The 67,500-nt window shown below is 45.8% G+C and overlaps 5 protein-coding genes across 7 annotated transcripts in view; 2 read left to right on the plus strand and 3 right to left on the minus strand.

Annotated features, from left to right (window-relative positions):
• Positions 1 to 9,786: 9,786 nt before the first annotated feature.
• fam204a (family with sequence similarity 204 member A) lies at positions 9,787 to 10,732 on the minus strand. The gene has a single exon (XM_062522270.1). It carries the CDS (start codon positions 10,620 to 10,622, stop codon positions 9,885 to 9,887), a length of 738 nt encoding a protein of 245 aa, XP_062378254.1. The 5' UTR covers positions 10,623 to 10,732; the 3' UTR covers positions 9,787 to 9,884.
• On the plus strand, positions 10,711 to 15,136 carry LOC134067168 (26S proteasome regulatory subunit 4). Its single transcript, XM_062522266.1, has 11 exons — positions 10,711 to 10,792; positions 11,477 to 11,530; positions 11,694 to 11,790; positions 12,040 to 12,164; positions 12,348 to 12,533; positions 12,691 to 12,819; positions 13,032 to 13,128; positions 13,423 to 13,612; positions 13,841 to 13,992; positions 14,330 to 14,484; positions 14,875 to 15,136. Exons 1-11 carry the CDS (start codon positions 10,790 to 10,792, stop codon positions 15,007 to 15,009), a joined length of 1,323 nt encoding a protein of 440 aa, XP_062378250.1. The 5' UTR covers positions 10,711 to 10,789; the 3' UTR covers positions 15,010 to 15,136.
• Positions 15,137 to 18,966: 3,830 nt separating this feature from the next.
• nrde2 (NRDE-2, necessary for RNA interference, domain containing) lies at positions 18,967 to 36,414 on the minus strand. Of its 2 annotated transcripts, none has more exons than XM_062522261.1 (14): positions 36,105 to 36,414; positions 34,239 to 34,350; positions 33,498 to 33,704; positions 32,563 to 32,712; positions 29,740 to 30,247; positions 28,963 to 29,386; positions 25,044 to 25,177; positions 23,017 to 23,140; positions 22,573 to 22,745; positions 21,846 to 22,274; positions 20,247 to 21,223; positions 19,973 to 20,114; positions 19,583 to 19,654; positions 18,967 to 19,449 (listed from the first exon to the last, which is right to left on the minus strand). In XM_062522261.1, exons 1-14 carry the CDS (start codon positions 36,163 to 36,165, stop codon positions 19,324 to 19,326), a joined length of 3,639 nt encoding a protein of 1,212 aa, XP_062378245.1. In that variant the 5' UTR covers positions 36,166 to 36,414; the 3' UTR covers positions 18,967 to 19,323. The 2 variants fall into 2 exon arrangements, with proteins under 2 accessions (XP_062378245.1, XP_062378244.1); XM_062522260.1 differs by having other exon boundaries at positions 34,239 to 34,353.
• A 1,958-nt stretch (positions 36,415 to 38,372) lies between these two features.
• calm1a (calmodulin 1a) lies at positions 38,373 to 49,870 on the plus strand. Its single transcript, XM_062522093.1, has 6 exons — positions 38,373 to 38,507; positions 43,993 to 44,023; positions 44,771 to 44,914; positions 46,812 to 46,918; positions 47,393 to 47,528; positions 48,118 to 49,870. Exons 1-6 carry the CDS (start codon positions 38,505 to 38,507, stop codon positions 48,144 to 48,146), a joined length of 450 nt encoding a protein of 149 aa, XP_062378077.1. The 5' UTR covers positions 38,373 to 38,504; the 3' UTR covers positions 48,147 to 49,870.
• A 10,975-nt stretch (positions 49,871 to 60,845) lies between these two features.
• Positions 60,846 to 67,500, minus strand: part of ttc7b (tetratricopeptide repeat domain 7B) — a 52,694-nt gene continuing 46,039 nt past the window's right edge. For both annotated transcript variants that reach the window (XM_062522828.1, XM_062522827.1), the window contains exon 20: positions 60,846 to 64,449. In XM_062522828.1, the coding sequence (XP_062378812.1) occupies positions 64,228 to 64,449 (222 nt within the window). In that variant the 3' untranslated portion in view covers positions 60,846 to 64,227. The remainder of the gene's footprint in view (positions 64,450 to 67,500) is intronic.

The following is a 67,500-nucleotide window of genomic DNA, read 5'->3' on the forward strand; positions in this document are numbered from 1 at the left end:
ACCAGAAGGCTATACCAGGTTTATGAGAGCTCAAGAAAATCCAGATGTAGAAAAGAATCAAAAGAGGTAAATGGCTTCCTTTTGAAAAGACCTTTCACTCATGAGATGCTGTCATGATTCACTCTCTTTAAGAACCTGTTGAAACAATGTCTGCCCTATACGTTTCTTTCATACAGAGAGATATTATTGTTGCGTTTCGGAAGACCTTTGGCACAACACAATAACCAGGTGTGAGTCATGCATGGGTTTTAGCGCACGACACATTGACTCAGCTGCCCGAATCTTCCAGTCTCAGGCTCTACCCGTCGCATGTGTGCCGCTCTCCACACAACAATCTTTTTCAGCACTCAGAATGGCTGTGAGTCATATCTCTGATTTTTTTGGAGCTTTTCTGAGTTTTTTTTTTTACTCCAGATATATGAGCAGGAGTGGTACTGTATGGGTTTTTTTCCCCAAGTTTCAGAGGATAACTCCAGCAAGCATAGCCTGGCGCCGGAATGAAGGTGTTTGACAAAGTGCGTCCCTAGGGAAAAAAAAGGTGAGAGGTTAGGCTGGCAGGAGGTGGAGAGGGGGAGCGGTGCAGCTCGCTGTCTGCAGCAGCAACTCCCCGATGAAGGCTGTATGCCATTCATGGAACACAGCCACGCGCACTGGGGAAGGAGGCTGGATGCTGTCCTAATGGGGAGTCAACAAAGACGGATGCTGTTGCCAGGGCTCTCTCTTTCTCTCTCAAACACAGACACACACACACACACACACACACACACACACACGCGCGCGCGCGCACACACACACACACACAAGCATAGACCTGTTCAGACACACACACATATACAGCATACTGTTATCTCCTGAGCTCAATCACACAAAACTCCCAGAGCTGGTTGGCAGCTGCCAGTTGGCTGCATAGCACATCCGCTATACAGTACAGTACAGTGCACGGACATACATCACACTCATTTAAACCCTATATCCTGTACGACTTGTGTTTGGAATCTCACCGTACTCACTCACACAGTCATGCTCGCACACAAACACAGACGAAGAGAGAGGGAAACAAGTGTGTCCCTATATCCATGTTCAACGTATACCTGCATTGTGAATGCCTAGTAAAATCTTGTCTAAAAATACATACTGTATCAGTCACTATTCAGTGGTGTTCAAGCGCCTCCCTAAAACCTGAAAAGGCTCATTCAATCCACAAATCCATTTCCCACCCACACACACCCCAGTAATTGATCTGACTCCCTGCACGTCTTTATTAAGCACTAAAGATCGCACTTAACCCCATTACACATGCTTAAGCTGGCCACTCAATTTGCCGTGTGTCAAAAATCCCTCCTCTCCTCTTCTCTCCATTCCTCTCCTCCTTCCCTATTCCTCTCCACCCCATCCTGGCACAGGCTTAGCCCAGATGCTAGTCATGACTCCACAGGCTCCGCTAACATCCAGCCACTCCACAGCAGGCTAAAGCGGGCCCCGAGGAGAGTGGAGTGCACCCGCAGAAAGAAAGAAAGGGGGAAAAAAAACGGCATCTGAAATGAAATAACAACGCCAACTCTTTCTCTATCTTTCCCTCTCTCTCTCTTTCTCTTTCTTTCTCTCTCTTCCTCTTCCTCTCTCTCTCTTTCTCTCTCTCTCTCTCTCTCTCTCTCTCTCTCTCTCTCTCTCGCTGGCGATCAGCGGGAGCCCGAGCGATATAAAATGGAAAAGGAGGCAAGGGGCGTTCGGGAATCAAAATAACATCTCCAAACCGGAGCGTCGCAGGGGGCATCTTCAGAGGCATATTTTGCATGCGATCCCCAGATGCCCCAGCTGCTTGTGGCACTGAATTGTGGGATAAGGGATGGAGAGGGGGTGGATGGGAAAGTGGGATATTGTGTGTGTGTGTGTGTGTGTTTGGGGGGGGGGGGGGGGGGGGGCATTGTTCACCAGGAGCTGGAGGGTACACAGAGATGAGAGCCAGGAAAACGATGGTAAATATGCAAAGAGGCCACATATCAGCAGCGGAGAGCCGGAGCAGTGTGATGCTAATCGCGCTGCCTCAGAAGAGGGAGGCCTTGAGCCTTGAGCTGAAAAAAAAGAAGTCCACGACCGAGCATTGTCGGTTGGATTCCAAATCATTTCGCTGCGTTCACTTCACAAAGACATTTAGAAGAAATTAGCGTGGAGAACACTTCAGAGATATATTCGTTAAAAAAAAAGAAGTTTGATTGCCAATTGCAGTGAGCGCATTCAGGCTTGTGAAGGGTGTACCTTCTGCACATGAGGATGGTATGATGGGCTAATTTGATTGCTGCATTTACCCATTAGTGCTGCTATGTGTCATTCAATCCAATCTGATAACAATTACGTTGAGTGAGGGGATTTGGGGCTAAAGCTGATTTACTACTGGTTAGGACAACTGACAGGTAATTACTAAAGCTGCCAGCACAAGATGGCAATCACTGACACCATGCACCCACATGTACATGCACATAATTACACACACACACACACACACACACACACACAGAGAGAGAGAGAGAGTGAGTGAGTGAATGAGAGAGAGAGAGAGAGAGAGAGAGAGAGAGAGACAAACACGCATGTAAACACACACACACTCACTCACATGGTGTGAAGCTGTCTGGTGTTCTCTCAGAGGGATCACACGCAACTTTGACTCGATATTAGAGGCCCAACCATCCAACTCTCCCTGCAGGCATTCCTCCAAAGAGACTCCCCACCGGGGCAGCCTGCTTGATATCCCGGCCGTGTCCTGTTGTGCTCGCGAGTGCGTTCTCTCGAAGATCGTCCTGCGCCTGTCGCTCCCTGACAGATTGCTCACAAGTGTTTTGTCGGTGCTTGCCCGCCGCCTTTGATTGGCGCACACAAGAAAAGCTTGGAGAGTTCTTTCAGGGGGTTGGGGATGAAGGGTGAACGAACTATCAAACCTTGGATGTTCCTCGGTTTGCTAAGAGACCAGTCGAACAAAACACTACAAATATTCAGATGAGGGGGTTGCATTTGAAGAGATCTCTATAGGCTATACAACATCTGTATAGACTTTGAACATAAAGACTTGCCCATAATCACCCGTGCAAGACTAAAGTTACCCAGTATTATCTAGAGGAGAGGAAAGTGGCTGGCAGTTTGAAAAGCCCTTTTGTCTCCTAGCAGAACATGTCTCAAATACAGCATCTTTTCTCTCTCTCTCTCTCTCTCTCTATGCTTTTCTTGTCTCACCACCTTGTTTCTGAAGACATGAGAGAATTGTCACCTTGGCTTTTTTGTACTGCTACCCTTCCAGGCCACTTACACCATCAGAGGGGACGGTCAGCTGTCCGGCATGATAATAGCCCTGTGGCCCTGAGAGGCTGTAAAAGCTTTGCCTCGGCTCTTTCCCACCAAACATACAGTACACTCTCACACACACACACACACACACACACACACACACACACACACACACACACCTGCAGTGGCGGAGAGTGGCCTTTGATTGTTGCTGGAGTTGGTGGTGCTTCACGTAATGGATCGAACGACCTGACCGATCTGAATCAAAACAATTCAGCATGAGAAACGCCATGAGCACTGCGTGTTGGCGAGGGGTGATACAGTGGACAGAGATGGGCGGACTGTGGTGAGAAGCGTGGGACTGAGGAGGAGCAAAGAGTCTTCAAAAAGTCCTCAAAAAAGGTTGTGGTTTGGATGAAACAGGTCATAAAAAAGATATTTCATATGTGGGAAAAGCAACAATGTCTTAACAATGCCTTAACAGCAACAGTGTCTTAACAAAGGGAATGTATCCAGCCTTTGCGTTGCATTTGAACTCACTATCAGGGGATCTGGCATCTGCGCTTTGTGTCTAAGTATCAACCAACACGCAAAACATCAGCGTTTGAAACACCACTTGACGCCCAATTATGTGAGAAAAAAAAAATAAAAACATTTCCTTGAGAGACCTATTATAGAACTCTAGATATTCTTTTAATGTCTGTCATTATTTTTTTTTTCTTCTACTTATCTCTCTCTTTATCAGCAGTGAATGCCGAGGGGCATCGCTCTTGCATCTTGCCAATTTCCAGTCATCATGCTGGTTTGGGGCGTTCGCAGCCAGCTCACGCACGCACGCACTCGGAGCTTTGCATGTTTAGGCTGAAATAAGCAGCTCCTTCGCACGCCACGTGCTACTGTCTGAACTGTAATGAATGCTTTAATTAAGCCCAGCACTCCAAAAAACAAGTCCCCACCAGCAGACAGGGGGCCCCACAGCTGCTGATGAACATTAAAGGCATGAGAGACGGATAGATGGATAGCAAGGGCTGTGAGGAATATCTGATTCGGGGTACAGAAGAGCAGATGACAGGGGAGTAAACATGGGATGCAGACACACATAGACTGAAATGCATATGAATGAAGTGCACATTGACACTCAGACCCACTCGCGCACACACAACCAGTCGCGTTCTTTTGTCTCTCACCCGCACACCCTTATCAGATTTATTCACAGACATTTTCAATCTCTTTTACACACAAAACACTCTTCTCTTCATCTCGCACTTCCATTCCAACACACACACACACACACACACACACACACACACATTCCATATTTCTCATAACCATATGCTCTCATACACTGTCAAACTGTTTTACACACACGCATACACACAGAGAGAAAGTCCCCTCTCAGCGGGAGGCACTTTCATCGCTTCTTTATGCATACGAGAGAAGAAAGCCATTACCACGGCGGCACTCACTCTGCTATTCAGGACGATAATGTCCGTCTCGCTGACACACAGCTTATAGGGGGGAAAGAAGATAATGGGGGAGCGACTGGGGAGTCGAATGACCTTTGCTGACCCGATCCAACAACTGTGTGTAGCCACAGCTTTGTGAAGTTCCATCCCACTGCAGCGAGAGCACAGACAGAGAGGTGGGTGGGTGTTTTTTTTTTTTTTAAAAATGCATGTCTAGTCTAGGATGCTTGCTGGGATAAATGCAGGGGAGGGGGCTTTATGGAAGTATACCCGACAGAGAAAGCCACAATACAGTTCTTGTTAAAAGCGTATACCCGCCGTAGTGTTTACCAAAAGACAGACTCTGCTCAGAGAAAATGGCTCGACTTGAATTGGAGGACAGAGAGAAGCGAAGAGCAAACTCTGAATCAGGCTGATACGATTCGAAATCACCAGGGGTACGTTCCATTATAGTGCATTAGCTCTGGGACTGGTGGCTTTGGCGGTGTTTGGGAATAGAGCTCTGCTTTCTAAAAACAAAAAGTTAAATGTTTTATGCATTCTGGGAAATGGTGTCTGTCCTGGTGTCCTTTGTGGGCATCCAGAAATGTGAAGAACATGCACTGAAAAAGACACAGCTGGCTGGTGGACGGCCAAGAAAAACTTAAAACTGCCACTGCTCTCCCCTAAGCTGAAGTAGTGAATCCTTAGTCATAGCAAATCGGTTGCCTGTCTATGTAGGGAATCACATAAATCACAGTGACTAATGTTTGGAGAGGTTAATTACATCAATTATAAGAAGATAATGTGAAATATTTGTGTGGTGTGCTTCCTGAAGGAGGACAATGATTTGGAGCCCTTTGGAAATGACCATCATATGAAATGATGTCCACGTCAAACACTTCTTCACCCATAGACAGGCACAAGATGACCTTTGGGGGCAGGGTGAATTGGATTGACATTTGCAGGGGAAAAAGCAGACAAGGCCTCCAATATTAATCGAGCAGGTTTGCTAGTATGAGCGGATTTCTCATTTGGGTCTCTCCTCACCACCGTCCCTTCCACCCTTCTATCCGAGAATTTAATGAAGATAAAGTAACAGAATGTCACAGGGGCAAAAAAAAACATCAAATTATCAGAGTGTCAGTAATGACTGCCGCAGAAAGGATAAACTGGCGACATTCTTGAAGAGATGATTTCCTCCTCTCGACGCCATTAACAGGAGATCTATGCGTGTCAGCCTCGTAAGTCATTTAACAGGGCCAACGGAAAGCACAACACCACATTACAAATGAGAAATTAGACCCCCATTTCCTCGGCGTGTGTTTAATGATAGTGCTCTGTGTGTTTGCACATGATCCCGGCGATGATTACACCGATCCAAAAATAGTTTCATGAGTCATTTGTTACTTTCCTCGCTGGGTTCAAACATTTTTTTTTCTAATTTAATCACACATTGTCATAACAATTCTCAAGAGGCCACACTCAAGGAACAGGAAAGGTTTCTCCATATTCTTGTTTTGTAGTGTCAGAAAAGCACAAAATTAGATGGTGTTTGAAAACATCATATGACAAAAGATATATTTCTCAAACACATGGAGAAAATGTTCTTGACACGTTGGCGTGGGAATTGGGTGTTGGAGAGGAGCATAATTGCCTCTGCAATGAAGCTTACATGATTTGAATACTTTTCTTTAGAGAGCACAATGAGGCCTTTGATTACTAGCTGTCTTTGATTATTAGGCTTCAAATACACAGGCAGGGAGTTTGCTGTTATAAAACCGCTGCAGTCACATTCTCTCCACATGCTACATTCGCAGATTACTGGACAGACTTATGTGAGTCACATACAGTTGTGTTCACACACAACACATAATTGAGCATGACAAAGAACAACTTTGAGAGCTACAAGTGGATACACTACATACATTATGTTGTGTTTAAGTAACTGAAAATATTGCCATTTAATTTTTTCACCAAAGAGTTTAAAATAGGCCAACCTGCGACACCAAGGGGAAAGAAGGGTCAGGTACCCACTAGCTCAGCCTGTAGGCACAGTCCTCATGCCTCTTACATGACCACCGTGTCTCTGAGCTCAAGCCAATAGGCCATATGCGCTGTGCTGTTATCCTGCCGTATGGAATATATATTCTTGAATACAAATATGTTTCAGATGTGGATCTGAGGCAAATCCCAAATTGAGGAAACTGCAGCTTGTTAGCGGTATCTCACAAAGCATAGTGGGGCTATACTCTAGGAGTGCATTTCCTGTATAATGCTGCCTATAGAGATACCGTCTGATCATTAGATTACATCAGCAGCCAGTCCGGCTTGTCAGTGTAGCCCCTTGCTTACAACTGTATGTGTGCATTGTGTCTTGGTGGTGTGTTTGTGTGTGTGTGTGAGAGAGGGACAGAGAGAGAGAGAGAGAGAGAGAGAGAGAGAGAGAGAGAGAGAGAGAGAGAGAGAGAGAGTATTAGGGCAAAACACAACAAACTCAACCACCCCTGAGCCGAGACAAGACTCAGAAGCTTGAATTTTTCATGTGGTCCTTGGAAACTCTGGAATCTGCATAATTACTTCCTCCTTCACATGTTCAGAGGGATGTAAGGCAAAATCCTGTCTTCAGTCAGGTGAAAAACCAAAGACAGGTGGAGGCACGCAGCATCTGCTGTATCAGTAAATGGCATCTCAGAAATGTGGAGGCAATGGGTGAGCTGGGGATGCATTCTGAGGCGCATTCTGGAGCGCTTTGGTATCCACGCCATATCTAGGATTACCTGCCACAAAGCAACAAGGGGCAACATAGACAGGTAGGCTACAAGAGATCTTCAATATTTTTCAACATCCATAAATGGAACAAGGTTCTCAGGAGGTAAAGCACCAATTTGATTGACAGGGAGAGAAAACCTGGCTTAATCAAAGCTCTGAGACGATGCAAGTCTCTGTGTGTATAGGGCAAGATATGTGGCTGTGCTGTCAAGTGTATAGCTCCCAAAGACGGCAGAGTGGTGGATCATACAACAAGGAGAGCCGACTGTCCTGGATCAATTCACAAATTCCTGTGAGGATTTGGTGTTTCCCAATTACATACAAAGTGGACTACTTTCCCTCTGTGTAGTATATGACTGTCTTCATGTGAGTGGATAGCATTGGGAAAAGTCCTAATAGGCTACATACAAACAGTGTAAATGAAGCATATAGGCAAGATCTTATTTATTTGCACAGGTCTGCTGGAAAGGGACGATGGAACAATTTCCCATTTAATTGTCTTCAATGTGGGCAGGTGCACTTACTGCACTAAATATTGTTTAGCATGCACATAACGCCCTCTCCTGGTGAATGGCCTCAACACGCCGAAAGTGGGTGCTGGAGGTTTGGAGTAATTTTGAGGATAAAAAAATGTCTCTGTGGGGAACACAGCGTTAGAATGGACAAAGATTTTTTTTTTTTTAGTGGACCGATTTTAACCATTTTTCTTGTAGTAGCGATACGGGGAGGCTATGTTTACAAATGTGTGCTCAGTAGTGCACAGGCAGGGGAAGACAGACGGGGGACGGGGCACTTTAGAGATAAATATGTTTAAATTCAAAAAAAAAAAAAAGAAGAAGAAGAAGAAGAAGCTTGAGTGTGTAGCATTACTGAAACCGCTTAGAATTGGTGTGCCCTTATCGGAAATTATACTATTCAGATGAATGGAACTTGGCTCTGGGTTTAACGCGGGGGAAATGTCAGAGGCAAACGCCGACCTCTCTCAATAAACAAGCGCCATTTCCATATTTCATCAGTTGGAGGTGTACTCACCGTGTCGGCTCGCATTATTATCTTTAATGTCTGTGCCTTTTGAGGAGAAAGAAATGTGACGCCGCGGTGCTGCTGCTGCTACGGTTTCATAATGAGCCAATGCTAATGCGCGCAGTCAAATGTGAGCGGATCTCCGATGATGAGTGGGAGTGTTGCCTCCTGGATGGCTGAAATTAACAGTTCCCATAATAAAGGTTACCGAGATATTGTAATAATTAACTCTTCGCACAACAATCAGGTCAAGAAGTTCCCACTAGAAGAGAGAGGTAAACTCTTCACAATCACAAATTATCCGAATATAGGCCTAGTTGTGGGTGGAGTGGCACTGTGTTATAATCGGGCTATAAAGAAGCAACAACTAATAAGATCAGATAGGAACTGTTATGCAGGTGGCACCACTGTTACAAATTGAAATAGGCCTACAAATTATTTAATGAGATGATAGACCTATGTGATAGCCAGTGTCAGTCTGCAACATATCACCATAGTTGAAATATCTGTGCCAATGTGCCATGATCCAGTAATGTTCTGGAGCAGATTCTTAAATCATTTTCAGACTTCATAAAAGCCTGTCTCCAACTGTGGAATAAGAACTTTGCTTTACAAAGAGTGGCTAACAGCTTAGACCCTATAACAACTGTGGTTAACCTCCTGTGTTTGACATTACAAACTCATCCCTCTTCCCGTCTCATTTGAATCTACATGCCCACCCCAAGACATGAATCATGGACCATAATGGACACTGTGCATTCATGTCAGCATTACGCTATTCCTCAAGGCATTTCCACTAAAGTGTGAACATGCTCCCAATGTAAGGGAGATGAAGGGGGTAAACTGCAGGCAGTATGTCATTGAAGCATCTCAGGCACTCTTGTAAGATCTTGACAAAGATTTTGATCCTAAATCTTGAAAACACAAGAAGTTATGTGACCTCCCATAGCCATGGCATTTATAAAATCGACTAAGAATTTAACTAAAATCTTCTCGGAGATGAACTGATATAGGAGCCACTGTGAACAAGGCAGGTTTCCCTCTTTACCGATAACTGGTTTCCATAAAGCACCAGCTACTCATTCCTACCCACAAGTAGGCTAATGGTTACCTGGAGACTAATGCAGTAGGATAATTGGCGCACTGTGCAGGTTCTTCTTTGGCAATATAAAACATAGGCTACAACTTTGGCCATAATTGAAGTAGAGCACAGCTCTGTTTGTTTATAGTAATCTGATGGCCTTAAGAAATTCATTAGAACACTGCGGTGTAATGGGAAAGCTAATGTGACTTTTAATTCAATACAATTAACATGAAACTGAAACTGAAACAAAATAGTTTGTTGACAAGCAAGAGCTCGTGTCAGTCTCACATATAGCCCATGTTGCTTTTAGTTTCCCATCTCCTCTTTGCCTCAAAGCCCCAAACAAGAGTCTTCTTTCTTTTCTGGGCTGCCTTGGAGGCCTCCATTTCCTGATTAGCTTGCACAAAATCACGGCAGTCAACCGCGTTCTTGATTTTAACACCCAGCTCTCGAGTGGCTAGACGGTCACTGAGCTCCTCTGCCTTTTCAAAGTCTCCTGCTTCAATAGCACTCTCAATAGTCTTTTCAAGGCCCGATTTAGGAGGCGGCCTGCTACACGCTGGGGGTTCAAACCTATCATTGATGCCAAAATACTGCTTCAGTCCTTCGAGGTGTTTTTCTGGTGCATGTACTTCCTCCACCTGATTAGATTCCTTGTTGTGTGGGTCAGAAGATTTTCTTTTCGCTCTTCGCTTTCTTTTTCGCTTTGTTGATGGTAACTCTCCCTTTTGGTCGTCCTTTTGCTTCTGAAGGTGTTTGAACTTATTCCACATCTCTTCAGAGATGCCGGGTAAGCATGCATTTGAGGAATGACTGGGCCCAGTGTTGTCTACAAACTCAAGAGTCTCACCATGTGTAGCTGAAGTTTCACTGGATACGAGTGCGTTAACGTTAGCATTTTGTTTACATTCTCTCACATTGTCTTCAGTAGCATCATCATCACGGTCCCCTGCACACGTATCAGAATCGTCAGAACTAAGCTCTGCTTCTGATAGACCTTTTGGAAGAAGTCCGCTATACATCCCGAGTTGATTTTTCCTAGTCTTTAACAATAATATCCAAGAAAACACACAGAACCTGACAGGCTATAGTGGACCGACCATTCTCATCTCGTGTCTCATAAATGATGACGTTACTTTGCCGGCATGACGTAGTTTTCATGGGACAAATGTTCTGAAAACAAGCGACAATGGTAAGTGAGCAAGCATTTTTCGTACATGATCGAGTGTGTCATTTAAATAGTTATTTTATAATAGAATATATGATTCAAGACTTACGGAGGTTAATTTAATCTCAACTGTACAATGTGCGGAGATATGTAACGCATCCTGTTGTAGATCAGTGTTATTTTATCAACACATTCGGCTAGCTTGCTATCTATCTAGCAAGTTAATACAGGTGGCTAACGTTTGCTTGTAACCTGGTTGATGACTCAATAAAAACTGTTTTGTTAGTAGTGGAAATGTGTAACTTAGTTCGTGTGTAGGACATCATCTATGAGGACATTGATTGTGTGTCCATATACACAACATGTCCTTTTGTCAGAATTACCGCAGTACGTGACAGTAGATATTCACAATTTACTAGTGCTAGCTTACGTTAGCAATTGATGTTTTGTCATCTAGCCAGCTAACTAACTCCAGCGCCGTTAGTTTGTTAACTTTGGCGTTGACATCCTTGGTATCGTTATTGGTTATACGTCAGCGATTGATTTGACTGAAGATGTCCAGTGGTGTGTAACTTATTCCTGTTGAAGATTACGTTAATTGCAATGCTTGTGTCTGTTAGTCAGTAAGCTGATTAAAGAATGCGTCCTATAGGCCTACGTGTGCCTTGTACTGCATACATCACTGAAAATGTCTCTTATCTTGGACAGGGTCAAAACCAAAGTGGTGGCCATGGTCCTGGAGGGGGGAAGAAGGATGACAAAGTGAGTTTGAACTGTGTTGCTTCTGAACGGTTTTCAATGACACGTTCTCCTCTTAATTGGTTACTAAATGTAAAGAGGTACTGACATTTGTCCAACTGAGTGCTGGACCAAGAAGGACGTGCTGGACCACAATTCATGACTATTATATTATCTTTTGTGACAGGATAAAAAGAAGAAATATGAGCCACCAATTCCCACTAGAGTCGGGAAGAGGAAGAAGAAATCAAAGGGACCAGATGCTGCAAGCAAATTACCATTAGGTATGACATCATCCTGCTTTTTGTTAGAATATATTTACTTGTACAATAATTTAAAATAAAGCATTTAGTCTTCATGGGTTTGTTGATTGTTGGAATGCACAGACATTTGCTGAAGCATATAGACATTAAGTGCAGCAATATGCTTACAAGATTCTGGTTACTGATGCTCAGTGGGTTAGCTTGGATTTCTTTTATCTACAGTGTATTGCTAAACGCTCACTAAAAATGGCATTCTCTGCTATTTGTCAGTAACCCCTCATACACAGTGCCGACTGAAGCTCCTTAAACAAGAGAGGATCAAAGACTACCTGCTGATGGAGGAGGAGTTCATCAGGAACCAAGAGCAGATGAAGCCACTGGAGGAGAAACAGGAGGTTTGTATCCTGAGTCTGTCATTTTGTCCTGTATGAGCAGGCCAAGAATTAGAGGAATACCTTTAATTTGGACATACAATTCAGTAATGTGCTGACAGATTAATGAATGATGCCAGGAGACCATGGAAGCTAAGTGAAAAGCTCAGCTAAACAGCTGTCTTTTTTTGACTGTTTTGTCTACAGGAAGAGAGGTCGAAGGTTGATGACCTGAGGGGGACACCCATGTCAGTGGGAACGTTGGAGGAAATCATTGATGACAACCATGCCATCGTGTCCACATCTGTGGGCTCGGAGCACTATGTCAGCATTCTGTCCTTTGTGGATAAAGACCTTCTAGAACCAGGCTGCTCTGTACTCCTCAATCATAAGGTAATATAGAACAAGGTAACCCATTAGCGTTAGTGTAGTTAATGTAGCCTCGGTGTTTTTCAGTAAGATGCTAACCAAGATCACATTATGATACATAAGTAACATCCACATAATCTGCCTATACTGACTATACAGTGTTTTGTTTTTCATTTGAAAGGTGCATGCAGTCATTGGGGTCCTGATGGATGACACGGACCCCCTGGTGACTGTTATGAAAGTGGAAAAGGCTCCGCAGGAAACCTATGCCGATATTGGAGGTCTGGACAGTCAGATCCAAGAGATCAAGGTATACTGTCCATGGGGATAACTTTAGCAAATAGGCTAATTATTTTGTGTTACAACCATACTCGTAAAACAATTGGTACATAACATTCAAGTGGAATATATGATCTTTTTCTTTAAAAAGTGTGTGCTAGATAGATAGTATGGATAGCTGATTAAGCTAAATCTCTAAATCTTTACCCAGCTCTAAGGCCGTACATGTGTTCTTCGTCACAGGAATCTGTGGAGCTTCCCCTGACACACCCAGAGTATTATGAGGAGATGGGAATTAAGCCACCCAAAGGAGTCATCTTGTACGGAGCACCTGGGACAGGTATGATGCACAGAGTTCCCCTACCCGGAACTTATGATCGACTATAGACCGATTTACAGTTATTAATAAACAATGGAACTGCATGCGTAGCCTGACAACAGAAGCTATTACCTGGCAACCGACATCTATCAACAATCAGCTGATTGCCCGGACAAACCGTATACTGTATCCCTCAGTCAGTGATATTGTGGGGAAAATACGTAAAAGTTATGGGAAATCATTTAGACGTGAGATGTATGATCATTGCTGTTATCAGTCTTCTCTAAAATCCCTTGTTTCATTGTCGTTTTGAAGGTAAAACGCTTCTAGCTAAAGCTGTGGCCAACCAGACGTCTGCCACATTCCTGCGTGTTGTGGGGTCCGAGCTCATCCAGAAGTATCTCGGCGATGGGCCAAAGCTGGTGCGCGAGCTTTTCAGAGTGGCGGAGGAACATGCTCCCTCCATCGTCTTCATTGATGAGATTGACGCTATTGGAACAAAGAGGTGAGAGGGACTAGCCTTCAGGGATGACTTCGATTAGTGCCACAAGAAAGGTTTTTTTAGTTCATTTCTATCAAAGAGTGTTTGAATTTAGGTGCGAAAAATCTATACATACATAATCAGTTGATAGTTAATAGAACATCACAGAAATGGTTAGAATGTTTTTTTTTTTCAAATCAAAGCAAAACTTTGATTCATTTGTAAATTGTGAGTCTTGACGTGCCTCTGTAGGTACGACTCCAACTCGGGGGGTGAGAGGGAGATCCAGAGGACCATGCTGGAGCTCCTTAACCAGTTGGATGGGTTTGACTCTCGAGGCGACGTCAAGGTCATCATGGCCACCAACAGGATTGAGACTCTGGACCCCGCTCTGATTCGGCCAGGTAGATGTTATCACATTACATGTTGTAATGCATTTATACGTCATCTATAAAGCCTCTGTAACCCAGTTATAAAGCATCTATAGACTATGTGTAACTTTTGTTTATTAAGTATTAAGATACTAAAATGTTCATTAGTTCTCAAACCATATGTGACTTAAGTGTGTAAGTTGATCAAATATGCTGCGCTGCAAAGATGGCAAAGGAATTATTTGTCTATGGTTATTAGTATAGTTGTCGAATAAGCCCAGTTTATGATGTGAAATGTGCACTCCCTGTTTCTCTCTCTGTGACTGATGATTGATGTATTTTTTTTTTTTTTCTCCTCTTTGCTGCAAAGGTCGAATCGATCGTAAAATTGAGTTCCCGCTTCCGGATGAGAAAACTAAGCGCAGAATTTTCCAGATCCACACCAGCCGCATGACAGTGGCTGACGACGTGACCTTAGATGACCTCATCCTCGCCAAGGATGACCTTTCAGGAGCAGACATAAAGGTCTTTAGAATGCCCTTCACTTCTAGAAAGCGTCTCGACAGCTTTGCTGCTAATCGTCAGAAAATCACCCAGTGATTTGAATGTGCGAATGCATACTGCATTTGAAATGCATAACAAATCAGCTGTGATGTTGGCACATCTGTCCATATTTCACACAAACACTCACAAGCCTGAGCTTATCACATTCAGAGCAGAACTATAAAAACCTTCACACTTCAGACGGCTTCACTCCTCAGAGAGAGTCTGGCACCGAGTCTGACAGATGCTTCAATTAAGTGGCAGATTTGTTTTGATATGTTTTTTTTTGTTTTTTTCCTTTTTTTCTGCCTTTCTCCCTTCCCGTCCTTCCCACCACTCATGTTGTTCCCCCTCGCTATTTGTTTGTTTCAGGCCATTTGCACGGAGGCAGGGCTGATGGCGCTGAGGGAGAGGAGGATGAAGGTGACGAACGAGGACTTCAAGAAGTCGAAAGAGAACGTGCTCTACAAGAAGCAGGAGGGCACGCCAGAGGGCCTCTACCTCTGAGGTCATTATCCGCATACTATATATATTTTTTGTATTTGTTAGTGTTAGCACTGAGCCCCCCTTTAGCTGTCCCAGCTGCCATTCATTCCTCCAATGCAAATAAAACACATCAATTTCAGAAACCTCACTTTGTGTCTGTGTGGTGCAACTACACGTTACACAACATGCAGTACCTTTTTGGAATCACCGATACCCAACTGTAGTGGCCCTCAATCATGATGCTCGTCTAGCCTTCCTCTCTCTTCTGTGATGCTTAATACATGTGGGGGCAAGAACAAAGGACAACAGAAACATAATTTTTAATGGCCAAGCTAGTGCCTCTTGGTACCACAGAGGTAAAATCATCCCATCTTCCATATAGCCCCATACCAAAAGTCTCTGCTTCAAGTTAACAGACCCTGCTTCCAATTTCAACAGTACAGTAGGTGCCCTACAGTGACAGTCCTAAAGGGCCCAAATGTGGGCAGTTCCAGAGATGTATGTTACCGGCTGAAAGAGAAAGCACCATTCAAACCTCTGTAACCCTTTGCCTGTACATCACACTGTCAAATGGACTCTTCCAATAGCTGAATCTCTAAGCTTTCAATAGAGGTAAGGTTTGTCATGGTGGACCAAAGTATGTGGGAGCAGTGCCCTCCTGAGTAGATGATGTGCAATGCGTACAAAAACACCCGATATGGTTTCTCCACTTAAAGAGTTTATTAGAGGTACAATATTCATCTTATGGAGTCAGATAAATTGTGTTTTTTCTCCTAATAACATTGGTACATCTTCTCAGTCTATCTTAATTACAGACCAATTCAACCTCATTAAAGCGCCGGACATAAGACAGAACACCTATCTATAAAGGGGAATATACTTTCGTATTTTTTCTCTTTACAAAGTAAAGCACAGCAATAATGGCCAATATGAAAGCTGCAAGGACGATGAGGCAGAGAAGACCCAGACTGCCAGTGCCAACTAGAAAAGACAGGACAAAGGAATCATATTAAACATAAACTCAAACTTACATCAGACATATTAGAACGGAAATATTGAAGAATAAATAAAACATATCAGCAAATCAGACGGCTGGCTATGAGAACCTGATAATTAGCATACTACACTTGATTGACATAAAATCAAGCAATATCTTTATACGTATTACAGCCTCTTCAGGTCCTCCTTTACATACTTGGTTTCAGCCACAAATCTTTGTGAACGGCTCCCACTGCATTGTCAAATTTGCATCGGAAAGGGATGTTAAAGAACTCCTGTTGGACCACTGGGATTGAGAGGTTGATGATGGAGTAGTACATCCCATCTCTGATCTCACTGCAGTGCGAGAAAGTGGATTAAGTATGGTGTTTGGTGGAACTCTCCTCAGCCTAGGTGGCTCCATGGCAAGTCCATAGAAAGTATCCAAATGTGGTTTGGACGCTAGAGCTGCTTGCAGCAGTAGATTTCTGTTTGTGTTATGTTCTTTTGGTTTTGCCAACAAAACATCTAACACATTCATTCCGAGCCATCATTGGCCATATTGTCCTGTACACACTGGAGGATTTACCAGGAGTATACATTCTACACAAGAACCCATTTTTAACGAAAAGACAAGGCTAACTATGAAAAACCCAAAACAAAACAGAGGAAGTAAAAAGCAGGGGCTCTTCATACCCATATGGAACATCTGATGGGAGTCAGCCTTTGGTGAGAGAGAGAAGGTAAGCCCCACCCCACTGAGGAGTATGAGATAGATAGGCTTCTCTCTCTCTCTCTCTCTCTCTCTCTCTCTCACACACGCGCACATGCACACGCACACGCACACACACACACACACACACACACACAAACACACTCCCCTTGTACTCGATATTTAAGGAAAACAAAATGTTGCATTAGCAAATACTGTAGATCTTACCTCATTTTTTAAATTAGGTCTGGTTCAACTTTACACTTGCACTTTGTTCAGCATTTCAATTACTGTAGGGCCCAATATGTGACAGTATTTGACTGCATTTGAGGCAAGAGTACAGAAGAAGAAGAAGAACTTCCTTTCTCACGTAAATAGATAAACTTACATAGTCGAATGAGTATGATTCTTCAGTCCTGGATATGCATCAATAAAGGAATTGTTGACAATCCAGTAAGATATAGTTTCAGTCACAATTTCCTTATTAAGACCAAGGGACGCTTCACAACTCAGATTAGCTGGCTGACCTGTGGTGGGATACAACACGGTTACGGTTACGGTTACAGTTAGGTTCATTAGCAGAAGCCTTTGTCCAAAGCAACATACAAACAAAAACAATACAATAACAACACATAACCATAACGACAACAGATTATGACCTTTGATTATTTTAGACCTTGAACTGAACTCATTGACCATTGTGCCTCAGCCGTTAGTGGGGTTTTTTTGTCACATCATATGGTGGGTTAATCTGCACTGACCTGGAGATATGTATGTTGTGCTCTCTTTAGGGTAAATCACTGCAGGTGGCTGAAGAGGAGGATCTACAGATAAACAAATGAAATGCATCAACATCTGAATCAAATCTCCAAAAAAGGCATTCCAGGGTAAACTGGAAAACAATAAAAACAAACAAAAAAACACACAATAGAAACTACAGTTCAGTTGATGCAAAACACTTTTTGCATTTTTTACTTGTAGTAAAGTCAGGTAGCTCCTCCCTTTATATGTCAAATTATTCAGATGGTTTACCATCTGACCTGATGAGTAATGCATGCATACAGACACAGAGGGTTGTCATTCAGTGGGATGACTTCTCCTTTCAAGTAATACTTCTTTTCATTGGCAATTGAATAGTTTCTGTTTCTCTGTCTATTTTTGAGCTGATTTAGTTCTTGTGAGACTGAAGAGACATTTTCGAGACGAGACATTTTTGGATAAACAGTGAAAGACAAACACAAATATTGTTGTTTTGTTTTGCATAGATGTGAAAACAGAGAAAATAAGAACATTTTCTTTTTATTATCAAAGCTACATTGACAAACATACAATTGGCTATAAAGCCACTTTTATTAAGGCATACCCAACCTCAATTCAAGTGCAAACTCACTGGAACTGGAGCTGGCAATGAGCAGCAAGAACCCAACAAATCCATTCACACTCCTCATCGTCTAGAAAACAAAGGCGAGAACATTGTTATCCAAGAATAGGTGGTTTCTATTTGTATTATTTAACATGAGTTTTTCTATTATTCAAGGCAAATAAATAGTCTAGTCTATGGTGACTATATTACCCGTGGTACAGAGAAAGGTAATAAACATGTCTTACCAAAAATGTTGTTCTTCAGACTGTAGACTAGAGGAACTGTGATGAAGTGAAATTAACCAAGTAGCCTTGTATACAGACACAGAGGGTTGTCATTCAGTGGGATGACTTCTCCTTTGAAGTGAAACTTCTTTTCATTGGCAATTGAATAGTTTCTGTTTCTGTCTATTTTTGAGCTGATTTAGTTCTTGAAATATTGTTGTTTTGTTTTGCATGTGAAAACAGAGAAAATAAGAACATTTTCTTTTTATTATCAAAGCTACATTGATTAACATACGGTTGTATAAAGCCACTTTTATTAAGGCATACCCATCTTAAGGGGGGGTGTCTTGTAATAAATAGTAAACTATAAACAGCACAACACATCCAGTGTCCCAAACCAATTCTGCTTTTATGTAACAGACTGCTTTGTAGGGATACAGATGGTTTCTTTCTGCTGTTGTCCTGAGAGTGTGTTTTCAAACCAAGGACTGTATATACAGCCATCGGTTCAAAGAGAAGCTCAGCAAACTCATTGCCCAAATCTACTTGTTCAAAGGTCTGTCTAAATGAGCAACAGCCTGCTCTCTAGGAATGCAGGCTACACAGATACGTAGTACGTGAAGTAGGGATCAATTCTGCTCATGCATGGTCTATTCAACATTGAACATGTGTAGCAAAATGAGGCGAAGATGCCATGTTAGTAAATGGGACAAGTAGGTTCCTTAATATGTTTTATTTTTTGTCATTCAAAAAATGTTTCACACACAGAAATTCCATCTTTATCAAAAATAATCAACATCAATTTAGTTGTGTATCAATTGTGAAATCACACACACACACATTCACACTCACACTTTAATTCATACAAACAAGGTCATACATCTGCAGTTAGCCTGCATCAACTTGTAGCGTTGCCCATATCTGAAGTGGCATAATCTCCTCCACTTGTGGATTGCGAGCCAATCCGGCACAGTGTGTAGCTTTGAGGTGTACACCCTTCAGAAGGATTTCCTGTTTCTCTTTGGACACTAGTGCACTATGGGTAGGGTTAATAAGCGCTAATCCTCCAGCAGGATCTCGATTTCCTCCATCGGGGCTCTGAGCCGTAGCTCCTTCTCAGTCATCAGGTCCAGGAACTCAGTCACAGCATCTGGGAACAGCAGCACTGCATCCATATATAGGCCCTGAGGATGGATGGACAGACAGACACACACACCACATTTACATTTCAGAACTACAGTAAGGAATAATACAAGCTTATTCATATTTAAAAGGTATATTTTTTATTTGCATCGGACATGATTAGTGCCGGTGTACCTTGGCCCAGGGGATGTTCTGAAGAGCTTTGTAGAAGATCCCTTTGGCCCTCTCCTTGTTGCTCTCTGACGCCTGTTAGAAATAAATAACCCCTCACTCTTAAAATTTACAGACAGCTTTTCGACAGCCATTCACCTTTTCAACTCCAGACCTTTTTTAGTGGAATATTGTAGCCTCTTCATAACAAGTTACTTGGTTGGCATGCATCAGAGTAATGTGTATGAGTTATGCATTTCTTTTTCAATTACTTATGCAGACTTGCTTTTTTTCAGACTGCTATTTTTCACAGGTATTTCATCTGGAGTGACAGCCAACTGTAGCCCAGCTAAGACTAAAAATCAACTCGACAAAATCTGTCAACAGTTATGACAGCCTCCTGTGTCTGTTTACCATGAACTTTAGGTACATCCTCCACAGCAGCGGACACTGGGCTCCCTCCTCTGTTGCCGTGGCAGCCTCAAACAACGACCGGATACGGTTGCTCAGTCCGTTTTCCGGTATTGTGGGCAGAGTATCTCCAATCCCACCAGTCCTGTATATTAAGGAAACCAAACAAACAAACAAACAAACAAACAAAGCACATTGTTTTCACTTTGAATTGAAATAATTCTAAAAGACACATAACATATTCTGGGGGAAGCTCCATTCGAATCATCAGTCTAACCTTTGCACAGAGTCCAGCAGCTCTTTCCTGCCCTGCTCCGCCCAAACGGCAAACAGGTATGGCACCGCACTCTGGTCACTCTTAATCACGCTGTGGATAAACCTCCGCGCTCGACCCGCGCTGTGGTACCGCGCCTCCGCCTGCACATAGAGGTGCCACAAGGGGGCGCTGGTGGGGTAGTAAGTGAGGGCTGAGGTGAGCGCCTCCCTCAGGTGGACCAGGGGGAACACGGAGGTGCTGGTGTGGTGGCGCAACAGCGCCGCCTGCTGAACAGCCAGGGCCTCGCACTCTCCAGTAACGCTAATGCTATTAGCCTTAGCGCTACTGCTATTAGCATGAGCGCTACTGCTATCTACTGAGGTATTTTGCTGAGTCGCACTAGCTTGCTGCTCCAGTCTCTCTCTGGCCTGCCTATATACCATGTTAGCGGCGTCCATACCCACAGTCAAGTACTGGAAGAGGGCAAAGCAGCCTACAAGTCCCGTTACGTGCTGGGCCTTTTTAGAGCGCCCGGCTTCCAGCCCAGCTAAGCAGACCTCCACAGCCTGCTCGTAGGACTTCCTGGCTTTAAGGATGGCGACGGGAGCCACCTGCCCCGCGAAGGGGGTATAGGTCGCCTCCTCGGCTAACTTGGTCAAAATGTGCACGCCGGCGGACGACGCAGGGGCAGTTCCCGCCGCGCTTTGTCCTTGCGCCCGCCACGCCTCTTCCACCTCTAACTGGGCGTAGAGCAGGCAGAGGTGGCACAGCGCCGCGTCCTTGAGCCCGCGGGCCACGCCCATGCCCAGCGCCGTGTCGAACACCTTGCGCGCCTCCTCCAGGTTGCCCAGCAGCCACTCCAGGTGGGCGTACTCGCGCCACAGGCCCAGGCGCCCGCGGTTCTCCGGCTCCTTCAGCAGACGCTTGGCCAGACGCTTGCTGCGCTTGCCCTGGCCGCGCAGGCGCTTCTTGTTCCCGCTGCGCACACACCTCAACACCTGCCAGAGAAGCCAGAAGGAAAGGAAGGATAGTTAATAAACAACCGACTGCCAATCCCAGTGGCGGTATATGGACATACAGCATATTCTGCGGTTTGTGGATGCCTATCTACACGAGTGCATGTTTGTGAGCAAGAGCCTACCTGCTCAGAAATGAGTGACACAAGGCCATGTAGACATATTTCTGACATGCTTGTCATGTTTTGACATACATGGGTGCATATTTGTGAACAAGTAGGCTCTTGCTCACAAACATGCACCCATGTATGTCAAAACATGACAACTATGTCAAAAATATGTCTGCATGGCCTTGTGTCACTCGTGTAAAAAAGCACATGACATAAACATGCCCTCATTCAACAATGAGAGTAAACATAAAGATTAAACTTCAGCTCTGAGAGGATAAACAGACCCAACTTAAGCTCTAAGAGGATAAGATGCTGGAAGCTGCATTGGGGAGTCTCAGATTTATGATCAACACCGACAGTCCTGTAAATCAGGGCCTCCTAAATATGAGGCTTGCGGCACTGCAGGTTGGGAGGCTGAAATTGGACCACGCAGGAGCAGGGATTGCAGGGGTGGCGTGAGGGATGGAGGACACCGCGGCACACACTGCGCTCACCTTGAGCTTCTCGTACTGCAGCCAGCTCAGGTGGAGCACGGCCCTGTCCTCGGCGGGCAGCAGCGGCGCCACCTGCTGCAGGGCGTTCTGGACGAACTCCTCGCCCGGCTTGCACAGACCCGCCTGTTGGCGCGCCTTGCCCAGCACGGTCGTGTGGCCCACCGGGCTGACCCCGGACGGCGACGACGATGGCGACGACTGAAGGTGGACGGAGGTCAGAGGTCGCTCGGGGTCCCGCTGGTCCTGCAGGAGGGAGAGGTCGTCCAGCAGCAGGCTCCGGAGCTGGGAGGAGGAAGAGGAGGAGGAAGAGGAGGAGGAGGAGGCAAGGACGGGGAGCCCCAGGAAGTGGAGGAAGCTGGCGAGCAGATGGAGCTGCAGGTCGGGCCGGGTCACGCGGATCATGGAAGGGCCGATGTCATCAAAAAGCACCTGCGGAGACGAGTCAGGTGGCGGCGGTCAGAAGTCAACAACACACAGAGGGAGGGTTGAGATGCAGGTGAGTGTGTGTGTGTGTGGGACACTGCTTTCATTGGGTCACATTGTGTGTGTGTGTGTGGGGATAAGATTGAGAGTGAAGAGAGGAGAGAGAGAGAATGAGAGAGAGAGGAGATAGAGAATGAGTGAAAGAGAGAAGAGAGAGAGAGTGAAGAAAGAATGAGAGAGAGAGAATGAGTAAAAAAGAGAAGAGATAGAGTGAGTGAGTGAGATCTGTATGCATGACCAGTACCTGTCTCTCGGGATCGTCACAGTCTTCCTCTGATTGACCTGTGCTTTTGTCAGGTCTCCATGGCAACCAGTGGTTGGCTTCACGTGTGGTCTCCACATCCAGCCAGATCCTCCACTTGGGCAGGGTCTTATCCTTCACTTCCTCATCATCACCCTCGTCATCATCATCCTCATCTGTCACATAAAATGAAAAGAAATAAACAACATCACAAATAAAACTTTTCATAAATGGATGAGTTAAATAAATATTTTCTTTTATGATTATACTCAATGGGACAATTTCCCATTCATGGATAAGCCTAGTAATAAATAAAAGAAAACTTCAATGAAAACATCCACTGAATAAAAGCTTTTAGTCTAGGCTTAGGCTTAATCAATATACGGGAAACTGGCCAAATGTGTTTAATTCACAAAGCAGGTGCATTGCTGGAGTGTGTGGATTTACCTGCTTCACTGGGCACCAGCCAGCCCCCTCTCTCCTGCTGCAGCATCCAGGCCTTCCAGCCCCGCGCCCCCTTCTCCCCCACACGCGGCTCCCCGCTGTCCCAGAACGGCTCAAAGAACTCCACCTGACAAACCAGGCCAGAGTTAGCACACATTACATTGTTTTAATGACATTAATCATTGAAAAACCTACAAACTGTAGGCTTCTGTGGATGTACACAAAAGACATACACTTATGTGCCTAACAGCTCCAAGAACACCTGACAAACCAGGCCAGAGTTGACACACATTACATTGTTTTAATGGCATTAAACATTGAAACACCTACAAACTGTAGACTTCTGTGGATGTACACACAATACATACACACGTATGTACCTAACTCACAAACATTTCACCACACATTTAACAGCCGTATTCTTAAGTGTTCCGATTACATGCATGTGTACTTCTGGCTGTTTGATGAGCTTGCTGTTCTAAACTTGTAATTTCCATCGTATTGGTTTCTTTCACACTGAAAGAACACTTTCGATCAAGCAGCCCAGTCGAGACTGTAGAACAAAGCAACATCTACAAAAACAAAAACAAAAAATGGCCCTTGCCCCGGCGAGAGCAGAGGAGCAGGGCGGAATGAGTGAAAGTCGATAATAAAAGATGACATTCCCCTCTCGGACTAGGAGCGAATGACACTTCCAATCACTTAGCGAGTCGTGGCGAAGTACCGCGTCAGCTCCGTAGGGCCGCACTCCGCCATCTTAATGGCCGCTAATCTAATGCAGTCAGCACTTCGAGCGCACGAGGGGCCAAGGGCAGCATTGCCTCATACTGCAGGAGGAAGAGAAGCGCGGGGCGAGAGGGAATCACGGGCCAACCAATGCGAAATGGAGACGGGCATGTCAGCCAGCCAATCACCGAGGGATGTCTCTACTGCTATTGGGATGGAGGGGAGTGTGCTTAGAACACAAGGATGGATGTCGGAGATGAACTCAAGCATTTCCCTAAGGACTCTGACTTGTGTCACATATTAGTTGTGCCCTGAATATGTGGGGATATGTAGGTCAACACAAAAGTGATGCTAGGTATTCCTACAGTACTGCAAGACAAACTGTGAACATACAGTATACCTCTGAAAAGACAAACTTGTGAAAATGATAATGACACTGCCCAAGAAAACCACTAGACTTTAGGATATCAAAAGCAAACAAAATTAATTATGGACTTAACAAGTTTTCATCCCAACAGATACAAAAAGGTGTTTTTAAACAACACTGATTTTGTTTCACCAATGTCGCACTTTGAATATTCTACAAAATATCAATCCCAAAATCTAAACAAGAACATAATTGGCCAGAGTATGAAAAGCAATAAGCGGCGTTGTTGTTTTGCTTTTCCTGCTAAAGCCAACGAGAGCTAATCAGCATCTGAAGTGTGCGCATCTGGTCCAGGACACGTATGTGTAACGCCTCCCAGGGACTCAAAATATGCACAGTCACATTTCTCATTAGACAGATCTACAGAGAGAGTGAGCGAGCGAGGAGAGAGGGGGACATTAATGCTCGTCTGTTCCTGCCGGGCTCATTACCGCGGCCGCCTAAACAGGCGCCAGTCATTCGCCGGCACACGCCGCCCGAGAACAAGCATCTGCGCCCGCCTGGCGTCACCACCACATCCCGAGCTCATCAGCGCAGGGCGTGTGTGTGCGTGTGCACATCGTGCCTGGTGCCCGCTCTTCGGGAGCCACGGAGAAAATATCTGAGCAGAGGGAAAAACGGGAGCGGGAATCTCGCCGACACACACACTCAGGCCCCTGTGTGTTAGGGGTGGGGAAGGGTGGGTGGGTGGGCAGTGGCGGAGCGTTAATTGCATTTCTGTTACTGCTGTTTGTGGGCTGTGTATCGCTGTAAAATCGTCAAAGTAGCAAGTGTGAATGAACACTCAAAACATGGACGCACCAAGCACACATGTTGTGCATGAATGCCCATGCTGAGCTCAAGGGTGTGTGTGTGTGTGTGTGTGTGTGTGTATTACCTGTTGTCTGGTGGGAAGCTCTTTGACGCTGTCCGGCTTGAAGAAGGTGAAATCCAGCAGGCCCTGGAACAGACACACGGCCTTCTCCGAGTGGCCTGCCTGCCGCAGGAAATGACACTGCTGCAGGAAGATGTCTACAGGGAGAAGACACACACACACACACACACACACACACACACACACACACACACACACACACACACACACACACACACACACACACAGAGAGAGAGCAGAAGGCCATCAGAACACTGGACCCGCTAAATGACAGAATATATGTTACCTCTACAGTGTAGCCTTTACTGTCAAAACCAATAGCTTCAAACCAGTAATGATGGTGTCATTCCAAAGCACCTGTTTATTCTATTATTATTAAATTCTATTATTCTATTATTTGTATATTTACAACTTCTTTAAATGGAAACACATGATCTAAAAAAATCTCCTTCAGGTTCCACACCATTGCTGTGGAAATGTATCCTCTCAACAGCAGACTCTATTGCACCTTAGAGGAACAGACAACCCGAATCATCACTTCGTCACCGTCATCTGATGTGCACTATCAGAGTGGCCACCAGAGGGCATCTGTGACCATGCGCCACATGTCCACCTCAGCGTTCTTGAAAAACAGGACTACTCTCCGCCTCAGCAGTAAGTAAATCAACACAGCGAGGCTTTCCCCTGCAGAACAACAGAGTGCATCTGAACACGAACACACACACACACACACACACACACACACACAGCACAATGGCGGGCCCCCAACAGCCTTGGCGCTGCTGACAGCTCCCTCTAAAAGGCTTTCGCAGATTGATCCGTCACGTCCAAAGAGTGCCGTCCACAGGTCGCCCGCCCCTGACACATTCATTTGGCTAATGCACACGCCAACATGCTAACTCTGCACTCTGCCCCACTCACAACTGAGCGTGAGCAGCAGAAAAAAAGAAAAACAACAACAACAACAACAACAAAAAACACTCAAACCAATTCATCCAGAAGCTCAGACAAACAGAAACAGCGATGTGGTGAGCCGCTGTATTTTCGAGACAGGTCTAGTAAAGAGACAAATGGGGACAATACAGGAGAGAGGGACAGAGACAGACCATGAAATTGACAGATAGAGATACAGGAAATGGGACTGAGCGAGGGACAGTGAGCGGCACAAAGAAGAGAGAGAAAAGATCTGTGGGCACTGTGTGTTTTTATGCAAATGGGGAGGATTATTCACTGGAGCTTATCTTATTACATATTACCAGCATGCAAATACCAGGTTCCCTACACATTTTCCATTTCAAAAATTCCATACTCAAATTTCCAGACTTTTTTTCTGACTATATTTGACTATATATGAAATAAAAAAAACTAGGGCAAAGTCTAAATTCGAACTAAAGCTAACCTCACCTCAAACATATTTTAATATTTCATCGTTCTCAGTGTGGTCTCACACGCTGGTGAACAGGCGAGTACTGTAGCTGCAGTAATCCACAAACACGACTATTTTTTCCATAACCTCTTTTCTTTTCTCCAGACCTGGAAAATACTCAAGTCAAATTCCATACTTTTCCATACTGCGTAGTGCGTAGGAACCCTGAAATACGCACGCACATGCATGCGCACACACACACACAAACACACACGCACGCACGAACATAAACACTCTCCATCATGCGCCGGTCATCTATTAGTATATGTCACAACCAGGCTAAGAAGAAATGGATGATGACTCATGATTCACAGACTGAGAGAGGAGGAGTGACAAAGGAATGGGAGAGAAAGGAGAGGAGAGGAGAGGAAAAGAACAGAAGCAAATATGAAAGACTGGGACAGGAGGAAAGAAGGGAAAGTTAAGAGAGAAGGGATGATGATAAAAGTAGTAGAAACGGGGATAAAACAGGACAAGCAAAAACAGAGCAAAGACATTCTATCACTAAAGACTCAGATAATACAAATATACTCCCAGATTTCCTCTCAGATTGAGATGTGAATAAAGTCCTGGACTCCTGGAGGAGAGGAGAGGAGAGGAGAGGAGAGGAGAGGAACTACAGATGGTTGGGCCACTGGAGGAGAGGAGAGGAGAGGAGAGGAGAGGAGAGGAACTACAGATGGTTGGGCCACTGGAGGATAAAGAGGAGAGGAGAGGAGAGGAGAGGAGAAGAGAGGAACTACAGATGGTTGGGCCACTGGAGGATAAAGAGGAGAGGAGAGGAGAGGAGAGGAGAGGAGAGGAGAGGAACTACAGACGGTTGGGCCACTGGAGGAGAGGAGAGGAGAGGAGAGGAGAGGAGAGGAGAGGAACTACAGACAGTTGGGCCACTGGAGGATAAAGAGGAGAGGAGAGGAGAGGAGAGGAGAGGAGAGGAGAGGAACTACAGACGGTTGGGCCACTGGAGGAGAGGAGAGGAGAGGAGAGGAGAGGAACTACAGACAGTTGGGCCACTGGAGGATAAAGAGGAGAGGAGAGGAGAGGAGAGGAGAGGAGAGGAGAGGAGAGGAGAGGAGAGGAGAGGAACTACAGACAGTTGGGCCACTGGAGGATAAAGAGGAGAGGAGAGGAGAGGAGAGGAGAGGAGAGGAGAGGAGAGGAGAGGAGAGGAACTACAGACAGTTGGGCCACTGGAGGATAAAGAGGAGAGGAGAGGAGAGGAGAGGAGAGGAGAGGAACTACAGACGGTTGGGCCACTGGAGGATAAAGAGGAGAGGAGAGGAGAGGAGAGGAGAGGAGAGGAGAGGAGAGGAGAGGAGAGGAGAGGAGAGGAGAGGAACTACAGACGGTTGGGCCACTGGAGGATAAAGAGGAGAGGAGAGGAGAGGAGAGGAGAGGAGAGGAGAGGAGAGGAGAGGAACTACAGACAGTTGGGCCACTGGAGGAGAGGAGAGGAGAGGAGAGGAGAGGAGAGGAGAGGAGAGGAGAGGAGAGGAGAGGAACTAGACAGTTGGGCCACTGGAGGATAAAGAGGAGAGGAGAGGAGAGGAGAGGAGAGGAGAGGAACTACAGACAGTTGGGCCACTGGAGGATAAAGAGGAGAGGAGAGGAGAGGAGAGGAGAGGAGAGGAGAGGAGAGGAGAGGAGAGGAGAGGAGAGGAGAGGAGAGGAACTACAGACAGTTGGGCCACTGGAGGATAAAGAGGAGAGGAGAGGAGAGGAGAGGAGAGGAGAGGAACTACAGACGGTTGGGCCACTGGAGGATAAAGAGGAGAGGAGAGGAGAGGAGAGGAGAGGAGAGGAGAGGAGAGGAGAGGAGAGGAGAGGAACTACAGACGGTTGGGCCACTGGAGGATAAAGAGGAGAGGAGAGGAGAGGAGAGGAGAGGAGAGGAGAGGAGAGGAGAGGAACTACAGACAGTTGGGCCACTGGAGGAGAGGAGAGGAGAGGAGAGGAGAGGAGAGGAGAGGAGAGGAGAGGAGAGGAGAGGAGAGGAACTAGACAGTTGGGCCACTGGAGGATAAAGAGGAGAGGAGAGGAGAGGAGAGGAGAGGAGAGGAGAGGAGAGGAGAGGAGAGGAGAGGAGAGGAGAGGAGAGGAGAGGAGAGGAGAGGAGAGGAACTAGACAGTTGGGCCACTGGAGGATAAAGAGGAGAGGAGAGGAGAGGAGAGGAGAGGAGAGGAACTACAGACAGTTGGGCCACTGGAGGATAAAGAGGAGAGGAGAGGAGAGGAGAGGAGAGGAGAGGAGAGGAGAGGAGAGGAGAGGAGAGGAACTAGACAGTTGGGCCACTGGAGGATAAAGAGGAGAGGAGAGGAGAGGAGAGGAGAGGAGAGGAACTACAGACAGTTGGGCCACTGGAGGATAAAGAGGAGAGGAGAGGAGAGGAGAGGAGAGGAGAGGAGAGGAGAGGAGAGGAGAGGAGAGGAGAGGAGAGGAGAGGAACTCCAGACAGTTGGGCCACTGGAGGATAAAGAGGAGAGGAGAAGACGTACCCAACATGTCCTCCTCTGTCCCGGGCAGCGCCGGGTGAGACAGCATGCTCCCGTCGTGGCACGCCGCCAGCGTGGTCAGGCACTTCCCGTACGCCGCGGCGGCCCTGGTGACGGCGAACGCGCCGAAGTGCCCGCGGCAGAAGCGCAGGTAGCGCCGCCACAGCGGGGCGCTGTTGGGGTGCAGGAACACCAGCTTCCTCCACTCCTTGAGCAGCGCCGCCGGCTCCCACAGCTCGCCGCACACCGCCAGCCGCGCCAGCTGCAGCGCCACGCAGCCCGGCACGCTCTGCACCGCCCGCTCGCACACCGCCAGCTTCTTCTCCAGCAGCGCCCGCGTGGACACGCGACGCCGCTCGGCCGCCTCGGCCTCGCTGGCGCCGCCACCGCCGCCGCCCAGCCCTGCCCCCGACGCCGCAAACTCATCCTGTGCCAAGATAGCGACACAGAAGAGACACAGGAAGGGTCCAGATTAGTTTTTATGAAGACTGAGACTCATAGGATTAAGACTGTTGTTGATTCATTACCAAAACAATTTTGAAATGTTGCTCTCCCAACATCAAACATCCCAACAAATAAAACTCCTTGTATCCTTGTATCAAAGCTAAAAGAACTTAATCTCTGAGCTACCAAGTCAATAAATGTTTTGCATATGCACCTGCAAATGTGTGTATGAGGGGGATCAACAGGTTTTTACAGGGAGTGTGAGTGTGAGTGTGAGTGAGTGAGTGAGTGAGTGAGTGTGTGTGTGTGTGTGAAGGCTCCTTGCCCAAGGCATACCTGGAAGTGAATGAACTCCAGCCACCCCTCCGTGTCAGCGGGGTTCTCCCTCACCCTCCTGTTGAGCTCCTCCACCCTCGATGTGAGCCTGGCCTCCGGCGTGTCCGCGCCCTTCCTCTCCTCTCCCCCCTTCTCCTGATTGGCCGCGGGCGCCTGACCTTTGCCCTCCAGCCAGAGCGCCGTGCCCGCGTCGTACACGCCCAGCGGGTTGACCCACGAGCACGAGCCTTTGGCGGCGGCGGCGGCGGCGGCAGCCTCCTGCTCGGCGGAGAGCGAGGGCAGGGGGATGAAGCTGGCGCCGCCGGGCTCCTCCGCCTCGGCGCTGCCCCCTGGCGCCGGCGGCCGGGAGGGCAGGGCGTCGGAGCGGAGCAGCTGGCGCGCCTGGGGGGAGTAGTAGCGCTCGGTCCGGCGCGCCGCCCGCTTCTTCCCCTGGCCCGCCGGCTCGTCCCAGCTCACGGCCTGCGAGCGAGCGTCCAGTCCCAGAGAAGAGCTGCCCTTACGCCTGTACCTGAGACACAGAGGAATAGAGCGGGTCAGATAATAGAGGAGGTCAGATAATAGAGGGGGTCAGATAAAAAACAGAGTGAATGGCTTGGGGTTGTACAGCAAAAACGGACCCTAAAAGCACAGTAAAATCGTCAAAAATAAGTGGAAAAAGCATTGGGTCTGGGCGTAACATAACATATGAATTGTATACATATATAATAATCATTTTAAAGTGTAATGTGTGCTATTAATGTGTAATTAATGATGATTACCACCGGCCACTCCACACCAGGGAGAGACAACAGATTTTTGCTAGCGTGCAAAAGAGACCGTGCTGATAATGACCACTCGCTTACGTGACTGGACTCCTGAGAGAGAGCCTCGCCTGTGGTCTCAAGGGCTGCTGCCATTGTGTGGAGTAGCTGATCACTGATAAAGATAGGCTGATGATGATGATGATGGGAGAAGCTGATACACGACCTAGGACTACTATGCTCCCCTCTCGCCTCTCGCTCTCCCCCTTCCTCACTCGGGCGGGAGTGAGTGACCTTCAGGAGCAGAGAGAGGCTGTCCACTGCAGCAAGCTGAACTGAGCTGCAGCTAGTGTATCAATAAGAGCGTACTCATCGGGTATCGATCTGATATCCCTCTCTCTCTCTCTAGTGTGTGTGTGTGTGTGTGTGTGTGTGTGTGTGTGTGCTGGGAAGCCGGTATCTTCGAATGGAGTAGGGAGAAGGCTAGAGACGTGGTGAGGTTGTGAGAGAGCAAGTGTGAGCGTTAGTGAGTATTGATTGCAGTCTATTGAGTTACAGATGGCTGCTTTTGACTCCTCAGTAATTTGGCTCGGGTCCAGGAGCTGAAGCAGTGGCAGTGGCGGTTCTTTAGGGTGCTGAGTATATATACTGCGCCCACATCTTCATGAAGAGCTTAACTGGTCCTGCGACTGACACTAAAGAACATGGAGAACTCATGTGTCCTTTCAGCAGAGACGGTCAAGAACTGCAGCAATCACAGTTGTACGTCGTAATTCCTGTTATTTCTCTTGGCTGGCAAGTAATGTACGAATAGGGAGATCTTCAACCAGATCATGTCTGGTTTGAATCCATCATGAACTGTTTACTGTTTTTAAAGCAAAGACCTACACTGCAACATTGAAAAAGTTCAGTTCATTGAGTTCATGACATTATTGCAAAATTCTACTATAAAATGTTCGGTACCAATGGTGATTATCTGAACATTAAAAGATGATGGACTAAAAATTAAAAGATCCAAACACCACACCTAGGTCTATGCAGTATGGCGGGGGGGAGGGGGTGGCATAGAATGGCAGGATGCCTTGGCACTGCACAGCTGCCAGGGGGCTGCAGCGGTACGCCCAGACTGGGCGCAAGACTGGGTGGCAGCACAGAGAGGATGGCACTTAAACATGTACGTCTCTAATACGACGAGATGCTCAAGTCTAGTCTCTTCAAACTCTCCAAGACACATATTGACTGATTTAGTGACAAATACTCATAACTATCCTGAAATAGCAAAAGACCACACACTGACAGTGGCACTCACAAATACACAAATCACACACACACACATTCGGAGGGCTCTCTATACAGTATGTCCTAATGGAGAATCTGGCACACTCTATGAATGGTCTTCAGCTCCTCTGCTAAGTTCCTCTGAGGACAGCAGGTGAACTTGAAAAAGGAATGTCTGACCAAGCTCGCATATGAAGAAATATCCCTCATTTAGTTTCAAACACAGACACCCATGAATCAACAAAAGGGGAAAAAAATGGTATTTAAGGAGTCAAACAAGTCCTCTATGTATCTATTTTTTCACATTCCTGTGGGGTATTTTTGTAATAGCAACCTTTCCAACCGCAGCTATTTCTCAGAGCAAAGTGTGTCCCTGTTGGACAGGCTAAAAATGGAAGCAGAAGCACACAACACATATCTGAGCTTGTTTTGTGGAATAATGCTGTCCAAATTTAACTCCAGATTGTGTCCCACCCCGACACACATATTTGAAATAAAAACAGATTCTGGAGGGAATTTCCCAAAAGCAAAGGTGTGCAACAGCCATAGTCAAACACTAGCTAGCAAGCATTATACTTTTGAACGCTCCCTCTCTTAGTAATGGTGGTTGCACAACGACGCCGTCAGGATCTGCACCCTGGGATGTTTGAATCCGTTCTCAAGGCTGCAGCCTCGACGACAATCAAGGGAGTGTGTGTGTGTGGGGGAGGGAAACAGCAGCCCTTAGTGCAGCTAAGATGTAAAGGGCTTTGTGTGCCAGAGGGTTGTGTGCAGTGTGCGGCACACTCAAGAGCTCCCGGGTCACCTTGCGACGTCCCCGCGGTAGAGAGACTTGTACTGCCAGTTGGCCGGGTCCGCTTTCCTGTCCACGCAGAAGAAGCCGTCCGCCGCAGACTGCAGGTCGTCCAGCCATCGGAACCTGCCCTGGCGGACCACCTCCACAGGAGACTCCTGTCTGCCGAAGGCAGCATAATAACAAAACAAAAAAAAAAAAAAAAATACAAAAGACAAAAGCATACAAGCATTAAGCATTACCTTGGGCGTCTCTGGAGTCCTTATACAACTGAACAAGAGTGTCACAAATGAGTGTGTGTGTGTGTGTGTGTGTGTGTGTGTGTGTGTGTGTGTGTGTGTGTGTGTGTGTGTGTGTGCCTGTGTGTGTGTGTGTGTGTGTGTGTGTGTGTGTGTGTGTGTGTCGGAAATAGCGGGGAAAGCAAACGAAGCCCTCAGCAAAGCCCCCCCGAGATACGACGTGATGGAAACAGTAGCGTCATAACCAAAACGGACTCCTCGCCATGGGAGAGGGAATAAGAAAAATAGCTAGAGAAAGTAGGAGAGGGAGGGAGGGAGGGAGGGAGGGAGGGAGGGAGAGGGAGAAGGGCTTGGAGAGGAGAAGACATAGATAGAGGGATGAGCACATAATAGGGAGAGGAACTGGGAGCGAGAGGGAGGGCAGTACAGCGATTAAAAAAGAGGCTTACTGCCACAGGACAGACAGAGTTGAGCCTTTTAAAGTTAAAGATATCTGGAAGTCTGAATCAATCTGCCAAAGGTAAATAGGGCAGCTCTGAATGTTAAAACTGTCTCCTAAACTAAACATGGACCAAAGGCCAAGCAGTTTGCCACCTAGTCATTGTGTTATATTAACAAAGTGTGTTAAATGCACGCAAGTGTATGTATGAGAGAGAAAGTGGACAGAGACGTAGAAAGAGAGAGCAGAGTTGCAAAATGCAGTGGCACCTCTGAGCCTCCGCCTTCTTCTTGAGCAGGTCGCTCGGGTAGACCGTGTCTGAGTGGGAGTCTTCGCTGTCCGAGCGCTCTCCCGCCTTCCTTTTGTGCTTCTTGTGCTTCTTCTTCTTCTTGTCTTTTTTCTTCCGTTTCCGGTGTCTTCCGCTGATGTTTTCATCCTCACTTTCTGGCTCAGAGATTCTGCCGTAACTCTTTTCACTGACAAAACACAGGAACAAAACCCACAGTCAGCCATACATTACTTAGCCTGTTGTTTGTCATCATGTGTCTTACATTTGCATTTGTAAAAACATTATCCTACAACTTCTTAGATATCAGTGTGGCTTAAGCAGCATTCACACCAAGAACGATGACGATAACGATACCTATAACCATTACGATAAAAGCGTCAACACTGGCCAATGATAAGAAAAGTCTCTCCTCCTGTTAATGAATGCGATGGCTAAAATATCATGGGCTCTGATTGGCTGTTAGCTTGTTATCGTTCTCAAAATCGCTCAGAAAGTGATCCCCAACGATATCGTTCTTCATGTTGTTATCGTTATATTTATGTGTGAACGTTATCATTCATATCAACAACGATATTTGTTTATAGTTATCATTCTTGGTGTGAACGGCCCTTTACTGTATTCTCTTTGGCTTTAATGAAACACATTTGCTATAGGACTTAGTACAGTGCATAAAAACAGGAGGATATCAGAGAGAGGAAGCGGGGAGTGAAAACTGCATCACCTGGGCTCTCTGGACACCCCTTCCTCAGCCTCCTTGGTCCTCTGCAGTGCAATGTGATGGAGCGCTAGGGCATCATCGGAGCGGAAACTCTGATTGCTCAGCCATTCCGTCTCTGCTGGTCAGGGGACCGAGGAGGGAGAAGTAGAGGATGGGAGAGGAGAGGCGAGGAAAAGGAATGAAGACAGAGAGAGAGAGAGAGAGAGAGAGAGAGAGAGAGAGAGAGAGAGAGAGAGAGAGAGAGAGAGAGAGATGGTGGAAGAGGGGGAGGGAGGGAGAGATGACCAATCAATCGCAATTATCCAGCCAGGGGGGTTTTAGGCTAGCGTACAGGATTAATCACAGCTGCAAATAGCCAGCTGGGATGCAGGCAGCCCTCCCCCCGGTCCTGATTGAGGCAGCCACAGAGGAGATCGCTGATTCATCAGTCACTCCAGGTCAATATGCACAAAACAATATGGTCGATCTGCTACAACACTGACATCTGTAGCCAGACCAGTGCAGGCAGTAGTCAAATGGAGCCGTCATCCATACCACTTTAGGAGATATGTTGTTGTGAAAAACGAAGCAAAGATTTTTTTACAAAGGGGGGGCTGTATTTTACAGAATACATTTATATTCGATTTCAATTTATGACAAAAACACCTCAAGAAAGTATTTTACTGGTATTACTCGTCAACAACATGAGAGCATGAAGGGTATCCTTCTAAGCCTAAACATACCGATTCTGATAACAAAGCATGAGCCACTAAAACACAGCATTGCATGATATCATGAAATAGCCTACTCATATCCTATACTCAAACCATAAATCATAATGTATTTTTAGCATAACATCAACCAATGGCACACTAATCTCCATCATCCAAAATAAGCCCGTAAAAAGACGAATACAGACAGGTATTTCTGTTTTTTTTCCCTTTTGGGTAAATGCAGTAGGAGGATAACACTGCTCTTGCAAAGCCAACAATTTAGCGCAAACGCTGTGTCAGTCAATGACTGTAATGACTCAATTACATACATTTTGTACAAAATTGTCAGGCAATCTTTACGGAACCACACTGAAACTTGAATTTCAGAAGTGGAGCTTATTTAGAGCTTTATAATTAGGCTACAGCAGCCACATCACATATCCTATTTTGTTATGTGGGCTTATGAAACAAACACTTAATTCGTTAATGAAGCCAAGCCACATACCACATACATGCCTGAACTACAGGCTAAGGGCAAAAGTCTATATTTTGCATTTTGAAAAGTCTTATTCTTATCCGATTTCAGATTCATAACAACCCTAGTAATGTCAATTAGCCTACAGCACCCAAATGTTCATGCATTGTTTATTGGCAGGTTCATTTGCTGTAGTAGGCTACCAAAGATTTGGCATAGTGACTGCACATTTCAAGTTAAATCTGTCCCATATCCTATTCACCTATTTAATCAAAATACAAAAGGCCTAATCCCATTCCAAATTAAGCATAGAATAGCCTACATTAGTTTCAATTGAACCACAACACCCAAAGGCCTGTGACAGATAAGCTTACAGAAAAGTAGACTGCTGCCCATCAACAACAATAACGCTGAGTTAGAAATGTGTAGACTACGGCTCAGATGGTGTGGGTGGGTCGAAAGTCTCACGAACGTTGTAGCAATCAGTGCTACAGGTGTCTTATGTTAACATCACTGTCTTCTTACTGTAGGCCTATCATTTATTTTTTTGCAACTTCTGAAGTCGAATTCCCTATGTGTAGCAAACTTTAGGTGTTCTGCCCGCAAGATAGCCTACCAAAACAAGCAATCACTTGCTTAAATGAAAACAAGTGTATATGCCATATGCACGAAATGTCAAACTTCACCTTGTTCAGGCCTTACCTTTCACAGAATTATCTTCTTCTTTAGTTGATATTCCACTAAACGCTGGAAAAAGGGCCATTTCGTCTAGCACACGATTTGAAAGTAGTCGCAGAAATATTACGTCACAAGTCGCGACCCAAACACACGCGTAAGTTTTGATCTGACAGTTTGCGCCATAGACTGCATAGATTTCCACCCTCTATGTAGGCTAATTTACTGTCTTTTCTATCAACATTAGAACATAATGAATAGAAGTCATGTTTGACTTTTATTTGCTTTATCATTTTAGTTAACATGTGTGCATTTATGTGTTCCCAGTATCCTGATTGTCGGCTTTGCGTTTCCTTGCGTTAAGTGGAATTGTGGAATTATAGCCTATGTGTCATTGTGACTGTATCTCATTATTTTCATAAGAAAGTAGACTCTGACAAGAGACTGTAAAACTTTTTGTCGCGTTTACTGTAGTCAAATCACAAACCAGTCCAGGACTTTTTCGTCAATATGTGAAGATTTTGTAGCTCCGACGACATGTAGATTTTTGTAGCGCCGACGCTGGTAACCTGATCACAAAACTGGATGGTGCACCAGTTGAAATAACTACAAATAGCCAAGTCTTGAGCGCAGGTTTAGGCTATAGGCTACACTTCACACTACACATCACTAACTTAGAAACAGCCTTCCCTATAATAATAAGCCTAATTGTCTATAGCAAAGTGGACGCACACCATCTAGCCTATTCAACGTTCAACTTGTCCCAAAATAGGCTACGAATAAAATTTTAGATGGACCTGTCTCTTCTCTGTTGTTTTAAATTCCGCGACGGTTTGCAAATAGTTCCGTGATATTTCCAGTGGCCAATCATTTTACACCACACATCCTCAAGGAGAGCCGTGAAGCTAATCTCTGTACCCTAAGCATACGAGACAACAAAATACTGTCAGTCGCAATTATTGTTTACCGATTATAATATGTTAACAACCAGAAGGATGTACAGCATAACCAACTATGGTTACCAATGATGTATTCTTACATCCACCACCAAAGCTAAATTGAGCGCCATTGCTTGACGCATTGCAGATCTAACGTAACCAATCACAGACCTCCTTACATGGAATATACTATTGCAGGTCTGGAGTAACCAATCGCGTAACCCCTCACAGAATTAGCCGCAATTTCTCCAGCATCAACAAAAGAGAGTAGACCACAACGTGCAACGTATTCTTCCGCCGAAATAACGTAGTCCCAAATTATAAAAAAAAAAATGTGTGTAGTCTTCAGGCCCATGCTTTTCAGTGAGGCATTTAACAGTCTATTCAAAGACGTTGACAGCATTGCGGTAAAATAATAAATATATATATAATGGTGTGTGTGTGTGTGTGTGTGTGTGTGTGTGTGTGTGTGTGTGTGTGTGTGTGTGTGTGTGCATGCGTGCGTGTGTGCATGCGTGTGTGTGTGTGTGTGTGTGTGTGTGTGTGTGTGTGTGTGTGTGTGTGTGTGTGTGTGTGTGTGTGTGTTTGTGTGTGTGTGTGTGTGCATGCGCGTGTTCGTGTGTGCGTGCATGCATGTTTGTGGTGTGTGTGTGTGTGTGTGTGTGTGAGAGAGAGAGAGAGAGAAATTTTGAAATGTTAAATATCACAAAATGTTGACTTCATCCATGAATTGCAATAGCTTTCTGATATGCTGCTGCACTGCTCCAGCTCTGGCACAACAGGCCGCTTTGAGGGAAATGCCCAGTCATAATCACTTAATTAACTGTTCCAGTATCCAACTGGTCATAATTATGTAGGCCTAACAAAGTTAGTGCAACATCATTATTTCAAATATGTCATTTAAAACAACAATGTATTTTTGATCTGATATTGACGTTTGTGACCATAGTCATATAAACCTACCTTCAAATGAATAGCATATTACTAAAAATAAAAATGAGATTGTCAAATTGAAACCAACATAGTAGGCCTAAAGCCATCTCCAGGAGGTCAAATGTCCATAATAAAAACTTTATTAGGTTAGACTGTAAGTGGGGCCTATAATTCCATAAAGAGTGTTTTTCTGTTTTCTGGAATCATACTGTGAATTTGAATGTTCTTGAAGGTGGTTTTTGATAAGGTGTTTTTCACCAATTGATCAAATATACCTTCTGATGTTTTTTTTTTTTTTTTTTTTTTTTTTCGCGCAGTGCTGGGACACTGCATTAGCCTAGTTGAAATGAGAAGGGGGAGGGTTATGAACTGCGTTCTGCAGTGGGGATATACGGAAGTGAGTGAACCGGGACTGCGCGGCGGAGGAATACACGCACTTATATAGCCCACAGAGCGCTTGTGACACACATCCTCAGTTGTGTGATAGAGATTTAGACGAGAGCCCATCGCCCTTGTAGAGTAGCTTGTGAAGACCGACCCATAAATACCGTCAGAAATGGTATGTACCCTGTTTATGTAACACTTATTTATACTCAGTCAATTCAACATTTTTTGTTCTAAAGGAATAGATTACGAAGACTGCATATTTGAAGGCTTCGTGTTACAAGTTGGATCTCGCGCATTAGGCTATAGCAGTGCTTCCTAGAAAGATTCGGAGCCTTGGCTAACTTAACGTTGGCTATTTTATTTAGCGTTTTCCCATTGGGCATAATGTGTTTACATCTTAAAGGTTGCGCATGTTGTGTTGGGTGGGTGGTGTCACTGCAAACGAGTGCATTTCTTTTGATACTGGATTTGTTCGGGTTACATTGAATCTTTGCTAAAAAAGAGACTTCTCCTATGCGGTAGCCTAACACTTGGCACCCATGTTCCAAACGAGACTAGTTAGAGCACGACTAGCAAGCTATCGCTAGCTATCTTAGCAAAGTTATATGTTTGAGATATTCAGGAAGCGGCGAGTTTTGCATCTTTGAATGAATGAAACTAGTGTAATAATAACAAGAGCGGTACGAATATGTACAGGTACCTTATTTCACTAAAGATTCAGTGGGGTAAATTGTCCAGTGAGAACAAGACAGGCGGTTAACGTCACATTTGAGGTTCCCTTGGACCTAACTTAAATGACAAGGCAAGCTGCAAGTCAACTTGGCTACTGCTAGCTATTCAGCTAGGTAACATTACGTTAGTCCTCGTCTGTTTATGTGCTAAGGCCATTCAAGTTCCTCAGGTTTGGTGTTTGCATGTGTTTTAGCTAACTAGTTGGCTGGAAATTGCAGATAAAGATAGATCTGGGCTTAACACAACGTCTTCAACGCGATATGAGCGGTCTTGTTAAGTTACCACATCTGGACAACGTACTGTAACGTTAGCTGGACAACATGAAATGACGCTGGATAATGTGAATCTGTGCAAATTGGTAATCATTAATATTGTCAACCAATGTTATCTTCTGCTACTCTTTAATTTGCAACGGTATGGACAGGATAGAACACGAGAAACTGCAAACAGTCGTCATTACGACGTGAATACTTGTGTTGCTGGCTATCCGTTGAGCTGCCCGCTAAATTTATTCGATGGATAAGTTACGACATCATTCGCATTGACTGCTTGTTGACAGTCTGAGAAACGACGTATCAGATGTTTCACTACACATTTTCCAATTCTGTTTATGTCCGATAACTTAATGTCTGATCAATTTAATATATTTGCAAATGACCATTGATGAATCGCTGGCCATTCTCTCTGACGTCTTTTACCAAGCAACACCCATCTAATAGCCTACTGCTGATATTTTAGAAAGACTCGCGCCATCTTCATGGATGCTGAGCTAATTGCGTTGTGTAACTAACCAAATGACGCACCAAAAGCACAAATTGAATCCAAGTTGTTATGATGTTTCAAAACCTCCGTTGTTTCCGTGGCACAAACACGTTTTCAATGCACTCCTGTGGTTTGCTCCCTGCTTGGTCATGCGCCGCGGGCAGATCTGCCGTGCGCCGTCGGTTGTTTTGGAAGAACTGCGTCCTCGCTCCATAGACTGTCGGAGGGCGTGTTGCGCGTCCAGTCAGGTCGTGGATTCTGCTTAGCCCATTTGAGTTTATGCGCCTGTGTGAGACGAAGGTTTTTTTTTCCACACTGGTCCCCGCGATAGCCTCGGGGTCCCTGACCCAACTACTCCTGGAGTCAAGCCATGGGAGTGCGTGCGTCGCCATGAAGTGAACTGATGTGCATTTCCATGCAGCAGGGATAGAAGCTTGGTCGCTGCGCATCCTCCAAGTGTTGATCCGCGGGTCCATAAGAAAACACCAAACGTGTTTTATCTTCTTCTGATGTAGCAATGTGCGTTGTATGGTCAATTACCACAATGCACGTTGCATCATGCATGCACAGCGACAGACAGACATAGTACATGTCTTGTGCATTTGTATGCAAGTGTTGATTGATTAGGGTTGCAACTAAGGATTATTTTCATAGTCAATTAATCCATCAATTATTTTCCTGGATTAATCGAGTAGGCCTAATTGATTTATCGGTGGTAAAATGAGTGTTTCTCAAAGACCAAGAATAGTTGGCAATTGAATCTAATAGTGCACAACTATTCAGTTAATTGTTGCAGTCCTAGTGTTGATCTGAATGGCAGCCTATTCCTTGCAATGGGAAACCTTGTGAAGTCGAATTAAGTGGTCACTTTAACATTATTATTTTCCTCTCAAAAAAATATGGATGCGGTATGGATGTTAGATTTGTGTCATTTGTGTGTGTCTTAGGTCATCTACAAGTGCAAGGTGTAGCCTATTTATGCCCACTGGGCTTGTGTGCTAAATTGTGTCATGTAATGGAGTCGGGGGTTATATCTTCACATCTGTCTTTAGTGGATTTGGCTTGGGAATGCATGATCCACACATAATAGCAGGGAGGCAAGGGTGTTAGTGTGTGGGAAGGTCATTACGGTTCAGTGGGTCCCCCCCCTCCTCCTCCGTCACATTGGCAGCGCTGTGGCAAACTCCCCTCAGGGGCTGCCCTGCAAACGTGGTGTGAAAGTGGCAATACCACGCTGATTATCAGCCCACGAGCCACCAGCTCACTGGGCCTGCAGTTCAGCTGTGTGTGTGTGTGTGTGTGTGTGTGTGTGTGTGTGCGCGATTCCATCCCAGTGCTGCTAGCTCATGCCCACAGAGCATCTCCAAAATTGAGGCCAGATTCCAGGCGATGTTGCGCAGCACTTTTGTATCCAGGCCAGATTCCTGGCAGCAGTGGGTGGTGTGTGTGTATGTGTGTGTATGTGTGTGAGATGGGGTGTGTGTGTGTGTGTGTGTGTGTGTGAGTGAGTGAGTGAGTGTGCGCGCTGGAGAGTGCCTGACCTGGCAAGAGTCCAACACTGGAGCTGTGGTGCAGAGGAAGACATGGCCCCACTCTGGAGAGAGGAGAGAGAAATGGACAGGGAGCACAGTAGTTCCCTTCTTCTGCATCTTCAAAGGAAATCCGCCATACTCCGTATGGAACATTTTGAGTCAGAATAGATACTTGAGCACGGCTTATAAGGATCTTGCTGTGTCTTGTCCTCCTCATCCTAGACTCGAGAGAGGTCTGACAGGAGTTGGAGAATGATTCTGGACAGCAGAGTTGAGCTAGCCTAATCAACAGAGGCTTTCCCTCTTTAGCCAAATGAAACCCACGATGCCAGCCCACATTAAGTGGAGTGGTCAGATACTGCCAGCAGGCCATATGTAAAGGAGATGACCAGCAGAATGGGTAACACTAGTGGCAGGGAGACCAGGAGGCTAGTGGACAGACAGGTAGGCCCAGAGAAGAGGGGTGAAGACATCCAGGGGGCAGGCAGCTGAGGCACACGTTTTGATTTGGAGCTGTCAGCTGTCAGAACTCTATCCACTGGCACCGTCCACCCGGTGGCCAGCCTGACCTAATATGTGCCCGCCCCTGGCGGAGCACCAGCGTGTCGTCCCCTCCTGCTTTCACGGTGGCAAGGAGGGGTCAGAATCGGACAAATCTGAGCTCGAGTCACGGAAACGGATCTTCCCGTGATGGTGAAACCGATGCCGAGCCGCTGACAGCCTAGATTGCGGACGGCGGGGGACAACCAAGGCCCCAACCTGATCCGACAGACATCCGTTGGGCCTTTGCCGATTCCCCCACCCCCCCGCTGACAGCCAGACACCTAATACAATACAGCCCTCAATGCATCAGCAGGAGGTAGCAGCAGCAATCCAGACCTGGGCATAGATGGGTGTCAAAATACTGGCAAGCCGCTGGGCTCTCACTCCGCTCTCTCTCTCTCTCTCTTCCTCTCTCTCTTTCTTTCTCACTCGTTCATTCTTTCTCTGTCCTCGGCCACCTGCTGCCTCTCGAAGGCTGGGTTCAGACCGGTCACTCTGGAGAGAAGCGAGAGAAGGAGGGCGAGGAGAGGAACAAAAGAGGGGAAAGTAGGGCAAGCGTTTGAGCGCACCGAGGACTAAAGATCTCCAGCTGTGGTCGTTTTAAGATCTCCGCGCAAAACCCTGCCCCTGCCCCCCCTACCCTCGCTCCCCAAAAAAATGAGAAAGATGCACCCCAAGAAGGCGGCTATGTACGCCGTGGAGGAGGACTCGCTGGTCACGCTGTCCATGGTGTACGAGCTGCTGGACCAGCAGCAGTACTTCTACAAGGAGCTGGTGGAGCTGCAGGAGCGCAACTACAAGTCCTTCCTGCAGATGCTGGTGGAGTCCAGCAACGGGCGCGTGGACGCCGTGGTCAAGGAGCTGCAGGACCTCAAGCGCGGCCTGCAGTCCAGCCGCGCCGAGCTGGCGGAGGCGCGGCGCGAGGGCCGCCAGACGGCCAAGCGCGCCGAGGGCCTGGCCGAGGGGCTGGTCATGGTGCGCACGGCGCTGGACGGCCTGGCGGGCAGGAAGGGAGTGGGGACTGGAGGAGGCGTCGCCGGCGGAGTCGGGGGTGGGGGTGTAGCGGGCGGCGGTGGCGGTGGTGGTGGTGCTGTCGGCGGTAGGGGTGCTGCTGGTGGTGGAGGAGGAGGTTGTGGGGTTGGGGGGGGAGCTGGACGTGGAGCGGTCAAGCCGCCAGAAGCCAAGCCCGCAAGGGGATACCAGAACGAGCCCAAGGCTAAGAGGCTGGTGGCCGACCTGACTGCGATTCAGTTCGACAACATCCAGGTCCAGACCTGTTGGCTGCTATAGAAAGGAGAAAGTATAACTTTTGAGTACAGAGAGGCTTACATGAATGATTACAGGGAATGTTAGGACCCACAACATTATCGTCAGATCTGTTGTAGATGGTAGTTTCTGGTCGGTTGAGTGAAACCTCCCGTTAGAGTGGGGACATTCAATGCCGTTTGCATGACACCCTTTAGTACAACTGATGACTGTTTTTTTAAATGAGCATCACAAAAGATTAACTTGGACAGAGTGAAGCACCATGTAAAGTGACACAGCAGTATTGGATAGCTACTGTAGTTAGGAAAATGTCCTTTTTTCAGGGAAACCTGGAAACTATGTGTGTGCGTGATGTCCTGCTCAGCCTCGCTGATGCAATAGGCATTCCTCCTGACTGATAAGAGATGGCCTCTAATTTGCAGGGAGAGGGGAATGTGCACAGTGATTAAAGAGGTAGTGGGTCTTTTGTAAAGCAGTTTGCATCGGTCGTGTCTGCAGAGGCTGGGTGTGCTTCATGAAAAGGTCAGTCATCAGAGGGAGGCATCGGTGCAGGGAAATAGTGTGGTTGAAACACAAGGAAAACCACAGCGGTTTTATTTTCAGTTGCGCCATGTCATCCTCCAAAAATCGTCTGTGTGTGTGTGTATGGGAGATGTTGAAAATCCTTGAATTCCTATGAATTCCTCTCCTACAGTATATGCAAAAGTTTGTTGAGCCCTTTGAAGCAAAGCCTGATTAATATTTTTCTCTCCCCTTCTTTCTCTCCACCTCTCTCTCTCCCCCCCTCTCTCCCTCTCTCTCTCCCCCTCCTTCTCCTCACAGGCCGACCAGCTAACAGAAGAGCAGATTGCTGGTGAGTACATGTGTAGAAAAGGCTGTCTGCACTTTTTTTTTTTCTGTCTTTGTCTGCGAGTGAATAATTCACTTGACTGAGCTGCCTGTGTGTGTGTATGTGTGTGTGTGTGTGTGGCTCATCACTGATTAAGCCCATCTATCAGTGCTTAACACGCCCCTTTATCAGTGGCTAATGAGCACTGTCTGAGATTAATACTAGTGATTAAGGCAGTCCATTAGAGGGCCTGTGTGGGGATCCATTTAGACTGCTGTTGATGTTTCCTGCCCGGGATGCAAGAAATTGGGACATGCAGCCAGCGATCTGAGCGCGCTGAAATATTTATCAATAATCTTACTGCTCCACATCCTGCAGTGCTCCGCACACTAAGTACGGAGCCGCAAGCATCCGCAGAACTTTGGAGTCGGAGTTTTTTGGCGGAGGGGGTGTGTGTTGTTTTGAGAGGGACTTGCATTCCTGTTACCTGCAGCAAGATTCTGTACCAGTTTTCTTAAGATTAGATTCCAGCAGTTTATCTTGCAGTATTTTTCCATGCTTTTTCTTTGAAGTGTGAATGAATTGTTGATCCCCCTTCATGCTTTTTTTTTCTTACTGATGTGGGTCCTCGCTTTATCTTGCTGGCTCTCCCTATCTTTTTGCACTGCCCTCTATCCCCCTATCTCTCTCTCTCTATCTATCTATCTCTCTCTCTCTCTCTGTCTCTCTCAATTTACTAAAACCTCTCTCTCTCTCTCCCTCTGCGCACAGAGTTTAAGGAGGCTTTCTCCTTGTTCGACAAGGACGGCGACGGCACCATCACGACCAAAGAGTTGGGCACGGTGATGCGCTCGCTGGGCCAGAACCCCACCGAGGCCGAGCTGCAGGACATGATCAACGAGGTGGACGCAGACGGTGAGTGGGACGAGGTCGAGGCAGTAGCGAGCCTCAGGGCGAGACTACCCCCAACTCAATGACCCTTCCCCAGTGACCAGCACGTGAGGGGAGTTTAGAGACGTAACGCTGACATTGCTGAAGGGGATGTTTGTTGGAAGAAGTAGGCTACTGGAGGAAATGGTGGAGGTAATTCTCCCCTGCAGGGTTGTGGCATTGACTGCAGATGGTGATTGCAATGTCTTTAAGCAGTCAAATTAAGCCTACCTTACACTGACACGATTTGGGAAAGATTCTTGAAAGATTGTAGTCTTTTAACTAATGCCCCTCATTCAAGCTTTACTCAAAAGACTACAATCTTTCAAGCATCTTTCCCAAATCTTGTCAGTGTACAACTGAGTAAGGATAATGGAGCATCATGGCCACAGGAGAAGATCCTCTGTGTGTGTGTGTGTGTGTGTGAGAGAGTGTGTGTGTGTGTGTGAGAGTGTGTGAGAGTGTGTGTGAGTGAGTGAGTGATTGAGGTGTGCCTTCATCACCCGTTGCTCATCTCTCCAGCTCTATGTGGGTCAGACTGCAGCAAAGCCGGTTGAATAACTGCAGGTAATAATGGGCCTATGAATCCCTTACGTAATCCACCTTCCTCCCGGTGCAGCCCTGCCGCACACACACTCGCTCCACATGCCCCCGGGGGGGGAATAATCAAACATGCCTCTGCGCCTCGCTCCATACCCAAGTACCCACACATTATTAACACTGTTCACACAGCAAAGAGCAGCAGTTGGACACACACACACACACACATGCACACGCATGCACGCACACACACACACACACAAGGGACACATAGTTGGCCAATCACCTTAATGGCCTTGGGGAATAATGTGACACACTCACAATCACACACCCTTACACAAACGAATACACACACACACACACAAACACACACACACTCTCACTTATACACATCCCTGTCAAATGGACCATTGCATAACTGTCCAAACACAGTAATTTATAGGTTGCACACACACACACATACACACACACACACACACACACACACACACTGCACTCTGGGAGTAGTGAGCAGTCCCAGCGCGTGTCCCATGGGGCGGTGAGTGTTGAGTGCACACAGGGGAGCGCCGACCCCAGGAGCCAGCTGGGTGTAGCTAATCTCCCCATTCTCATGCGCTCCTATGCTAATAAGAACAACAGTCTATATTACGCGCACATCTGCACACGGGCACCCAGCCTTTCTGCTGCTCTATGGTGCACTTCACTAAGAGTTTTTAGTCGTTGTTATATCTTATTGGTGGGCTTCAACAACTAAGGATGCATCATTCTGTAGTTGGTGAAGCTAGCAGTCCACCACCCTAGCAGTTGGAGAGGTGGAGCAGGGGTCCACCATCAGAGCTGTCGGAGACTGGGTTAGATATGAGGAAATGCTAATATCTTATCATTTGGTTGAACAACAATTATACGTTACCATGTTTTATTTAGCAAGACAAATGTCACTAATTGTGGATAGTAATTTGGGGATCCTGTTCAGTTGGTAGTATTGAGTGATTCTCTAATATATTTTGCAATATTGTAATACCTTGCTATTTTGTTCTTCACCCCTTACAAGCAAGACCATTCAACCCATCCTCCATTTTGTGTAACAGCAATATAGATCCATGCTGCTGTTGTGTTGCTAAAATATCCCCATCCCCCTCACCCCCTCTCCTTTTCTGATGTTGTGTCCATGGCCTTCATGTGCAATCCACCTTAGGGCCTTTGGCCGCATAATGCACTTTCAACATCCTGTATGGAACCATAGGACAGAAGAGCACAGTGCATTCTCTGTTCCATCCCCATGGGCACGGCGTATGTGATGTGAATGTGTTCTCTCTCTCTCTCTCTCTCTCTCTCTCTCTAGGAAACGGCACCATTGACTTCCCAGAGTTCCTCACCATGATGGCCAGGAAAATGAAGGACACAGACAGCGAGGAGGAGATCCGTGAGGCCTTCAGAGTGTTTGACAAGGTGAGACTTTGGTGTGGGTGGATGTCTGGTGGTGGGGTGGGGTGGGGTGGGAGGTCATGGACATTGACAAGACCAGATAAGGGTTTTTTCATCACTTAGATAGCCAAGATAATGGCCTTCCTACAGCTACTTGCATGGTGTTCGCCATGTTAGAATGTGATTATAGGCCTATCTGAGATTTGGCACATTAGTGCAGATAAGATTATGAGTCAGGCTGTGTGTTAAAATTGCTCCGGTCAAGTAAATGGGAGCAGTCTATGAAGGGGAATGTGCAGTCCCTCATCACTCTTGACCTTCAGTGGTTGGGCCAACATTTTGTTAGAGCGTTCAGCGTCTTTGGCGGAGTAGATCTATCCAAGACATTCAAAATGTGGTGAAGCATCATTTGATTAGCACACACACACACACAGACACACACCTACACACACACACATTCTGCAGCTTCTATCTCATACACATGCTATTCTGTCTCAGGACGGGAACGGCTACATCAGTGCAGCAGAGCTGCGTCATGTCATGACCAACCTGGGCGAGAAGCTGACGGACGAGGAGGTGGACGAGATGATCAGAGAAGCCGACATCGACGGAGACGGACAAGTCAACTACGAAGGTGAGGATTCCCCGACCTTGTCTTTTGTAATGCTTTTGTAAAGGATGTCTCGGTCTAGGCTGTTAGTCGCTGCTGTCTCAGGCTTTATATGAAGGACAAGCATTCTGTACTTGGGGTTCTTGATAACATCTGAAAGCACCTCAGTGTGGGCATTACTTTCCTTATGATTAAGTCACAGGCACATGTGTGTGTGCATTTCATTTTGACCGTCTGTGAGTAGAGTGAGTAGGCTATCGCTGGAAAGGTCCAGAAATGTGACCCAATATTGGCAGAAGCCATTGATCCATTTGGCTATTACTTTGGTACTGGAATCATCCATCATCTTGGACATGTACACTTGCTGTCTTTCAGTTTGATAGGACCGTATCTGTTTCTGGAATAGCACTGTTTTCCCAGTTGGCCATAGATGTTCGTTTCTCGAACACATTTAGTCCAGATCTAGTCTTGCTTTTGTTAGCAGAGTAGTTGATACTATTGATCGTAACGGGCCATCTCTGGGTTTGGCTTAGTCTTGGAGTATTGTGATGTGATGAATAATTGGAAATCTTTGGTCTAATGTTTTTTTTTTTTCTGTCTTGTTTCTCCACAGAATTTGTACAAATGATGACGGCAAAGTGAAGTGCCCCTGTCCTCTCCCGACCTCCTTAGAAAAAAAAGAGAAAAAAAAATCAGTCAAATGTTTTACTTACCTCTTGCAAAAATATTCATCTATTCATACTGTTTCTGTATAGAAAATATAACTGAATGTTAAAAATTTAAAAAATGTCCTTTAAAAAGCAAAAAAGACATAAAAAAGACAAAAAATTAATGTTGAAAAGACGAAAAAAAAAAATCAAACAACAAAAACGATCTGCATGTACTGACTAGTGGTCCTGTTCCAGACGATCAAGCTTAGATCATCCGTAAAGACTACAGAATACTCTTAATCTATACCAATAACCCACAAGCTACAGGAGCCCGACGCGAGCGCACAGCTCCCACTGCTGAACTGGTTCCATATGCTACTCATGGCAGTGTTTGGGTTGGCCGTTCTGTCCTCTTTCTCCTCTACAATCTCATTTTTCTTTCTTTCTTTCTTCCTTTCTTTCTTTCTTTCTTTCTTTCTTTCTTTTCCCTCGTTCTTTCTGTTGTTGGTGCATGCAGCTTGAGACTGGAGCCGTAGTCTGGACAGTCCGTTGGCATCGTCCATTTCCTGCTGGTGTTTTGATTGGTTGTTTGTGGAGGTGGGGTGTGGTTCTGGGTGGGGGTGTGGTCTGGTAGACTGAGAAGTCTTGGGTTTGGGCTGAGGCGGTGTGTTCACGTGCTGGTCGGACAATGGGAAGTAGACAAGCTCCAAAGTCAAACCCATTAACTGCGTCATATTCTTGTGCTTTTTGATTGGAGAGTGAAACAGAACATTGATGACAAAGGTTCCAAAAAACATTTTTTTTTCAGACTTTTAAATAATTTTCTTTATTTTTTAATGAAGGCAATAAGATCTACACATGAGCTCATGGTCATCACAGGCGGACTGTTCTCCTTTTTTCCTGTTGTTGACTGTTGCAGAATTGAAACCTTCCTCAGATTACGAATCATGAAGGATCATATCCTCCATACTCAGAACTTGTGTAGCATAAAGAATCCCAAACAACTAGCATACAAAGCATTTTGAGTTGAGTTTTGTCCGACTTTGATTGGCGTTCATGCAACTCCCAAGCAAGAAACTCCATATTTTTTATTTTGTCCGATAGTGTGTGAACGCACCAAGACTTGATGAAATTGCAGTGAGCGTGGGGGGTGGGGAGGGGATGTTGTAATGTATGAATGGGACCTGTGCAGTTTGCTTAAATAATTCTAAAAAAAAGAAACTTAAGAGATATTTTTAAGAAAATGGAGCATTTATCAAAAAAAGGCAAAAAAAAAATCTATATAGAAGTTTTAAAAACAAAAATGACATGTTTGGCATGTTAGGAAATATTTGGAGTTTTGTTTTTCATGTGCATTGAGCTGTACTGGAGAGGAGTGAAGGGTTGGGAGTATGGAGGGGGACTTTAGTCTTCAGATTTGGGAAACCTCGCACATCTGAGTGGGGAACGTCCTTAAGTTTCTTTGGGCTAGGGGAGACACGGTTGTACCACGAGCATCTTTTTTTGTTTGTTTGTTTGTTCTTGCATTTTTTGTTTTCTGTTTTTATTTTTTTGTTTTGTTTTATTTTCCTCACAAGATCTCAGATCTGCAAGTCTCTGCAGAGGTTTCTATCTCTGTGTCTTCTCATCTTTTTGAGTTCAGGTTATGTTCATTCCAAGTTGTACATGCTAGTCTTTTAATTGTTTTTTCCAATAAAAAAACATGAACTTCAACAAGCATAATGGTTGTGTCTTCACTGTTCTTCTATTGTATGTATAGGGCAGCCTCAGAATAGGTCAAGTGATGCATCCATTTTCTTTTAGCCATAGCCCATCACTGCTCTGTGCATGGTCTGTCTGTTTCTACCGATATCTGCCCATTCACCTTCTAATGCAGATGTATTAGGAAATCTTAACCCTTATGTTGTCCTTGGGGTCAATTTGACCCCAAGCAGTGTTTAACATCATAAAATATATGGTTCACTTTTTTTGTTTTGCTTCAAGTTTCATGACTTTTCCTTATTTGAAGGGTACAACAGAGTAAACATGAAATTTGCACAAAAATATGTTTCCAATGTCCTGTAAAAAAAATAGTTACGTTGGTGGTATTGGGGTCAATTTGACCCCATTTTTATGAAACATGATGAAAATGAATATTTGACAAATTATGGATATTATTATTGTAATAGTATGAGAACATGTAGCTATTATCATTATTTCATATACAAGTACATATTACATATAAGTTATTTTGGCAGGTCTGAAAAAGTCCAAAAAGTCAGCCTTTGGGCTGTTGACACTGGATTGGCCATATTGCCAGTCAGGGTTCCAGGGTTCATAAAGGGGTGTGGGGGGGTGGGATTGTTTTGTAGGGCTTTTGATAGTGGTTATTACACTCTTGTTAAGTACCTACCACAAAAAAAAATTGGGTAAAAAAAATTATTTTAATCATTTTTGAGAGTTTTTTGTAGCTGGGGTCAAATTGACCCCAAGGACAACGAACGTCGTAAGATTTTAGGACAACATGAGGGTTAAGGGAACAAATATGGGCCTCTTGTCCACATGCTTCATCCATGTTTGATAGCCTATACATGTTTCATTGTAAAGAGTGCTTTCTTGGCCTTGAGAAAGCTGACCCAAGACCCTAACCATGCACCGGATGATCAATTGGAAAATGTAACGCTGGAAGGCTGCATATGAATATTGATATTGAGGAGACCTTTGATCGTTGAAGTCCATGGATGTGAGCTCTGGCAGCTTTTATTGACAGTATCTCATTAGACCGGAACGGTTAACTCCCCACTCTATATGCACAGTGCTGTGTGAGGTCCGTCACCTACAGCGTATATACTGTATAAATACACGAGTGCCAGGGCTTCTTCTATTTCGCTCCCCTTAAAGAATGTCTTTGGAGATTGGGTTGGTTGCCAGGGCAACGGCATGGAGCAGGAGCGGTGGATGAGGGGGATTTGAAGGAAGACTCGTGGGAGTTGAGCCAAGGTAGCGGTGCTTACAGCAGCGTCTGCCGCCACTGCTGCTGAGAAAACCACCCATTCTCTCCATCCACCGTGCCTCTACATTCCCTCTCCTCTCCCCTCCATCTTTCATGTCCTCCTTTTTCATGCTCTTTCAGATTTTACTAAATGCTCTTTACCCAATAAGCACACAATTTTCTATACGATCTATCATTATGAATCTTGAAACTCAGAAGCATGTTGTGAGGTTGTGAATTGTAAAGCACAATTCTCTCGTGTCCTCGGATACTGTAAGACTTATTCAAAATGTGAAATTATGTAAAAGCCAGTGCAGTCCTTTAGTAACAGCTGAACTCCACCAAGCTCCGTTCTCTCACATTATGCACACCGTTGATTTGAAATCCTTAGCTTCTGCGTCCATAGCATGAAAGGCACATCTGCCCTAATTAGGTAGATGATCAGCAGCAACAATGGGTGCTCTTCCAGCATCATCAAAATGATCCCAGGCTTTAGTCAGGGAAATTACATAACACCACAAGATGACTGTGATATAGGACAGCTGCACAAATAACAAAAAGGATAGCAAAAGGAGAGACGAACAGCAAGAAAACACAAACGTCGTCTAGATAAGAAATGGGGAAGGATGGTTTCTCACAGAGATGCTTTATCTCTGTAAGCGGCACGTGAAGAGAGGGGGGTGGTTAGAGATGTGTTGGTTTACTGTGTTCAGTAGGAGGTTGGTTATGAGGTTGTGTGTGTATGTGTGTGTGTGTGTGTGTGTTCAGTGGTGGGGAATGGAGCGTGGTGACAGGCGTGCTGAAGGGGGGGGGGGGGGGGTAGGGATGCGGAGGATTGGGGGAGGCAGTGGCTCAGTGTAGCATCGCTTGGAGAGCCTATGCCTCCTGGCTTCTCAAATTGTGTGTGTGTGTGTGTGTGTGTGTGTGTGTGTGTGTGTGTGTATGCCTACACGCTCTGGTCCTCTTTCTCTCACTCACACATACACTGTACACACAGGCACTGGCAGACTTAACCAATTCCAGTGATTTCCTCCACTTGCCTAAGATGTCAATCAATATAGCTGTTGTTTTTTTTACATACATATTTTATACATTTTAAAGAAGTAGCTAGGGAATTGTGTCAACTATCATTGCAAGCTATTGAAATCACAATGTGAAGGTTAACAACACAGAATTATAACGCAAACCCCATCTGAGGAAAAAGGGCAGAAAAAAACATATAGCGTTAGCACCTAGCAGAGGAGGGGGAAGCCCTTCATTCTTATTATATAATGCTCTGGCGCAGCACAAAAGGCGTACCGCTACATACATGCACTTCACACAATTCTTATTACACATGCAGCTATGGCAACCCAGCTCCACCGCTAAGGGGAATGAATGGAGGAGGGGAGAGATGGAGGGAAAGAGAGGAGAAGGGAGGAGGAGGAGAGAAAGGAGGAGGGGAGAAGAGAGGAGGGCAGGGGAGAGGAGAAAAGCGGAAATGGATGTTCCATGACTCCAGTGGCCGTCCAAACAACATGTCCGAGACTGTGTTGTGGTTAACACGACAGGCTGGGGAACAGAGCAGTGCCTATTCTATTCAAAACTATTGCTATCTTGGGGGCCTCTCTGATAAGGTCTTCTCATCTTCTCACATGTACAGAACATACACGATAACAGTGTTACTTTGACAAATATTCCTCTTTGAATATACAGTGAATACATACATACACACACACACACACACACACACACACACACACACACACACACACACACACACATACACACACACACACACCTATACAGCCAACATAACAATCTGCCGTTTGCAAACTGACAGTGCTGGAGGAGGAGGCTTTACGCACTACTGAATACTTCATCTGGTTGGTGTGTGTGTGTGTGAGTGTGTGTGCATGTTGAGAGCGTATGGGAGAGAGTATACGTGTCTGAATGGGCATGCATGTGTGAGTGTGTGCATCTAAGTGTGCCCGTGTAAATGGTGGGGGAGGGTAGAAAAAGATAGAAGTGGCATGTGAGTGTATGTGCTGTGTGTGTGTGTGTGCGTGTATATGTGTGTGTGTGTGTGTGTGTGTGTGTGTGTGTGTGTGCGTGCGCGCACTGTACTAGAGTATCTGAGCATGCCCTATATGGTTAACTGATCCACGCAGAGCAGAGGAAATGGATCTCTGGTGACACTGGCCTTTTAAAACACAATTACACTCGTCTCCTTCCTCTCTCCATCCATCAGAAGCCAGAGGGAGAGAAAAAACACACACACACCGAATTCACGCATCGCACCTAAGCTAGAGTGAGTGTAGTCAAGAGCCTTGTACTGACACCGTAATCTCTTGTGTTAATGTATGGAGCTATAGAGGAAGGCGACGTGTGTGAGGCTAGAGGGAAAAAAACAGGGAAATGGATAACATCAAGAGGGGAGCTGGGCATGTATTATTCATGTCGCACAAATTAAGTATTCATGAGCGCGTCCCCGGCTCCACCAATCAGAGTTCAGACGGCTCTTGGGCCAGTTATCCGGAAGACCTTCATCCTGTTCCACAAACCACACAAAGTACATGAGCGAGGTAGGAGTGTATTTGTCTCTGTGTGTGTGTGTGTGTGTGTGTGTGTGTGTTCCTGGATCAGTAACCTTGTCCTCTCTACTAAGTCAGACTGAGTTCATGTTGGCAGGAAAACAGGCCTATAGTGTCTTAGTGGCTGAGTTGAGTGTCTTCATCTGCAGTTGCCTTCAAACAAGCATTTGCTATTGTAATGTGAACAAACACATACACAAATGTCAGATGCTATCTTCTTCAACAATCACACCCTACAGAAGCACCATAGGCTACAGAAAGTCTTGTATGTCTTAGATAAGTGGATGTTTCTAAAGTTTAAGAGGTGTATGCACATGTTTTGAGTCAACTGAGTTGTAACTGATTCACTTCTCTGGATTGTTACAGGATGCTGTTATTCTGTGCCATGCTTAGGAACAGGGGTTCCCAAACACGTCTCAAATATGTGCTTTATCTATTATCTTTTTTCTCAGAAAAAGTTGACAAAGATATAGTTTATGACGACTATAGGCTATCTTGTGAGCTCAGTTCTTGCTGTTCTTGAGAAATCCCAAACCCTCAGCAACCTTTCTGGGGGGTCAGCAATGACTGAATGACTTGAAAATCAACCCTAATATGGCTGCAATATCACCCCCGAGACTAAACTTGGAAATGACATGGATGACTGCATTTAAAACTGAACATAACATGCTCCTACAACATGTCAGTCTAAGTGACCACCAAAGAGAATAGTGGACATTATAAGAGAGGTCATATCTCTTTTACTTACAATCGAAAATTATACTCGAATGCCCAGCCACATGGCATTCAGTGAGATGCTTGACCACTCAAGCCACTCTAAATGCCAAGCTAGAGCCTGCGCTCCAGTTGCTGGGCAAACATTGAGTCTTCCGCCCCATGAGTGTAGTGTAGTCTGTAGTCTCAACAGAGAGTGTGGGCACAACGACAGCCGTCTGCCTATCTGTCTAAATGTCCTCCCTGTCCTCCTTTGGTGAAGATGTGTGTGAGAGTGCATCATCTCCCTGTCCGCCAGACACAGACACACACACACACACACACCGTCACGCAACATGCTGACACTGCAGCTACTTACTGGACATGCTTTGGCAACTGTGTCTCTGAGAAGGAGGAAAGAGAAAGAAAGAAAGAAAGAAAGAAAGAAAGAAAGAGGGAACTAGAAGGAGAGAGAGAGAAATTCATATCTCACTGTCTTGTATGTGTTTGTGTGCTGTGCTGCTCTTTGCTGGAAAGCTGTTTGTATATCTTCAAGGACGAAACATGATCTGTTGAGCAGTAGGGGGGCCAAGGAGAAAACAGCGTGTGGACTGAAAATAAAGACATGGGCTTTCTGCAGCTTTCAGTGACAGAAATGATGGTGTCACAATTCAATTACACTGAAAGGAATGACCATATACACTCTCCTGGGGGGAGATTGAGAGAGAGAGAGAGAGAGAGAGAGAGAGAGAGAGAGAGAGAGAGAGAGAGAGAGAGAGAGAGAGAGAGAGAGAGAGGAAGGGAGGGAGAGAGAGGGAGGGAGGGAGAACATACCAGAATGTAGGCTATGGGATATCAAAAGTTGGCTATTGGGCTATGGCATGCTGACCAAGAGGCTTAAAAACTGGAGAGGGGGGAAAGGTGGTAATGGAGATAAAATTAAATGTGACTGAAAATAGATAGAAAATAGATAATCTTAATGAAAGCATATCAAAGCCTTCTATGCGTGCTCCCCCTGCGCAGATTTTAATGTTATACAACCAGTTCTGTTTGTTCGGAATGGCGATTACTGCAAGGATCAGTTATGTTCCCCTTGTTTTAATATCAATTTGATACACTTTAGCTGATCAAATTTGGGTTCACTAATCAAAATATATCCATTATAATCTGTGTAGCCTAAATAAACTATTACATGAAATGAAACAGCAAAATAAGCACAAATGTTCAAATAATGCCTGTCATTATGAGGGCAATTCAGATGTCTAATGTAGATTAAAGCGCTTTGTTTAAGTCACGGCAGAATCGGTTTGAAAGATAGCGACTCAGGTTCAGATCAGCATGGCAGGAGGACCACGCGGTCGCGGTAACCATAGCTGGACGCCTCTGCGCTGGAGATGGTATCACGTCTCCGCTGTCGTCGAGGTGGTCCGCGAGGACAGATCCCGTTGGAGCTTTCACACCAGCCGCTAATCTCCGCGACGACAGACGCATGGTCTGCGCTCCGGACAGATGCTGATCCAGAACTCACCTGTCACCCTGACCCGACGCACGGGGGTCACGGCCCAAGGATAGTCTGGTTGACACGCAAACGGCCATACACACACACACACACACACACACACACACACACACTAACCTTTGTGTATTTCCCCACAGCTATCTAAACCCAGGAGTCAAATCCAGGGCGACGACAAACATCACACTTGTTATACACATACGCTCCCCCACTTCCTGTTTCTACCGCTTGCTCCCTGGCTGTTTGCTCACTTCAAAGCATGAACAGGAACTCTATGACCTTATTTGTCTCTAGAGAAACTATATGAAACTCCCCAGGTGTACGGTTACCCACAACACAATTACGCAAGTAACAACGCAGGTTACCTGCAGCCTTATATTTAGGCTACTATATCAGCAGGTCATGTCCATCTGGATGGTTACTAGGTTATCACCGGAGTCCAGATGTTACACTAAGCCTCAAAGCTCCATTATATTAATCACAGAGGGGAAGATGTATGGGAGAGGTCAAATACAGGGCATAATGTTTGAGAGAGAATATGAGAGAGAGAGATACAGACACACTCACGCAGTGGGAGATGGAGAAGAGCAGCCTACTTGTTGTTACATACTGTGAGTGCGCCTAAGCCGAGAGAAAGAGAGCAAATAAGCAACAGATAAAATGTCCTAAATGAGAACAGATGAGCATATATTTTGAGAGTTTGTGGTATGTTAGGGAGGGACAGTTTTCACGTCTAGGGGTGTGTATATTTCTGAGTGGGCTTCCTGTTGTTGGCCTGATTGCATGATTTTTCTCTGTGAACTGAAACAGACTGGCATGATCTGCTCTGCGCGTTGGGACGGCAGCCAGTCGAGCCTACTCCGCCCACAGACTCACCCCCCGATGCCTGTCCAACGCCCAAACACATGGCAGGCTGATGCCAGGGAATCGAGAGGAAGTCCACACACACACACACACACACACACAGCCACGTTCCAGAACCCTGCCCAGATCTGTGCTGAGGTGCGACAAGCTCCCGAAAGGATTTTGAGTCGTGCTTTCCGTAAACAAACACTAGAGCGTCGAACGCTTTAAGTGCTAGGATGCTGTGATGGTGGACTAGAGGATGCTGTTCTGGCAAATTATAGACTTGTTAGTCATATGAAGATGAGACTCTCTCTCTCACACACACTCACACACACACTCACACACACACACACACACACACACACACACACACACACACACACACACACACACACACACACACACACACACACACACACACACACACAGACACACACACACACACACACACACACACACACACACACACACACACACACACACACACACACACACACACACACACAGAGGGGGTGGGATGGGGGAGAGAGAACGAGAGCGCACACAGCGAGTTCAGAGTGGGAGTGAATGCATTATGTTTATGTAGAAGATGCTGCTTGAGCGAGAATAGGGTCTGTTGGGCTCGGATGATTCATATTGTACTCTAAACCTATTGAGCTGGATGGGGCTGCCTGCTGCTGTGTGGAGCGAGTGATACCCATCGGGAGCACACAACCATGGCAGCGGCTCCACCTCCACCTGAGGACACGGAGCACAGCTCCTCAGCGGTGTCTGCTTTCATGCCTCCTTATCCTCACAGTACCTGGCCCTTTCACACTTCACCTCCTCCGCTGAAAGCCCGCTGGATTATTATCATTCACTCACTGTTATGCATGCTGGGATAAATCATATCAGTAATCGATTGATAATATTTAGAAGTCCAGTAAATGTATCTGGAGCTTTTGACAAACAACACAAATCTATCTGGTTGTTTCACTCCCATCTAAGGGCTCTCGTTTTATAAGCATGGGGGCTGGCAATGCTTTCAAGAACTGGATGATTAGTTTCAATGATTCCCCTACTTGGCCCTAGGATTAGCCTGGAAGCCAGCACGAATTTAATCCCACCCACAAAATGTGAGGTCGGAAAATTTGGTCAGACAAGCTTCCATCATGCCAATCAGCCGACCAGTCAAATCGTGTGGGCAGGCTTTATACAATGGACAGTGGTGCAAGTGCGCTTTGGTTGATTTTGTTTACAGCAAAAAGCTTGTCACTTGTAAGGTAGATGTTTAGATGTCACTATAGCGTCTGTTACAAGATATTGACAGCGCAATAACAACTGAAATTAAGACCGAAAACAACGATTAAGCCATTTGTCGAGAAGGATGTCTTTGTTGTTGTCCCTACACGATTCAAGGCTATTCGTTGCTCTGATTGGCTAGGTCTATCCAATTTTGTGCATAGGCATTTCTCCCCTGTATCGGTTGAAAAGCGCCCCCCAATCACGTCCCAAAGCTTCAGTTCCAGACTCTGGATAAGTCAGGCTAGCTATACGTGAGTGTCATTCAAGATAATAATGCAAACATTATGTAAACATGCACCACACATACACCTTTCAAATTCTAAGCATTATCTCAATGATGCTAAAACATGCACTGCAGAATTAACTGACTAGTAACTATGGAAATGTAAAACCAAAGTCCATATGAATTTGGGGGTGGATTGAGGACAGGTTTGGGCCCTGTGCACAACTAGCCTGGCTATCATTAGATTGGTCCTCAAAAGAGAATGTTTTATTGATCCATTGATTGAACTCTTACAGAACCTTTATGGAAGTAACCTACAGTAGGAGAAATACGTTTGTGTCACCAATCAGTGCTGCCATTGGTTGTGTACAACAGGGTTCCTATAGGCGTACTCCCCTATGTGTCATTGTATAAAGCCTGCCCCATATATGGTAGTGATTGGTTCCTGGGGTTTCAGTGATTTTGGAAATCGCTTTGAATTGAAAAATGACCAGATGGATCTGCAGAGCAAATTCGAACGCAATTACAGATTCGTCTGGGTTCACACAGGCTAGTGTACAACACTGAGATCATTTTATCATGAGCCACAATGTGTGTGTGTGTGTGTGTGTTTGCGAGCTAGCAGTGATGTATCTAATTAGTGAGATGAGGAAGCAGGAACTGACTGGCCATTGACAGGCAGCAGAGAACTGGCAGGAACTGTGTGTATGTGTGTGTGTGTGTGTGTGTGAGAGAGAGAGAGAGAGAGAGAGAGAGAGAGAGAGAGAGAGAGAGAGAGGGAGTATGTGTGTGCTTGCTCATACAGGTTGATGGTAATGATACTCCAGGTTGTCACAGGCAATCACCATTACGAGTGGAGGAGAAAGCCAGGATGAGGAGAGAGAAGAGGAAGGAGTGGAAGGAAGGGAGGGAGATAAGGGGATGAACAGACAGAGGGAGTCTGGTGAAGGTGGAGAAAATTATCGAAAGGGGTTCCTAACAACATTTTGTTATTCTTACAGAAATACCTCATTGGATAATTAGAGCTGGAGACTATCACTGACGTTAGACCTGCTACTGAATACCAGACTAACAATAGATAGAGCCTTTATTGTCCCATAGGGATAATCATTTCTACACATTTTCCATTCTTGTTCCATAGCACAACACCACATAAACACTAACACCACATATAAACACATATAACATCCATTGACATACAGCATATCCCATCCACATAGTGTATGACGTATAACAAGAGACATACAGTATATTCCATACCCATCCAACACCAAAAAACACATCACATTAAGACACCCAAATCAAAGTTAACATAAGTCTACAAGGCAGTACTGAGGTGGTGATGGTGGCAGCATTACAGTTTGTTTAGCACCGTGATGGTGGTTTAAGAAGGTTTAAGAAGGTTTAGGTTTAGTAGTTCAGTGCTCTGTATCTGCGGCCCGATGGGAGTAGCATGAAAAATGTATACAGGGAGTGATTTGTGTCTGCTGCCATTGTGCTTGCTAGGTGTGTGATGGAGGTGTCATTCATGTCTGGTGGGTTAGGTGTGGGGGGACTGAGTATCGTGGAGGCAATATGTGTGATTTTAGTGAGTTTGTTTTAACAGGTAAATTTGAAGGGTAGCTCCAATGGATATGTGCAAGTTCCATTCCACACACACACACACACACACACACAGAAAGAGAAAGAGAGAGAAGGGGGGAGAGAGAGAAAGAGAGTTTTCTAACAGGGCAGTTTGCAGCAGCACTCTGCACATTCAGCTCATAGCCCCCCTGCTAAATCACTTCTATAAATTTTCAATTACTGAACACAATTGGTGGCCGCCCCCAGAGGGCCAGGGCTGGGAGTGCAGACGGGGCAGACTTATTTGTTTAAGACGGGGGTGTTTCAGCCCATGAAATAATAGCCTTCCCTCCTTCACCCTCTCCACCACCCCTCTCTTCTCTTCCTCTCCTTCCTGCAATCCTCTTTTTAGGGCAACTCACTCGTTCATTAAAGACGTCTACTTTTCCCATGAATGTGCTTGTTGTGGTGCTTATCTTTTGTATTCGATGGGCTACTGTATGTGTAGAATGGCATCCTTTCATTGACTTGCATTGAGGTGCCATTGCAGCAGTGGTCTACGGGTCAAACAGGGTCCAAAAGCAGGTGTTTATCTGAGTGCAAAGTGCTTATTTATTCATGTTCTGTTGCAATTTTTTTTAAGGTGACTTTTCAACATTTTGAACTAAAAACACACTTTTTGTCTCTTCATTCATTCATTATGCGTTTTATTATTATTAATTCTTGTTGTATGTCAGTGAGTGTATAGAATCTGTAGAGGGACTCCAACAGGACACCCTTCTATTCTGCAGACCTGACAGAATGATGACCGTAGAGACCTGGCCCTGCTCAAATGAAAGCTTAGAGAATGAGACAATCTCGTATACGCAAGGCGTGAATTTTAGGGCCGTGCCTTCAGGATTGAGAGCATGTCATTGCCTCATAAACCAGGCATGGCACTTCATTCATCAGAGAGAGAGAGAGAGAGAGAGATGGGAATTTTCTAGCCATGATTTTCTAGTACTACGAAGAAAATAGAAAAATGTGACTGACCAAGTATAGAGGCAAAAATGCTGTTAAGTGGCTATAAAAACTGGAGAAATTTGTCAGTGGCAGTTTCAAGCACAAATATCAATCATCTCTGATACAGTAACAATTGAGAATGAGGGAAGAGGTCTCAAAGCTGTGCAGCTAGTGGGTTCACTATTATGTGGTTTAATTCATACTATCCCTTATAACTAGGTGACCACTGCAGCCTCCGGGTAAGTAGCTCAAACCGTGAGGAGTGAGTTTCCCCCAGTTCGTTACAGAATGGATAATGCTTCAAGATAGTGTTGGCCTGTTTCCATGTAAAACACACACCAGCTCTCGTGTTGTATTTCTAAAACTTATACTGTAACAGGCTCAAAAGATGGACCATGATACTTTTCTTTATTTCAACTTCTATTTGCCACCATCACTCTCCGTTGTTATGGAACAGAACAAACAAAACAAGTCCTGCACTCTTCCACTCTTTCTTTATTGACATCATATGACAGACACTGCTTTTGCGTGGGGTGATTGCTGATGCTGAGGTCAGCTGTTGAACTCGGCTGTGAGTGTGTGAGTGTGTGTGTATGTATGTGTGTGTGTGTGTGTGTGTGTGTGTGTGTGTGCGTGTGTGTGAGTGAGAGGAGGTTTCAGTGTACTGGCCATGCTAGGACAGTGACAATGATTTAAGAGGAAAAAATGTCCCCAGCCCCACACACTGATTATTATCTTCAGTGCCATAATGCTTTTTTTTTTTTTACTCCCAACCTCTTCAAACAGCCCTGAACTTCAAGTAGAAGCCAACTCCGGCAACAAACATACTGCATGTTCGTCATGGTAACATCATCCATTTTTAAATATATCTGAATCTTCTAAAATAACAACCAAAAAAACAGTACTATCAAATCAACACAAAATAATAATCTGCATTTAAAAATCAAAATAAACGTGAAAAAAAAAACTATATATACGCTATACTTATATATGTAACAGAGAAAAATGTAAAACATTTGCTTACAGAATAATAACAATATATTTTTTGGCATTCACTTTATGTGATTTTGTTTCTACTGGATTTAGAGGCGCTAAACCTACCATCACTGCACTTTGTGACAGACCATTGGTTTCACATGATTGACAAAGGAGAGGCGGACAGCATACACCACCGTCACGCTATGGACTTTACAACCCGCCGCCATGAGCAGTGGAAACACTCACAAGAAAGTGAGGCCATAAGGGGTCTCAGTCTGCAATCATTGGACAGACACGGACATACAAACACACACACACACACACACACACTCGCACACACACTCACAAACATACCTATAGAGAAGAATATTTTGTTTGCGTTTACTTTTAGTTTACAACAGAGTAATATACACTAGATGTTTTAAAGGTGTTCTGTATGGCCTATTCATAAGAGGAGTTTTCCATATGAGGACGGGTTGCTAAGAGACATGGCTAACATATACACAGCCTTTTCAAGACCATTACTCTCTTTCTGTAAACTATGGATTTCAAAAAGGGGGAAAAAAATGTACATCTCTTCAATGACAGTAGCAGGTTTACAGCACAGGAAATATACTCAGGAACACATACCTCTCTTTCTCACACTCACACTCTCTCTCACACTCACACAAAAAAACAACAAAACAAAAACAACAAAGACATACAAATAAACAAATATATAGGCATTTATAGAATCATCAGCATCAGGGATAACTGACACACACCCCATTGAAAAGGCGAATGTAACAAGGGGCAACTCTTTGAGTGTGTCCACAGAAACCCCAGTTGGCTATAATGAGTTGATTCAGGTCATTTTGGACACCACGTACACACACAACCACCAGAAAAGAAAACCACACACACACACACACACACCTCCAGTTCCCTGATTTGGACACTTGCATAACTGTTTATCCTGACTCACTCTCCATCTTGAATTTGCGTACTTCAGGGGACAACAGGAGACACCAGAAAAGTCAAGGAGAGTCTGTGAGTGAGTGTGTGTGTGTCTGTGAGTGAGTGAGTGTGTGTGTGTCTGTGTGGTTGAACGTGTATTGGTAACCTGTGTGCGAGGGCGTGAAGGGGTTAACTGTTTACACACACGCACACACACGCACACACACACACACACACACACAAACACACACAGTGGCAGCAGTGGGTAATGGGACTGGTCGCCATGACACTGATTGCAGCACTCAGACGTCATACATGGAGTGTTGCGTTTGCCTTTAATATCGGCAAGTGTGTGCGTGCGTGTGTGCGCGACAGTGTGTGCATGCATACACCTGTGTGTATGAGTAAATTCAGGTATATTAGTGTTTATGAGGGTATATGCTATTGAGAAATGGCTGCTGCGTTTTCGTTTGGGTGACTTCAAGGAGTTGTGGGTGAAAACACCGGTCCGGTCAATAGTTACAGTAAGCGGAGTGAGATAATTACATGATGGGTGAAACACTGATTGGGGATGGGGGGCTTAGACACACACTGGCTCTCGGGAGCTTGCTATAGGAGTGTGTGTGGTGGCACTTCATCAATGTGCAATGTAACAGAGAGTGTGTGTGTGTGTGTGTGTGTGTGTGTGTGTGTGTGTGTGTGAATCAGAGTTAAAGTGACTATGGGTGAGTCTACATACTAGAGGGTTCTGTGCAGGTCTAGCAGGAGGGTGAGAGGTTAGAGGGTGTGTGTTTGTGTGTGGCTTAAGGTTATGGCTGTCTGCATGTGTGTCTCCCCTACAGTCAGGAAGAACTCTCTTGTGTGGGGTTACCAAGGTGTTCTGTGTAAAACGCTATGCGGGGGGAATTGTGTTTTGAGTTTGTACTCTGTATCATCTACAGTAGTGCGTGTGTGTGGATTGTGTGTATGTGAGTATGACTGTGCTGTGTGTGTTTTTTTTATGAGCATATACCATAATATGTAAAACTGTATATGATTTATGTGTGTATTATGTTAAACCATTCTGCATGTAACACTATGAACCTGTACTGTATACAAGGCGTGTGTGTGTGTGTGTGTGTGTGTGTGTGTGTGCATGTGTATGTGTTTCAGCACATTGTGTATGTGCATTTGCCTGTCAGTGTTTGTGTGTGCATTTGCATTTGCATGTGTGTGTGTGTGTGTGTGTGTGTGTGTCAGAGGTGGGTGTGTGTGTATGTGTGCGTGTGTCAGAGGTGTGTGTGTGTGTGTGTGTCAGAGGTGTGTGTGTGTGTCAGAGGTGTGTGTGTGTGTGTCAGAGGTGTGTGTGTGTGTGTGTGTGTGTGTGTGTGTGTCAGAGGTGTGTGTGTGTGTGTGTGTGTGTGTGTCAGAGGTGTGTGTGTGTCAGAGGTGTGTGTGTGTGTGTCAGAGGTGTGTGTGTGTGTGTGTGTGTGTGTGTGTGTGTCAGTGTCAGAGTGCGCGCGGGATGATGGTGAAGGGCAGCACGGGGCTGCTGGCCTCCAGCTCCAGGGCGGTGAGGAAGCACTCGGTGGCGGCGGCGGCGTTGCCCTGCGCCTGCAGCACCTCGCCCAGGCTCTTCCACACCTCGTGCGCCGTGCTGCTCACCTGCACCGCGTCACGCAGCACCTTCTCCGCCAGGCTGTAGCGCTGCAGCTGGTGCAGGATCACCCCCTGAGAGAGAGGGGGGGGGAGGAGAGACAGGGGGAGAGGAGGGAGAGAGAGACAGGGGGGAGAGGGATGGAAAAGAGGGGGAAGAGAAGGAGAGAAGAAGAGACAGGGGGAGAGGGAGGGGAAAGAGGGGGAAGAGAGGGAGAAAGGGAGGGAGGGAGGGACCAGGGGGAAAAGGGATGGAGAAGAGAGATGGAGGGAGAGAAGAGGTAGGGAAGAGGAATGGAGAAGAGGGGAAACAGAGGGAGAGAAGGAGGGAGGGAGAGAAGAAGAGGCAAGGGGAGAGGGATAGAGAAGAGAGATGGAGGGAGAGAAAAATAGGTAGGGGGAGAAGGAGAGAGTGAAAGAGAAAGAGAGAGGGAGGGAGGGAAGAAGTAGGGGGAAGAGGGATAGAGAAGAGGGGGAAGAGAAGGAGAGAGGGAGGGAAGAAGCGTCAGGGGGAAATGGAGAGAGTGAAAGAGAAAGACTGACATTAGATCATTGCATTCATCAATGCATCATTGCAACTCATACAACTCTTGCTGTGTCTGTTTTTATTCAGAGAAATGTGAGGCCTGCATTGCCCACCAAGGGAGGAGAGAGAGAACAGAGACAGTGGAAAAGAGAAAAGGGAAGAAAGAGAAAATAAAAACAGAGACAGAGAGAGAGACAAAAGAAAGGGAAACCACAGGAGTGTGAAAAAGACAAGAACGAGTGAAAGAGAGAGAAAGAGTGTGAAAAAGATGAAGAGTGAAGACAGAGGAAGTAAGAGCGAGAGAGAAAGCGAAAGCTTGAGGGAGCTGAGACCAGGCAGAAGGGCTGGAGATCGACATCGGTTAGTCGGGACTCGACTAAAGCGACTCGTACCGACTCCTCGCTATAATCCTGCTTTTGATCAATTTCATCTTTGATTCATTTCAACCAAAGGTCAGCCTCTTAAAACAATTCCCCTCGTCTTCATCTCTCCTTCAGAGACATATGTGATCGTGGTAGTGCCGCTCGCAGTCAGTAAATGTGTCGGCTCATGGACAACAGGCAAGAGAGAAGAGACACAACGGAGAGATGGTAGAAAAAGAGAGAGAGAGGGGGTGTGTGCAAGATTCAAACAATGCTAGAAAAAACACAGAGCCATGAGTACACACACACACACACACACACACACACACACACACACACACACACACACACTCTACTGTACTCTCATGGAAGCGGGGGCCATTTGCACTTTCACACACATCTCTTTCTGCTCCGTAGGGCATGTTTCTTTTCCTCTCCCTCCCTCCCTCTCTCCCTCCATCCCTCTCCCTCTCTCCCTCCCTCCCTCCATCCCTCTCTTGCTCGTGGAGGCCGTCTCCTCATGAGATGTGACAAGCGGGCTCACTGCTGAGATGCCAAAAGCGCATGAGTGTGAGCGTGGGCTGTGGCGGGCGGTTCGGCCGCTGACACAAACCGATGTGGACGGCCGCGTATGACTGCGGGACTTCGCGGGCCGGCGCGGACCCCACGCCGGGCCTGCTGGGAGACCAGGAAGTAGACAATAAATACGGCTCGCCCGGCGCCCGCTAAATATCAACAGACAGGAGAGGCAGGGGGAGTCTGTGGCCGTGGCTGTGTGTGTGTGTGTGTGCGTGTGTGTGTTTTTTTTTTAACCGTGCTGTTATCTAAAGAAGTGTGGGAGGATGGGAGGTGGATTTGACAAATACGTCTGCTTTTCTTTCTCCCTTTATCTCCCTCTCTTTCTCTCTCTTTCTTGCTCTCATCTCATCTACCAGATGTCTCCAATCAGGACTTAAGCAGGGCTGGAGGAGGAGAGTCTGATTGGCTCGCTAGCTGGGTAAAGAGCCCAATAGAAGTGCTTGTGTGTGTATGTGTGTGTGTTTTTGTGTTTGTGTGTGAGTTGTGTTCTGTTCTAATTGAGCGGTTGTTCTAATTCCTTTTGAAAACACACACACACACACACACACACACACACACACACACACACACACACACCATCATCATCAGGTCCCTTGAGAGGGACGGAGCCAGCGAGGCCTTTTGGAGGTGCCCTTCAAGGCATCCAGGCAGCCCCTTTGGGGAGCAAAACACAGTACAAGACCTCCAAAGTCAAGACCGCCCATGGGGCCCCGAGACAAAAAGCCGGCGAGAGAGAGACAGAAAAAGAAGAAAAGAGGGAGCGAAGAAAAAAGAGAACATTAAAAAAAAATGACAGGGAGAGGCAGAGGATTAAACACCAAAGCGGTGGAGGTCACACCTCCCTCCACCTCCTCCACCTCCTCCTCTTCCTGCTCCATTGTTCCTGACTGGATGTGAAGTGTGAAAGTCTACACCTTCGCAGCGCTTGTAAGTCACGGGAGATAACACCGCCTGTCCTGAGGAAGGGCTGAGTGCCGTGTGTGTAATGCCTGACGCACCGGCCAACTCAGCGCGCCAGACAGACGCCACTGATAGCCCAGACGCGCCATTAGCGCGCAATAAGGACACGGAACAAACAACACCGATAACAAAAATGCCACAACAACAACAACAACAATGACAACAACAACATGACAGACAGGACAACAGCAGTGTGAAGACACCAACACAAACAATTACAACTACTACTCCACTCCAACTGCCCCGAAACACACACGCACAAAAATATTTTGGCTGAACATGCTCCAACAGTTCAAGTAGACATTGTATGCCGTAACGCGTAAGCCAGAAGGTAGGGATGTACTGTTGCGCTCTAGATGATAGTCTTTTTTTTTTTAAACAAGTGCATCAAAACAAAAAGATCTCAGAAAAAGCATAAACCCACAAAAATAAAGGCTTTTTAAGTCGACCAAGCGGTGTGCCTTTGCAACTGTTTGGCCAGACCTACACCCGTATGAAGCTTAACAGGTCTAACCAAAATCTCCAAATTGAGCTCAAGCAGTAGGTTGAGCTCACAGGGAACATGAGCACATTTGAGACAGTGCACAGCCATGGCTGGATGGCTGTCTGCTACATGAAAGATGTGACGACGGCGAATATAAACACAGTTAGTGGTGGTGGACTCCAGATACTGTCCACATCTCCACTGTCTCCCACCCA

The sequence above is a fragment of the Sardina pilchardus genome, chromosome 20 (genome assembly GCF_963854185.1).
Source record: "Sardina pilchardus chromosome 20, fSarPil1.1, whole genome shotgun sequence".
Taxonomy (NCBI): domain Eukaryota; kingdom Metazoa; phylum Chordata; class Actinopteri; order Clupeiformes; family Clupeidae; genus Sardina; species Sardina pilchardus.

Bases quoted from the DNA above. Each gene is read 5' to 3' on its own strand.
- fam204a (XM_062522270.1), bottom strand. From the start codon at position 10,622: ATGTATAGCGGACTTCTTCCAAAAGGTCTATCAGAAGCAGAGCTTAGT.
- LOC134067168 (XM_062522266.1), top strand. The intron at 12,820-13,031 runs GTATACTGTCCA...TCTTCGTCACAG, and splicing joins GTCAGATCCAAGAGATCAAG to GAATCTGTGGAGCTTCCCCT. The intron at 14,485-14,874 runs GTCTTTAGAATG...TGTTTGTTTCAG, and splicing joins TTTCAGGAGCAGACATAAAG to GCCATTTGCACGGAGGCAGG.
- nrde2 (XM_062522260.1), bottom strand. From the start codon at position 36,165: ATGGCCCTTTTTCCAGCGTTTAGTGGAATATCAACTAAAGAAGAAGAT. The intron at 32,713-33,497 runs GTGCCACTGCAT...TGCCTTCGGCAG, and splicing joins AAGAAGGCGGAGGCTCAGAG to ACAGGAGTCTCCTGTGGAGG. The intron at 22,746-23,016 runs GTAAATCCACAC...TTTATGTGACAG, and splicing joins GCTGGTGCCCAGTGAAGCAG to ATGAGGATGATGATGACGAG.
- calm1a (XM_062522093.1), top strand. The intron at 44,024-44,770 runs GTGAGTACATGT...CTCTGCGCACAG, and splicing joins AACAGAAGAGCAGATTGCTG to AGTTTAAGGAGGCTTTCTCC. The intron at 46,919-47,392 runs GTGAGACTTTGG...ATTCTGTCTCAG, and splicing joins CCTTCAGAGTGTTTGACAAG to GACGGGAACGGCTACATCAG.